The 65899-nt window shown below is 40.9% G+C and overlaps 2 protein-coding genes across 3 annotated transcripts; one reads left to right on the plus strand and one right to left on the minus strand.

Annotated features, from left to right (window-relative positions):
- The first annotated feature begins 4187 nt into the window (after positions 1 to 4187).
- On the plus strand, positions 4188 to 13672 carry LOC109481563 (motor neuron and pancreas homeobox protein 1-like). The gene is made up of 3 exons (XM_019784156.1): positions 4188 to 4629; positions 12106 to 12272; positions 13216 to 13672. The coding sequence occupies exons 1-3, from the start codon at positions 4440 to 4442 to the stop codon at positions 13510 to 13512; spliced, it is 654 nt and encodes a 217-aa protein (XP_019639715.1). The 5' UTR covers positions 4188 to 4439; the 3' UTR covers positions 13513 to 13672.
- Positions 13673 to 31132: 17460 nt separating this feature from the next.
- LOC109481560 lies at positions 31133 to 57309 on the minus strand. 2 transcript variants are annotated; one of them, XM_019784152.1, is made up of 11 exons: positions 57252 to 57309; positions 50440 to 50549; positions 48754 to 48842; positions 47410 to 47437; positions 44430 to 44452; positions 43563 to 43590; positions 42007 to 42086; positions 41334 to 41415; positions 33853 to 33978; positions 33393 to 33412; positions 31133 to 31433 (listed from the first exon to the last, which is right to left on the minus strand). In XM_019784152.1, the coding sequence occupies exons 2-11, from the start codon at positions 50510 to 50512 to the stop codon at positions 31239 to 31241; spliced, it is 744 nt and encodes a 247-aa protein (XP_019639711.1). In that variant the 5' UTR covers positions 50513 to 50549; positions 57252 to 57309; the 3' UTR covers positions 31133 to 31238. The 2 variants fall into 2 exon arrangements, with proteins under 2 accessions (XP_019639711.1, XP_019639712.1); XM_019784153.1 differs by having other exon boundaries at positions 31202 to 31757.
- Between the last annotated feature and the right edge of the window lie 8590 nt (positions 57310 to 65899).

Genomic DNA, 65899 nt, shown 5'->3' on the forward strand with positions numbered 1-65899 from the left:
TAAATTTCGAAATAGATTTAACTACACATTTTGCCAATGGAGATTTAATGGGGGTAAAATGTGACATTTTTTTTGTTTAATGTTATGTCTGTGTTTTCAAATGACCCTTCTTTCATTTTTATTTGATTGTTCGGTAGTTCGTTCGTTTGCTTGTTTGTTTGTTTGTTTGTTTGTTTGTTTTGACAGGATTTGCCGTGACTTGTTCTGTCCAATGGCCGACTGGCTAGGCTAGCGGACACGAGATCAAGAGGGCTCTATTCACGCCACTCACGGCTAGACGTCGACGTTGTGTCCTCGCGGAATGCACTTTATACGACTTTCCTCACTCCACCCAGGTGTAAGAGTGGGTACATGACTTCGGTTGGGGAGGTTTTGTTTATTTGTTTATTTAACCAGAGAAACATATCGCCCTGGAGGGCGGTTTTCAGTGCACCCTGGGGGGCAAAACCCCAAACACAATAGAATGATAACAATATAATACAACATAAAGTAATCGTTGAAGAAAACTTATATACAATCAAGGGGCAAATCAAAATAAGGTAACTTAAGCACGAACTTAAAAAAGAAGAATAAGCGGTCCAAAATAGGCATATATAAAAAAATATCAAATCAATCATACAGAAATCAGATAAATAATAAGTAAAAGGATGAAATTTGCATAGTATCAATGTACAATTTGCAGGCAGTCATGTTTGTATATTTGTTTGAAGCGTACAAGGCGGTACAATTAGGAGAGGGTTTGACTCCGACTTCTAATACCGTGTCCTAGACACAGTGGATCAACAACCCATTGTCCCTACGGTCTCGACAAGGCTATGGAACTACATTTACCTTTTTTATTAGTTTTAGGCCACACTGTCTTAATCTTATGGATGACATCATCTGGAGTCTCCAAAACGTTAGTGAGAAAAATGCGCCAAAGAATGCTCCTATACTACAGGAATATTCAATGTGTATATTCTGAATAAGGCCATCTTTGTGATATTGACACATACTGCTTCACATTAGCACACTTCAATCAGCATTTCATACTTTGGGTATCTAAAACTGCAGAAACAAGCCCCAAGATGAGTCCTTTATTTTAGGGGTGGTACCCTAAAAATCAGCCCAGGGCCCTTCCGGTAACCATTTTCCTTCAGAATTTTGGGAATTTTTGCACCATGACTTGAGGGTCAATATACCTCGGGATAGTGTGGTTTTAACTCAGTATGTAGATAAGTGACTAGAATATTGACCGAAAAATCGTGTTTCTAAGCCCTAAAAACTGCATTGGATGCCTTTAACCTCCTATGCTGAGTTTACTGTACGTCACTTCAATATCCAAAATTCATAGGGCGGGTAAGAGTCTTCAAACAGATCCTCCAAACAGTTCCGAGATCCTGTGCTGAGGATTTGTGTTGTTGTGTCCTTCATTCAAACATCCAGCAAAATGTTAGACCTAATTTTACCAGCCACATGTGGCATGAGTCTTCTAACTTGTAGTTGCTAAATTTGTTTGGAGGGAGGGGGGCAGAAATATTGTGGCAGACAAGTCAGAATTACCCGCTTTCGCCTAGGAAAAAAATGACATGCTTTCGCCACGGAAAAAAAAAGGGCCTATATTGTCCCCAGTAGTAGTGGTGCAGAATAACCGAGTAGGTAGGCTACCAGATACGAGACCGAGAGATCGCGGGTTCGAATCCCAGCATCCAGACAAGACGTTGTGTCCTTGGGGAAGCGGGAAGGCACTTAATACGACTTTCCTCTTTCCACCCAGGTGTTAAAATGGGTAAAAGGTGTAAAATTGGGTAGTTTGCGCCACTATTGCCAGAACTAGTCAGCCAACTCTACGATATTTTAAGCCATCTGAGAAAAAGGTAGAGCTAAAGGTACTCCCATAGTCTTCTTCAGGCCGTAGGGGCAGTGGGTTGTTAGTCCACTGTGTCTAGGGCACGGTGTTAGAAGGCGGAGTCCATCCCTCTCCTTTTATTTATTTATTTTATTCACATGGGTTTTTGAGCATTGGATAGGAAGCACTTGTTGTGCTTATGTAGATCCGCTGCTCATAAAACATAATACAAAAGTAAACATAGAGATGACATAAAGTATAACATATACATAAAATGAAAATGGCTGGCGGACCAATACCTATAACATAACATTAATGAGATTGGTCAAATCTTCCAGAGTGGTGGATATAGTTGGCCATGGACACAATATCAAAGATACCTCTCCTTTTACCGCCTTTTACCTCCCCAACCAAAAGCAGGTACCAGTTTGCACCTTGGTGGAGTGAGGAAAGCCGTGTATAGTGCCTTTCACAAGAACATAAGATCTAGCCTCCACCAGGCCTTTCTACGGGAATACGGATCGTAGAATTCGGCAAAAAAGAGAATCAAATTGGCATAGTCAAACCCCAAGGCGGCCAAACTCCCCCGGCAAATATTCTCCTATATATAGCCAGCGTAGTTAGTCTGGTAGAGACTACATCGGTGACATGACAGGATTCGAACCGAGGACCTCTGGGTTCTGGGCCGAACACCTACTATCCAAGCAGAGGTTTGGGTTTGGGGGTATTTTAGCGTGTTTTTGGGCTTTTTTATCGGGGTTTCTTTTTTGCACTGGAATTTTTATTTCGCCCAACCCAGGGGTGAAAGAAAAAAAGCCTAAAAACACTAAAATACCCCCAAACCCAAACCTCTGCTTGGAGAGTACCGAACACCCTGCCGTTACGCCACACGACCCCACAAACGATCTTTACAGAAGTCATTACCTCCGACACAATAGAAACCTGAGGCCCTAACAGTAACAGGACAGGGTGTGTACATGATGTACCGGACCCCGCCCCTTCCGCACGTCTGTATTGTCCAGGCGTGAAACCATTAACAGACCTCACCTCCTCACAGTGGGGACCTAATGACCCGTATAATTAGGTGATTAATTAGTTGTCTTAGTTGTCTAGCCTCCACCAGGCCTTTCTACGGGAATACGGATCGTAGAATTCGGTAAAAAAAGAGAGTAAAATTGGCCAAGGGAGTCCGGCCGCGGGGAGGTAGTTTCTTTCCTAACTGCAAACCTACAAGGCGGCCAAACTCCCCTGGCAATTATTCTCCTATATATAGCCAGCGTAGTTAGTCTGGTAGAGACTATCCTTTTTCTCGCTTCGAAAAAACTGAACAGTTTATGTTGCCATCCTTTTTTCAGATCAGAAATCAGATACATGTAGCCTGGTACAGATGTAGGGGTGGGGGGGTGGGCATCGAAATTGTTGCAAATTCAGGTGAGCAGAACAAAATATTGTGGATGAGAAAATCTGTCTTATATTGACAGTTTTTTAGCACATTTTTTTAAATATCCCCAAAACAAGCTACGTGAGACGTCTCTTTATTTTTTCGTACCGCTCAAAAATAGCAAGAACCGGCCTACGATATAAAACAAGCAATGACATCACATTTTTGCCTCACAGATATCAGTATGCTATGGGATAGGGTTGATTCAACTTACTATACGTTAAACGAATTGGCTTTAAAAATCAAGTTGTGTTGCCATTTTAACTCCAGTCGTATAAAACTCCTACGGAGTGCTGAGGCTAGGCGGGCGGCGGAGGGCTATTTCAGACCCGAGGATAGTGCGCCCAATCCCCGATACACCAGGCTAGCGCGCACGGGATGTGGTCTGTTTTAACGCCCCCTTCCTCGTACGTTTACACCCGCCAGTGACATTCTAAACAATTAATTTCGTTTTGTATATAAATGGCTTCTATCATATATGGTTTCTTTCTTTTTTACGAGCTCTCGAAACTTTAGTCTCTGTCGATCAGGGAAGTATATCTGCTTTAAATGTCTATCAAACGAATTCATTGATAAGTTGTACTCTATATCGTAGAAGTGACCATTGGTCCATACTGGGGTTATTTCGGCTTCTGCTGAAGTGTCTGTTGGTCACTCCTGATGATATCATTTCTGGTCGTATCGTATCATAACTGTCACTCAAACAAACTGTTAGCGACGACAGCTAATCAAACCGTTCTAATTAGCCGCTATTATTCAGAGCTTATTTGAATAGGACAGGCAAATGTATGTGAGTCGGCAGCCAATGGTAAGGCGAGGTTGAGGAATCAAATTAAAGGCGAGGTTTGCGGAGAAGCCCTGCATGTGTTCCCGCCGCCCGAGGTTAGAAGTGCGTTACAAGTTTCCAGTCGCGCCATGGATAGTGCCAAGTCTTTTCGGATTGACGACCTTCTAGCGAAGGGCCCGACCAAGCGGCCACGTTCCCCCAGCCCCAACCCCAGCCCCCGGCCCGCTAGCCCGCTGTCTCCCGAGCCGGTGAGTCCGAAGAGCCCGGGCACCCCGCCGACCTCCCCGGCTCCCCCCAGCACACAGCCCGGTACCGGCCTGACCACCAGCAGCATCACTCCCAAACCCGGGCTCCTCAACATCCAGCCGCCGCCGGGACTCGCCATGTCACAGCCTACTCTACAAGTGTACGGCCATCCCCTGTACTCCTACCCCAACGTCATGAACGGGCACCACCCGCTGTCCTTCTCGGCCCTACAGACAACCCCGCCCGAACACCTCAAGGCCGCCGGCGTGCCTCTAGACTGGATCCGGGCCGGGGGGATGCTCATGCCCAGGATGGACTACCCTGGCGGTAAGATACAGTCAATAGTTTCCCTTACATTCTTCTTTTCATGCAATTATATACCACTCTGCAAGCCTTTCCTAACTTAAACCTGTTAACGAAATATATTTTTTGTAATACAAGACGACACAACGGATCTTTGAAGCTTCTTCGCGATCGTATGAAACATTTGTCCATGCTGTTGTTTATAAACTACAAACTACATGTACATTGTACACACAGGCTGTACTCAGTCACTAACACGGTTTGTGTATTTTTTACGGTGCTACAATGATAGTCAGCTCACAGATAGGAAGGAAACACGCCTTAATAATTAGATATTTCTGGTGATTGTCATAATTCATTTTTTTTGTAGATTCTTGTGTTAGTTTCCGTTTGTTTGTCTAAAGTGAATTCAGAGCGGCGAAACTAGGATATTCTGAGTAAGGCAATCTGAATGATATTGACACATACAGCCCCACATTCGCACATTAGCATTAGTGTTTCATACTCTGGGCGTAGAAACAAGCCCCAAGATGAGTCCTTTATTTTCTGGGTGGTACCCCAAAAAACAGCCCAGGATCCTACCGGTAACCGTTTTCCGTCACAAATTTCGGCATTTTTTTGCTTGTTGTTTCAACTTAGTATGTAGATAAGTGAAGAGAATATTGAGCTTGAAAAATCTGGTTTCCAAGCCCTGAAATCAGACGAGATCTTTTGGTGGGGGTAAGACAGTATCAAATTGGCCAGCCTGTAACCATTTCCCCACCCAAGTGGTGGTAGCGACAAAAAAACGGCCGTATAGAAAATGCAAACGATCTTCCACCATCAACCTCTGCTTGGAGAGTACTTTAAGAAGGAATTTTCTATCGAATCTGCGGACAGCTTCCATTCTGTTACACCTAGGTTATACTCCCCACATCTGGGCAGTCCGTCCTGTCAGTGTGGAGTAGGACTGACTCGCTAGTTCATGTAAACACAGCCATGTAAATACACGGCTTTGTAATGAGTGAACCCGGCACGTATGACCATACACCCGTGTCTACATGTACAGCATTGCACGTCATTATGGTCCACAGAAACTATATAAGTTTTCTGAAGTTGGGTTGATTTAAGCGGTACACAAATGTAGGTGCATAGTAGTTCTAGTGTCGGTGTTTCTGAGTCAGACTACATTTATAACTATCAGTAGGTTTTGGCGAGAAATTCGTTAAGTCTCACTAAATCTAGGAGTCGTCGTGAACAAGCGCTACTCTAACTGTAACACACGTGTTAGAACATCCAGATTTCGTTAATTATCGACTGGTGCAGCTAAATTTTAGATATGTAGAGGTAAAGTGTGATACTGATTGTATGTGTGGGTTCTAATATTCTTGCCTTGAAAATGTACTGAAACATCGTGTTATATTTAGTCCTAAAACATGGATTTGAACCGTGGTTAGGACTCATGTCAATGTCTGTATCTACTACAAGTTCTTCCATGTTTTATGCCATAAACACACTGACAAAGCATAGCCGTACAGACGGTACCCAACTGACACATACATGTGTGATACAGAAGAACTTTATTGCACGACAATTGCACATGGTACAATGTATGGCAAACTACATAAAGAGAGTAACAAACAATAAAATAAGTGTGTTGAATAAGACGAAATGTCGAATAAAACCTAACAAATCTATATCATAATTATTCAAATAATAAGGGATAGCACAAGTCTTTGATAAATATATGGCATGCGAGATTTGGTATTGGAAAGACGACATGTACATGTATGTATGTAAATAATAATTATATCATTTTCTACTCTCCAAACAAAGGTTTAGGCTTCGGATTATATTGAAGTGTTTTTAGGCGTTTATATCCGGCCTTGTATTGGATACTGCCTGGCCAATGTGATACTGTCTTGCCGTATTATTTTTGCAGCCACCAAAAGATCTGCTTGGAGATTGATTATTTTCTACGTTATAATAGTTGACTTACCTAATTGTAGCCTGCCATATTGACCAGGTGACATGGCTGCGAATCCTTTATATATACAATTTGTAATCGAATTCTTAAAATTATTATAGCTATAGATATAGCACCTGATTATTCTTAGTAAAGTAATACAAATGTAGATGTAGCTGTGTCTCTTCTATTTTCTTTTCGAGAATTCAAACGAGCGATTTCAATGTTGTAAGAACAATATTCTCATTTTTGTAATAGCAACAGGAGTGGCTTTTTTTGTACCAGCAAGTAACGAAATACACATTTCACATTTTTACACAAATGTATCAGTGTTAGAAATACACACCTGCATGCAGTTTACATTTTGCAGATACTTTTCAATATTGCAGAAGTAAAATTGAACAGCCTGCAATTTTGCCGACTGAAACATCAGGCTAGGGGTAGTCAGCAGAATATTGTTTAAGAGCTTTTGTGTTGATGACTGACTCTATAATATGCATCATAGGTCTTAAGCGTCCACTTCAAGAGGTGGAGCAAGTGAAGTTCCTGTTCCAGTGCTGTTTATCAGACGTTACCAACAATAGTTCAGATCCTTGTAAATTAATTTCCGTTTCAAAGAGGTTCTTGAGGGTTGTAGTTGGGCAACCGACTCTCCTTTTGGAAATATATTAGTTGTATATTAGTAGTATAGTATACGTAGTATTAGTAATTTTGCATGTATTTTTTCGAACTGCGCATGAAATGTTTGCCAACATGCAATTTTGTGTATGTCATGGATTTAGGTCCGGACTTACATGTGTGTGTATTTGAAGAAAGTGTTTCCGAATTACAGAAAAGAATGTGACATTCTACAGCATTGCGGAACACTGAAAAAAGTATTTCTACCACTGTATATGTAAGATTTTTGTTCCATTGAAATGTTGTACGTTTAATCCAGTACTGAACACCGGTAACATTCGTACTAAAAAACGGGGCCCGGCCGGACAGCTTTTGGGGACGAAAAGTACGATATAAAAGACAACAAAACACAGAAACGTTTTAATAATAATCATGGGCACTATTTCTGTATTTTTTTATATGAATAGTTAATTTTCCGTACATACAAACAGCCCGGCCGGGCCCCGGTTTGGAAATGTGACCTAAGCATTAAGATGTGCGGCAAAACCCAGTTGCCAGTCTGCGTTCTTTCATCACAAAGTCATTGGCAAAATGTTGCTGGTATGGAAATTGGTTTGCGTGTTGCTATACGGAGGGCCTGGACTCTATTTTCTCTATTTGTGACCGTTACCAGTTTGCTGAGAAATAACTACCCCGGCTGGCGTGTTTGTTCGTGTAGCACACAGGCCGGCTTGTGCCCCACATGTGGCATGTCATGTCCGCTCTCTCCCACACACACACTCACAGAGAAAGCACGACACAGCTTAGCCTCCATAGTATGGCAAAAACTGGGGGTTTTGGGGGTCTTCAGGGTCTTTGGAAGCTTTTATGTCCTGTTTTTTATTGCATGTAGACAACATAGCCGGCCTGGTTGAATTACCGCAGTTTTTTGAACTGGGCTAATCAGAAAACAGCCGAAGACCACCAAACCCCCCGTTCTATAAGACTGCTACGGAGGCTAGGCATAGCGCAGGCTTCAGCCGCGTACACCGCGGCAGTACAACAACAGTCAATCAGAAAACAAAAAAAAATTAATCAACTGTAATTTCAGGGCGGCCAAACTGAAACTATTCTGGATGACATTGACATGTATTGCCAATTCTAAGCACACTTCATCATCACCTCATACTTCAAGCGTTTGAAATATCACAAAAGCAAGTTACCGGAGGCGTCAATTTATTCATATTTTTTTGTGTGTGGATAGGCAAAAATAGCTAGAACCATGCAGGCTACGATACAAAATCAGCAACCGTTTTCCGTCAGCGACATCGCATTTTTACCTCACAGATCAGATTTGAGTATGCTCTGGAGTAAGGTTGATTCCACTGTAAATATACTACATTAAAAGAATGACCAACCTGCCTTTGAAAATCCTGTAATTACCGAGGTATACAAAATCACGTGCTCAAAACACACTATAGAATGTCCTGACGACGCCATTTTTGTTTTTACTGCATAGTATATATACTAGTAATATGTAGCGTTCAGATGTTTAAACTGTTAGCCAGTGGACGTCAGATCATTCCTAACGTTTTAATTTGAGTTAGATTTGAGTTAATGTGGATTTCACGACGCGTACTTTTTAATGAACTTGGAATCTGAATATTTCTGCATATGAACGTGATTTGAACATTCCATTTTACAAATTGATGTCATTGACTTAACCATTTGGCTTTCGAAACCAGCAGTAATCATCAATTTGTGGTAGTCCCGCAATGACTATAACACTGTGTTGTTATGGGAAATTCGGCACTTTTATTTTGTGACACACTCACATAGCCTCTACCAGGTGTCGGGAAGCGTTTGGGAAGCGTGTAAATTGGCAGAATTGACAGATTACAAATAAAATAACTTTATTGCTCAACAACTGTAGCTGGTACAATGTATGGAAAAGAAACAACAAGGGTACATACACAAACTAATACTAAAATATAATTCTAACGAGCTAGCCCATAATGATACTAAAGCTAATCTATTGTGTTTTCTTAGGAAGAGTATTATTACATTCTGTAATTCAAGGAATATATCAGCTATTTACAATCTGGTGTCGCTTTTGTAGTGATTCAGATAGGAATTTTCCAACGTACACTGATATCTGAGTAGGATTACATGCCAGGGGAGCGGCAAACTGCACTCTCTAGCGGACCAACTCCCCCAGACTATTTGGCAAATTTCTGTACTCTCCAAGCAGAGGTTGATGGTGGAAGATCGTTTGTTTTTTTATCTATGAGTAAATAAGAGAGTAAATTTCTGATCTTTCTGGAATTCCAGTCGCTACCGAAGCCTGGTAGAGGCTAGTTAGCCTCCGCTGCGGGCATTGGGACATCCACCAGCCGCGCCCCTCCCCACGACTGGGAATCAAAACCTAATGATGGCACATTGTGGTGCTTTGTCTAAACTAATTGGCCACGCGGCTTGCAATTACGTAGTGGAGTGCCTATTGATTAATTATCCCTTTTGAGTCACTGAGAACGCGATTAATTCTACCGAGGAGATGGTCTCAAGCGGGCATCCAAATATCGTTTCTTGTTAAATTATGAATAAATAACTTTGCTATTATAACATGCACCAACTTGATAACATTATTCACGGTAGCTTTTGCATACTTAGGTTTATATTCTTCTTTTAACTTCCCAAAAACCCACAAATTTTGGAAAAGGTGGGACATTACGTCTTCCATGGTTTACAGAAGAGAAGTCAAACCCTTCAGACATAGTTTTAGACATATAGTTCTAGACAGCTACCTTTATCATGTAGACTTTAGTTATTTTATACTCTATTTCATTGTTCTTTTATGTTTTGTAATTTGCAATTAGCCTCCGGGCAAGAATTTACAATAAACCTTTCATTAATACAGTAAAGCCTTTATGCCAGTACGACTGGAACTGTGCACATCTGCACACTCCCGCGACGCCAATCTTTCAAATAGCAACAGTTTAATTAAAGCCTGGTCAAGGAAACACTCTTAATTGGGCTGCACATTGCCAATAAACCACTCTGTAAGGCAGAATAGATTGCCGGAGCGGCTGATTTAAATGGCAATCGCGTGTGTCAGATGCCCTGGTCTCCCTCCAGCCAATCTACTGATGAAACTTTGAGGTCGCTTTGATGGCCATAAGGATGCCTTAATTGAGAAATCCCATTTATTCTATGGAACCAACAAAAGGGCGATGGAGCAACCTTAGTGACTGATTGCTTTCGATTAAGCCAATGAAAGTCCATTGCTTTATCTTACCCGTGTGTTATTTCTGCACTCGTCAGGTTTTAGCCGGCCTTTCTTTTATTGCTGAATGCATGCAACACACAAAACTGTTCAACCTTCTCTCCGCTTGCTCAACAGAATCTGTTACATTTCATGCTATAGATAAATTTAATTTCATCCTAGAAGGTAATTACCCTTACTGTGTACAAATAGGTAAATATATCAAAGAATGTTTTGACCTTAGAACAAGTAGTATTAGTTGACTCATCTATTGTTTTGTACGTAGGTTAATTTCGTTGTACCCATGTATTTGTCTGTATGTCTACATGTCTTAGACCTTACGAAAGTCGCTGTGCTTTTGTTGTGTCAATAAAGTTCTATGTATTTTTGTGATATCTGGCCCTACGACAGGTTACTAAATGCATGTATTGTTTTGGTGGTGTCGGCAGATTGCTACATATATTGTCTTTTGGTGACTACGGCAGATTGCTAAATGCATGTATTTTTGTGATATCTGCCCCTAAGGCAGATTACTAAATGCATGTATTGTTCTTGGTGGTATCGGCAGATTGCTACATACATTGTCTTTTGGTGATAGCTGCCACTACGGCAGATTGCTAAATGCATGTGTTGCCTTTTTTCGTGGTATCTGCCCCTACAGCAGATTGCTAAATGTACATGTAATATATGTATTGTCTTTTTTGTGAAATTGATCTGAAAGTGAGTTATGTTTACGTCTCAGCATGTGTCGTGACTGAAATAAACTCCAGAGACTATAGTGTAACACAGGTGAATAGGGGGAAGTCACAGTCAGAATCAGATATAGCATACGCCAGTAATCAAGTACTGTGGTTCACAGTGGCAGTGGTGCTACTGTGTATCTCAAGGCATTAGGACAGCAATGCCGGATTTTCAATGTTAATTTTTTTGTCATTCTTTTAAATGTAGTTGAAATGTCAAGTTTTTTTGTCATTCTATTCTTTTAAATGTAGTAAGTTAAATCAATCCTATCCCATAGCATACTGATATCTGTGAGGCAAAATTGCAATGTCGCTAACGGAAAACGGTTACTTGGTTGGTATCGTAGGTTGGTCCTAGGTTACAGCTATGGGCGGTGAAGGAAGATAAAGCGACTTCACCTTGCTTGTTTTGGGGATATTTCAAACGCTTCAAGTATGAAATGATGACCACAATGTACTAAAATGGTAGTAAATGTCAATATCAGATTTTCTGACCCAGAATACTTTCTGTTTGTTCTGCCACCCTGAAATTGCATTGAATGCATTTAGGCTACAGCAAGTAATCTTTATGGATTACATCAACGCGCGCATTAATTTTCGCCTAATTTAAAAAAAAAAAATTTTAATTGTTGCCTTCTGACAGTGGTCAACATGCCGGAAGGTGGATGGCAGATAAGTATGAAGAGAGGAGACAAGAAAAGGCTCTGAATTAATGTTTTGTTTCTTACTTTGATGCAGTGATATGTGATGTTGGCTGTGTACATGTATATGTGATGTTCCGACTGAGTAAAAACCATTTGTACAATGATTGAGTCAAAATTTTAAAATTTAGGAACTTTGATTTTTCGGCCCGCCTTGTTTTTTTTCGCCCGCTCGCATTAGATTTGGAGTCTGTGGGGGATGTCATTCATAAAATCTACTTGCTGTGGCCTTTACCATAACTTCGTGTTTTGCAGGCATGCACAGCGCCCAGGCGAACCCTCTGTGTAAGACCCGCCGGCCCCGCACAGCCTTCACCAGTCAGCAGCTACTGGAGCTGGAGAAACACTTCAAGGAGAACAAGTACCTGTCACGGCCCAAGCGATTCGAGGTCGCCACGTCACTCATGCTGACAGAAACACAGGTCTGGAGTTTAGATTAACCCTGATCCAGCTGAGGGGGGGTTGTCTGCTTTTGAGGGTTTAAATATTAATTGGTATGAACCACATCTGGTTATCGTTACAATACATATGCCTGGTCTCATTTTATTACCTCTCTTCTCTCCCTTCTCTCTATTTCTCTCTCTCTTTTCTCTGTGCCTCTCTTCTCTCTCTCTTCTCTGTCTTTTTTCTTTTTTCTCTATCCCTCTCTTCTCTCTTTTCTCTCTCTCTCTTCTCTCTTTTTTCTCTCTTTTATCTCTGTCCCTCCCTTCTCTTGTGTATTTGCATGCTTGTGGGTTGGTACTTTAGGTATTTGAATGCAGTAGATTGACAGAAAGGATGGGAGATTTGGTTGCCTCAGATTGACCCTAGGGTCAAGTTGGCAGTCTCCCCACTAGCCACTCAATTGTTACCATGTAACCTGACTTTTTTAAATTACCCGTCAAACATCGGCTCATAAGGCCATAGCAAGTAAATTTTATGGATGACATCCTCCGCAGACTCCAAATCTAATGCGAGCGGGCGAAAAAAACAAGACGGGCCGAAAAAAACAAGGCTCCTGCATTTTAAAATTTTGACTCAATCATTGTACAAATGGTTTTGATTCAATGAGAACATCACATATGCACAGCCAGCATCACGCGTCACTGCATCAAAGTAAGAAACAAAACATTAAATCAGAGTCTTTTCTTGTCTCCTCTCTTCATAGTTATCTGCCATCCACCTTCCGGCATGGCAACAGACATCTTTGCCCATTTTCGGCATGTTGACCACTGTCAGAAGGCAACAAAATTTGTTTTGTTTTCTTTCCAAAATCAGGCAAAAATAAATGCGCGCGCGCTGATGTCATCCATAAAAATTACTTGCTGTGGCCTAATAAAACACAACCCTCCGACTTACGCCAACGTTTGCCCTTCATTTCCACAGGTGAAGATCTGGTTCCAGAACAGACGGATGAAGTGGAAGAGAAGCAAGAAAGCCAAGGAGGAGATGCTGAAGGACAAGGCGCCGAAGTCTGACGTCACACAAGTCAAGTATGACGACGAAGGAAAGTCGAACAACTGGTCCTCCGGTCAGCAGGACCGTAAGGAGCATGCGCGTGCCGATCCCGGGTCCCCGGATGTGGTTACTAACGGAGAGAGCGAGGCGCCTGGTTCTACAGACGACAGACTAAGTTTTGTGGAGAAAAAAGCTTCAGACATCAGGGCTGGGGCGGAATTGTAAACTTGGCGCTGCTGTAACGGGGCATGTGTGACCTAGCCTCTATCAGGCTTCGGGAAGTGGCCGGAGTGAGTAGCCAAATAGATGGACAACATGCCAGGGGAGTAGGTCCGCTAATGCTGAGGTCACATTTCCAAACCGATGCCCGGCCGGACAGTCTTATGGAACGGAAGGTATGATATAAAAGGCAACAAAGCACAAAAAAAGTTGAAAAAAATAATAATAGGAACTATTTGCGTATATTCGTGGTATAAATTGTTGATTTTTCGTTAATAGAAACAGCCCGGCCGGGCCCCGGTTTGGAAATGTGACCTCAGCATAAAGAGTACAGTGTTTCCCCAACTCCCCCGGTATGTTATCTGTCTATTAGGCCAATTGCTACTCTTTCCTTCGCTTCCCAAAGCCTGATAGAAGCTACGTGTTACTGTGACCATGAATTACTAGAAGGCCCTGCTTGTAAGATATGGATAATGTATATAGTAAGGATGGGCAGCGCTCATCTTCATCGATCAGTCTATTTATTTCTGTCAAACCGTCGTTGTTGTGTAGTCCGTAGCCCTGACCTGCATGGATAGGATCATTGTTCTAGTATGACAAATTCATTGTATGAAAATGTAATGTATATATATAATGTGAGAAGATATCTATGTGACACCAAAGAAGTCTACTCGTGATTTTGCCAAAGATTTCGCTTTTCCATTTCTGAGCAACTAAAAAAGAACAACAGCCACAGTCGTTCTAGTTGGATCTTGTGTATAATCAGTGACGTTGTGAGAACTGTGAACATTTAGATTTAGAGACATGATTAGTTTCATCCGGAAAAATGTGTGGCACATATGACGTGACTGTTGAGATGGCCGGATGTACAACAATATCATTTAATTAAGGCCACAGCAGGTAAATTTTATGGATGGCATCGGCGTGCGCATTAATTTTCGCCTGATTTTGGGGGGAAAAAAGAAATTTTGTTGCCTTCTGACAGTGGTCACCATGCCGAAAATGGGCAAAGATGTCTGTTGCCATGCCGGAAGGTGGATAGCAGATAACTATGAAGAGAGGAGACAAGAAAAGGCTCTGATTTAATGTTTTGTTTCTTACTTTGATGCAGTGATGCTGGCTGTGCATATGTGATGTTCCCACTGAATAAAAAACATTTGTACAATGATTGAGTCAAAATTTTAAAATGTAGGAACCTTGTTTTTTTCGGCCCGCCTTGTTTTTTTTTTGCCCGCTCGCATTAGATTTGAAGGATGTCATCCATAAAATTTGTTTGCTGTGGCCTAATACAAGATGGCGACCCTACGCACAGTCAGAGAAACACAGTCACACTCATACATATATGAACATGGGAATGGTTCTACTACTGTGTCACTGTGACGTCCTTTTGTAGCAAACTCTGCCTCCTAAGAGCCAGTATGTCATCAGTGCTCTAATTACTGTAGTTCTGTAATTAGAACAAGTATGTGTAACATGCTGAAAACGGTTAAGTGATTCTAACACTCCGCTGAGAAGCTCAAATATTGACAAAATAGTTGTCGTGACTCTGAGGCCGCTCTGGAACACCCTGATAGAGTTACATGAGGATAGCAGAATGCAGTTTTTCCCTGGTACTTTTATTGCACTCATCAAGACACACAAAGCGAATTTAATTAGGGTAGTAAAACAGGATTTTCAAAGTCAAATTTCTGGTCATTTTTTATGTAGTAAGGCCATGTTGATTTGATTATATGGATGACATCCGCGCGCGCATGAATTTTCGGCCGTTTCCAAAAAAAAAGTTTTCAACCATACTGTAAATCGTACAAAACAGTTGCAAAATGAGCAAAAATATACCGTAAGTTACAAAAAAAAAAAACATACCAATGTCGTAGAATGCCAAAATCAAACGAAAAAACACGAAATTGTAAAGAGATGAATTCGAAGAGTAGATTATTCGCCAAACCATATTCTGTGCCATTTGTTCAACCTTCATGACCACGTACATTTCATAATGAAAACAACTTTTTTTTTTGCAAAACTTTTTTTTTATTCGCACGCGCGCATCAGTTTTGGGGTTCCCGGAGGATGTCATCCATATAATCAAATCAACATGGCCTAAAGTTCAATCAACCATATCCCGTAACATACTGATGTCTGTGAGGTAAAAATACGATGTCCCCAACGGAAAAAAACGGCCGCAGCTTGTTTCGTATCCTAGTTGTACTAGGATGGTACTCCAAAATTAAAGCGAATCTGTTTGGGGGCCATTCTAAATGGCTTCAAGTATGAAATGATAATGAAAATGTGTTAAGAAATGACAGCAAACGTCAATATCAGACAAATTTCCTCATCAAAATTCATTTTGTTTTGTCGCCCTGAACTTGGATACCTTTAAAGCTAGGAGATGGACCCTTGAAAAGGTTCTGTTGCATGATACACCTTATGTGGTATGTCCTCACGGAGCGTAATATCATTGAAAACAGTACTGTCAAACTGCTGTGACTTAACTCCATAAACTGTAAGCAAAATATATTCATTGAGACTATTCTAATGATGGTACGTTACAAGGTAACGGCAACGTGATGATATAATGGATAAAATGATCCACGCAATAGAATTTCATAGATCATATTTATACTCAAAATGGCAGAACCAGCCAACACGAAATACTAAGATATTGGTAGTTCAGTTGTTTTTCATCTAATACTTTTCATAGTCAGTATTTGGGGCGCAGAACCAAATCAGTTAATTGACTGCACGGAAATGACTTCTGACCTCCGACCCGAGGTCGCATTCGGTTTCCGTTCTAGTATCGTGCTGTTAGTGCAGCCACTCTAGCAAATCCTCGAAGCACCTGTATTGTCATCTTGAGTGAGAGTGCAGATAATTAAAGGCACCCAAAGCGAGTTCAGGGCAGTAAGAGTTTCAAACTCAATCTTCTCCCCATCTTTTAATGTAGTAAGTTGAATCAATCCTAGTCCATAGCATACTGATATCTGTGAGGCAAGTTAGCTGAAGGAAAAGAGTTGTTTGTTTCACATCGTAGTTCCAGCTATCTATTGGTGGTACCCAAAAATAAAGAGACGTAGTTCACTTTGGGGTTGTTTCAAACGCTTTATAAGCATGAAATAATCACGAAAATGTGGTGCGAAATGACAGTAAATGTCCATATTAGACAGATCACCTTAAATTGTTTTTCTTTTGCCCCCTGAAATTGCATTAGGTGCCTTTAATGAATGAATGAACGAATGAAGACCTTTATTGTACACACATACCCACTGGGTTAAGTACAGGTCACAAAAAGGATGGAATATACTAGATAACGTTACATATATACACCGTCAAGTAACTACAATCAAGTAAATTCGGTTTCTTCTCGTTTCTTAGTAATGGCAAAAAGGTAAGAACAGATATGTTTCAATACAGAAGGTTTGTCTAAGCTCATTAGAAATATAAATTTATCTGTACAGCTCAGATGTATAAAGAAGGGGAAGCATGACAATGCCCCCTCTGAACGTGTGTTTCCCTCACCAGATGTCAGACGAGCGCACACAAGCCGCAGCCATGACTCAGTCACATTTCCTGTGTCCGGCGGGAGAACCTCACGTCCCGGCATGTTCACACCGCCGCGCTGTTTGACCGCCCAACACATCAGCGGCTCCTAATATTCTCCTAATGGGTGTGGCTGGTGCCTGTGAAATGTAGGAAACAAATACAATGGCGGCCTTCCGGCCTCCGATCTCAAAACCGACTTCTTCAGGAGACTCCAGGAGACGTTTTAGAAGAACTCGACTACTCATTATTGAATGAAAGACCTTTATTGTACGTCTGTGCTCTAACAAGCTAAGTACAGGTCATGGATAGACAGGGAAAAGAGTACAGCAATGACACTTACAATAACATACTACATGTATACATACTAATGTGATCTACTATTTACAGGTTCAACTTCTCGGTTCTTGACGCAGTTAAAGATGTACGAACATATTGAGTCAAGTTTCATGAGGAATTCGAATTTTTCTATTCTGTCGAAATGCCTAAAGCTTGGGAACTTATAAGTATAGAGGGAATCCTTCTCATTTCTATATAATGTGCAGTCAACTACAAAATGGCATTCATCCTCAATATCATCTAGATTACAAAATGGGCAGATCCTTTTGATACCCGTGTTACTAAAGCAAAATAGCGACTATAGATATAACGTTACGTGGGCCATGTTGATTCATCAAACATCGTTCCCCTGTGGTCATTGATGTACTCGGTGAACTTTCCAAAGACGAAGGAGAGATTTTGAGTTACCAGATGGGCTGCCTGGATATAAGGAACACCATGTCTATTAATCTCCAAGCAGACTTCTTCGGGGCGGGCAGGGGACGATCACCCGAGTGGGAGATACCATTTGTCCCCGTAGATGGCAGCTCGGTCCCCGGCCCCTGAACAATTCTGTTTGGAGACTCAATATTACTACAGTCACACAGATTGGACTACTATGAAAAGGTAGAGTTCAACTGTAGCTTTCCATGCGCGAATGTTTGGGTTTATTTGGTTTTTGTTATATTACTCCTACCTACTCTGGCCTAGGGGATGACTTTTTCCGTGACGTCGTCTGTTGTTTTCGCTGCGTCTTGTTGTTTGTGTTTCCGTTACACATGCTAGTCACGTCGTGGAGGCTGACAGAAAGTTAGGTAAAAGGTCCCAGAAAAAGTTATCTCCTTTCCTATCTATCTTCAATTTAGTGCTATATTATATGCTATATCTGTTGTTTTATGTCATCCCTTGTGAAAAAGTCATAGACAGAATCAGCAAGATAGTCCCAATATAGGAAATTCATAAACATTTTTTCTAAATACTCTACGTAGGTCATAATGAGATTTTCGACTTCTTCTTTTATTTTTGAGCAGAATAACTCAAGACGTTGAAGATGAATAGATTTTTCATGGTAGATAAGTTGCAATTAGCCCCTAGCGTACGAAACTAATGATAGAATTTGCCTCCCAAATTGCTTTCTTTCAAGCAATAGACATTTGTTTGATGTTTGTAAACTCATGAAAGTATTTTCTTGCTTGAGGGGGAATTTATTACTAGTTTAAACAGTCCATATTTGCTGCTTGTCTTCTGGGATATTATATTGATATAAAATTTGACGGGTCTCACCTGGTCACTTTCTTTCTTGTGTTCAATCACGTAAAGCGACTTACAGTGTCTTTAATTAAACCTTGTAAAACAGGTCGGGAGCAATGTCTGGTTGGTTGGTTGGTTGGTGATCGACGAAATTGGCTACTGTGACTGCGCCAGCCAAATGTTTGAAACTGTCGTTTCTACTGTAGAATGTTTCAAAATATTTGAAACATTTGAGAATGGACGGGAGGTGAAGCCATGATTGGGGACTAGTTGGCTGTTGATTGGGAGTTGGTCGGTGCGTGGTTGGGAGTCAAACCTGACTTCCAACTACGTCTCAATCACTACTAACTTACTCTCAACTAATCCCCAACCTACCCATGACTCACTCCAGGCCCTTAGACGGATCCTTTCTAATACCTTCCGAAACTAATAACAGAACGTGTGCCGACCACCCCCAACCTTCACACAACCGACACGCAACACTAAACACAGAAGAACCGTAAAAGCTGTGCCGAAGCTAACTTTGACCTCATTTCGAAATGTCGGGATGTTTACTACATAGAAGTTTGGATCATTTTGATTCAAAACAAGAAGATGGCGCCATCTTACCTGGCCCCTCTTTTTAAGTTGCTGATTGTGTCCTTATCAGGGGAACACAACATAAGTAAGACAATATTACATGTTGGTTATGTTACCTGTTGGTTTGAACGAGGTTTGAAATCTACAATGAGTTAAAGATGAGAAGGGGAACTGCACGAAAATCACACGATTTCCGGTCATATTATTGATCATTATTGAAAGGGAAACGATAGATCATAGGTTCCCATTCCATGGGAAGTTAGTAAGAAGATACATGGTTGTAAACTCCAGCGACAAGCTTTCTAGTTTACATATGGTGGTGACAAATGAAAAACTAACTTTTGTCTCTCGTGGAAGGAAAATGAACCTGCCTGTATCTCTCGACGTCACTTGGCGAATGGATGTGCTGAGCATGCTGCAGATCGAATAGCTCCTTACAGAGGGCGCTTTTGCACATTCAGTACATGTAACAAAGGGATTCATATATGCCCACGCAACCTGATGAAGACGATGTCGTCCAAGTCGTTCATTATAACCTCATTGCTTTGATACCGTGTTGTAAGTTTCATTCCTTTTATATGTGATGTTGTCATTGCTCAGAAGGAGAGAGGGAGAGAGGGGATGGAGAGAGAGAAGAGAGATGATATAGCTATAGCCAGAAGGTGTCGACCAATCAGAAATCCCTATTTACAGGTCGTTAGAGCGCCATAGTTAACAAAGTAAGTAAGAAGAGCGCCATAACACGGATGGAATCTAAAAAAAAGTTTGGAAATTGGATAGGCTATATGATAATGACATCAATGCCCCGCCCAATCTTCGGTGTATATGGTGTGATAAGGTCTTGTCACTTGCTATATTACCACGATAGCAACTAACAAGGACTTATCAATGTAGATGAGGTCCCATGCATAAAGCCGGTTTTATTCGGTGATTATAGCTTATAAACCTGCCCTTCCATTCTGTTCTGACAAGTCTCTCACTCACGAAAGGTATACTGCATGCTACCTGAAACGTCAGGCCATTTCCCAAATCATATCCAGTTGCTCTTTTTTTGCGAATGCATCCATAGCTTCTCGAGTTATCGTGCTTAAAAAAACTACATAGTTACACACATACGTACATATCCAAAACATAACCGGCCATGTTGAATTTTGATCATATGGATGACATCCACTAGCGTTGCGTAGCGAAAATACGGATGGTACCCAGGCTACCTCCCACGAGGCCCATCTCCGAACTTGACCTTGGCATTCTCAACGGTAACTTGCCCACTAAAAATCATGAACATCCATTTAAGGACACTCGAGATATCTTGTACACAAGGGAAAAACACCAAAACCCAAGGTCAACTACAGTAACGTAGGAACCCCCCACGAAGCCCATTTTTGGCCTTGACAATGGCCACCGCCAAGACAACCTGCCTGCCAAAAATCGTGAACCTCGGACCTTGCCTTCAAGAGTTATCGTGCATAATCTGCCAAACGGTGCAAAAACGATGCATAGCCTTCTATCGAAGGCAAAACAACTTGACAAGAGTGGAGTTGCTCTTAAATGCTTTTGTCCACTCCCTTCCTGGCCGATCATGCGTTTGCATGGAACACAGGTCGGAATTAGGACCCCTCCCGTAATAGTATTACATGTAACAGGACTTAATGCAATTCTAAGGGCTCCTTTGCAGTCAACAACTTGAGTCGAACTAAATATTCACCAATAAGACATCAGTGTGCAATCATATAAACGTCAAATAAGGAACCGCCACGCAAATTTGTTGTATTAATCAGTAAGATCGGAATTACTGCCCACCCAGAAGTTCAAAATGGGCCTTATAAAAACCTTATCAATTCAGACTGTGGAAGCAAACAGGCTTTCACATGCGCCATGTTAGGTTACAGTGTACTTAAAGGCTTTTCATTTATGTCAAAATAATTATCATATGAATCTCGACGACCAGGTGTTGGCGGGAAAACTGTAGGCTCTTCCAGGCTTGAGGTCGCGGCTGGAAATAGTAGAAATTGGCCAAATAGAGAGATATAACACGCCGAGGGAGTTTAGCCATCCAGTTTACAGTTTGCCGGCCCACAAAACTGTAAACTGGATGGCGTGTTATATCTCACTATTTGGCCAATTTGGTCTTTTGTATATTATGGTATATTAGATTATTGTTTTCCAACATTGGTTATAACTTTTGTAAATAATTTTATATGTGTTTTTTGCATATAAATTATGTTGTATTAGACTAAACTCTCCGCTCTTAGTTGCGTGATCCATCTTTCTTCTTTCTATTCTTCGTATGAAGTAACATAATGTCTTTTAGTACCCTACGCATATAGTGAACGAGAACAAGTTTCTATTGTAGGAGTACATGCTGACGTTATCGTCGTCCTAAGTTAGTCTACCATCTCATGAAAAGGGCTATAATATGAGATACAACGTTCTGTATTATACTAGAATATGTTTGAGTCAGTCAACAATTCTCGTCCTATGTTAGTTCATCATCTCATGAAGAGGGTTATAATATGAGATACAACGTATCGGTATTGGTCTAATTTTGCAGTTATCATTGTCCTGGACATAAGAAAATAACGGCGTACGGTACAAAGTGTGTGGAATAACAGTCCGTTAAATCATAAAACGAAAGAGTCATTTATGTCATCATGTATGATCCCGACAGTTCACCTCGTGTCGTGGTTTTATTGTACAGTTCTGGGCAGGCCAAGCGTGATCTGTCCGACGCCGAACGAAGGTACGCGCTTCACCGGGAGCCGTCCTCTTCGGACTGTGGGCACAGCAACACGAGTGTGTGCGTTGGTGGAACTGTGGTTCAAAGTTCTTGATGGTTTCAGATTTCGAGAGCGCCCACTGCATGGGGGGGGGGCGGTTCTGAGCGGCGGCCATGTGGAGATAGAGAACAAAGGAAAGATGACGAAATGTTCTGTTACCTCGGCCTTGGTGACTCGGAAATGTCGGCACAAGCAACACGGGTGCGTGCGTGGAACTGCAGACAAAGGAAAGGCGGCCGCTAGCAGTAGCAGCACATGTGGTCGGACAAAACCTGGGACTCGTTTTCCTGGGTGTCAGATAGAGTCACGCTGAACTGCTCCTTTCGTCTTCCGGAGACCCTGTCGTCGGGTTTGAAGCGAAGAGCCTTATATACATAATTTATTCAAAATCGCAAGAAAATGATATTTTCTTAGACAGATACAACATTTTCATGTGATGGCAGTGACTTAATGCACTGCGCTACTCGTATGTATATGACAATATGAATGTGAATTTATTGTGAAGTCATCTTATTTAAGTGCTGTATTTATCGAAAACCAGACACCAGACACCAGACTAAACTATGGCATGGCACTCAGTATAAATGGCTTCTGCATTGCTTTAACCATCGAACCAACCAAACACTGATCACGGGGTACAACCTACGTCACGGGATGGCCAGACACATTCGGTGGAGGGAAGGATCTATCAGCCGCGACGCGCAGACCCTTTCGACGCGGGGCGGAGAAATCAGCCGCCCGCGCGGACCAATCAGCCGCATCGCGCAGACCAATTCGACGTCACGCAGACCTATCAGCCGCGCGCGCGGATATTTCAGCCGTGGGGCGGCGCCACCAGGTGTCTCCCAGCTGCTTCCAGTGACCGTTGAAGCACCCGCAGCAAGGTAGGTCCTCCACAATTTCCTCTTCTGGCGTTATATAGAGACAGCGACTGCTTTTCTAACTAGGCCTATCAGGTGGCGGACTATCCAAGGGTCATCCGAAGCCAGAAATAATCGGCAGGTCTTAAAATTAAATCGAGATATAGGGAGCACAGTCCAACATCGGCGACACATCACGTCCATATTATCAAGGTAAAACAAACGCCAAACACAGCATTTTGGGGCCATTAGAAGTAAATAAATCCGCAGATACGACTTGTTGGCTGTAATTGGGTGTCCAGAACAGCATAACTGTACTCTGGAACCGATGTAATGGGCCTGCAGTGTGAAAACGCGAGGTGGAAGTGATACCGCTATAACGCCCCCCTCCCCCATTGTAGTCATTAGGCCTTTTACATATATGTTAGTACCATACTAAGCTCCAACAGGCAATAGTGTCTTTGTCGTATCGGTTGATCTTGGCAATATGCAGTGAATACCTTCTGTCATTGTATTTGTAGGCATTACCTGTATAGCTAAGGTCCCAATTGGGAAAAGGGGCCCTGGCGGGTAGTTCCCGGGCTGTTTTTTACCACTTTCGGGCGGGACCCCGACGTGGCCCCGCGGGATACCGTGCGGCTACCGGGCTATTTTTGGCCCGTCGGGGCCCCGATAAGAATTTAATTCTGAGTTAAATTCTACCCGGGCCCCGCTGACAACAAGACGCCGTGACCTCATCGTGAGAACACCGAGAGGTACCCCTCCGGTTGCCGGCATTCCACCGGGACACATTTCTTACGTCACAGACCAGATAAAGGTGTATACTTCGTAAACCCGGGTAAAATGTGTGACGTCACAGATCAAATGATCACAACAAATACGTGAATTCTGCATTACGTATAGGTCAATACAAGACATCGTCAGAGAATCTGCTGGGTACCTGCCGGGTGCCTGCCGGATACCGACCAAAGAGGGTGACAAATTTCTAACAAAATGCTACTGAAGGAAACTTTTAATTGTGACCACGACAGCCGATGCCCGCTCGACTCCTGAACCCGGCCGGGGCCAGCCGGGGCTACATCCCCGACGGGCACCGGCGTAATTGGGACCTTAGCTTATGATTCAACGAACATGTCATATATTTCTTGTTTTTTAACTGGATCTTTGCAAGGTTGTTCATTATACACATAGGAAATACACAACTATGCGGCCAGTTTAATGTGTCACTGCAAATGATACACGCTGACGGGTCTGTCATATTAATTACAGAGATGCCTCGTCGACTAAGGCTAACACTCTACCCACGTAAGAGGTGTCGGCGCAAAGGCACCTTGAAGGCAGACAAAGAATCAGATATTGGAGATGGATGGGAGACAGAGGAAGAAGATGTCAGCACTGCAGTCCCTGCAAGTCCCTTTTCCCCAGACAGTAAGAGATCACGTCTTTCCCCATGGTCGACTCCACGCAGGAAAGGACAACGAGGGACCAAGCACACTTTTAGCCCTGTGTCGCCTTACCTACAGAGCAGGCTAAGGAAAAAGATCCGGTTTGGTACTCCAGTGACGTCTCGTGTCATGGGCAGAACACTGTCACCATGGAAACTCAAGGAACCTTCAGGAACAAAAGAGGAGCAAACTCAAACATCTGCTGCAGATGTTCTGGACCTTGATGAAGACTGCATCCTTGGTTCACAAAGCTATACAGGAGATGATAGAGTTACTTAAAAAGGTCATGGTAGAGCTAAAATGCACAGATCCCAATAAACAAGACGTCCTGCTCCTGCCTTTTGGACCATGCTTTATTTCTGTTTTTCAACTATGTTGGTTGGTTTGCACCTTACCTAGACTCTGTATTCAACTTTGTAAAGATTTTCAAGAGCAAAACTAAGTGCCTTTTACACCATGTTTTATTTCTGTTTCTGTTGGTTGGTTTGTACCTTATGGATTTGTAGAATCCGAATTCAACTTTGTTCCTTTTTGAAGAGTAAACTTAAGTGCCTTTTGATTGCAGTATCATTGTTTCTCAGGTGATGTACAAGATCAAAAACATGATGTTACAATTCAGGAAAAATAGATGTGTACAGATGTGTAGAATACATCTGGTTATCTATAGTTATGAATGAAACTGCAGTACATAGTGATTACAATAATTTTTGTCAAGTGATGTATAACAATAGAAAGAACATGGTATTCAATTGGTAGACAATTCAGCAAAAATATGTGGTACATGTATTTTTGTTAACATTCAGAATAAATTTAGTAATATATGCTTATGATCTGTGTGCCATTTTTTTTGCTTTCAAAACTTTACAACATACAATATCTGTACAATGAAAAGTATAACTATAAAGTCAATATAGTACAATGATGTAAGGCTGAGATGGTCCATTCATTAAATCTGTAAATATGACAACCTGAAAAAGTATAGTATTCATTTGATATGTGCGATTTCAGGTGCACTGCATAGTACTGAAATTGACAAATACTAGTACTAGTACTCCTCAATAAGCACCTCCATGAATGTAGATTTTTGCTGCAAATATAGTTACTTGAATATTCCAATTGCACATTGTATGATCTCCAACACTGGGCCTGCCAGGTGGCTCTCCATCTCTAACACTGGGCCTGCCTAGTGGCTCTCCATCTCCAACACTGGGTCTGCCAGGTGGCTCTCCATCTCCAACACTGGGCCTGCCAGGTGGCTCTCCATCTCCAACACTGGGCCTGCCAGGTGGCTCTCCATCTCCAACACTGGGCCTGCCAGGTGGTTCTCCAACACTGGGCCTGCCAGGTGGCTCTCCATCTCTAACACTGGACCTGCCAGGTGGTTCTCCAACACTGGGCCTGCCAGGTGGCTCTCCGTCTCCAACACTGGGCCTGCCAGGTGGCTCTCCATCTCCAACACTGGGCCTGCCAGGTGGCTCTCCAACACTGGGGTTGTTGAGTAGAACAGGTGTGGACACAGGTAACGTTACTAACCTATTCTATTCATCAAACTTGTACTCCATGGCTGAAATAGAGATTTAAAAGGAAAATTAATAAACTTGTCTACATAAACATACATGTAATTGATAACTTTAAATGAATACAACATATCTATGATGAATAAAAAAGAACCAGTGTTACCAAGATAAAGTTACTGCGTCTTAGAACTAACATCGTACTACACGTGGTCCGTACTAAAAATGGGGGAGGGGGGCGTTATAGCGGTATCACTTCCACCTCGCGTTTTCACACTGCAGGCCCATTACATCGGTTCCAGAGTACAGTTATGCTGTTCTGGACACCCAATTACAGCCAACAAGTCGTATCTGCGGATTTATTTACTTCTAATGGCCCCAAAATGCTGTGTTTGGCGTTTGTTTTACCTTGATAATATGGACGTGATGTGTCGCCGATGTTGGACTGTGCTCCCTATATCTCGATTTAATTTTAAGACCTGCCGATTATTTCTGGCTTCGGATGACCCTTGGATAGTCCGCCACCTGATAGGCCTAGTTAGAAAAGCAGTCGCTGTCTCTATATAACGCCAGAAGAGGAAATTGTGGAGGACCTACCTTGCTGCGGGTGCTTCAACGGTCACTGGAAGCAGCTGGGAGACACCTGATGGCGCCGCCCCACGGCTGAAATATCCGCGCGCGCAGCTGATAGGTCTGCGTGACGTCGAATTGGTCTGCGCGATGCGGCTGATTGGTCCGCGCGTACCGTGGCCGACAAGTACAAAATTTTACACCGCAACTTTTGGTGTTTTACACCGCAACTTTTGGTGTTTTACACCGCAACTTTTGGTGTTTTACACTGCAACTTTGGGTGTTTTACACTGCAACTTTTTCTGTGTTTTACACTGCAACTTTTGCTGTGTTTTACACTGCAACTTTTGCTGTGTTTTACACTGCAACTTTTGGTGTTTTAAACTGCAACTTTTGGTGTTTTACACTGCAACGTTTGCTGTGTTTTATACTGCAACTTTTGCTGTGTGGAAAACTTACACCCCTCCCCTTTTATAATGGACGGTCCCCCCTGTCAGGTCAAAGGTGACAAAGATGGCTCAAACGCGGGGAAACGTGGAAGTCGAATATCGCCGCATGCAAGCGTTTATGACACCATGCCACGATAGTTTAAGCTAATTAAATATTTACGCCTTCAGACAGACATCATTTCTATCATACCATGCGTCGACATCAACACGTAGCGGTGCAAACGTTACCAACATTCACTAGATATCAAACTAAGTAAAAGTCTGGTATCAAGTTGGAACATGTCTGGAGCTGGATATCTGACGTCCTTGATAAATTTGTTGTGACGCATGGCAGCAAAAAGCAACATAATTTGTAATCACTGGACCTGGTCGAAACATTTTTAAATTTATCCCGATCTATAGGCCAAAGCTAGAAAAACCTTTAGAAAAAAACTAACGTCACAACGTAGCCAAGCTTTTCCTCTAAAAAACTTATGCACGAAAAGGATAACTCAGTCGACGTAGTTTGCATGCCATCGTTGTCACCTTTGACCTGACAGGGGGACCGTCCATTATAAAAGGGGAGGGGTGTAAGTTTTCCACACAGCAAAAGTTGCAGTGTAAAACACAGCAAAAGTTGCAGTGTAAAACACCAAAAGTTGCAGTGTAAAACACAGCAAAAGTTGCAGTGTAAAACACAGCAAAAGTTGCAGTGTAAAACACAGCAAAAGTTGCAGTGTAAAACACCCAAAGTTGCAGTGTAAAACACCAAAAGTTGCAGTGTAAAACACCAAAAGTTGCGGTGTAAAACACCAAAAGTTGCGGTGTAAAATTTTGTTCTGGTCGGCCACGGTACGCGCGGGCGGCTGATTTCTCCGCCCCGCGTAGAAAGGGTCTGCGCGTCGCGGCTGATAGATCCTTCCCACCACCGAATGTGTCTGGCCATCCCGTGACGTAGGTTGTACCCCGTGACTGATGGAACATTGCAACACCGTGGAATTAAACAGGGTACTAAGCCCCGGCACGCCCCGGCAAAAAATGGAACGCGCTGCCTTGGTTCCATGGATCGAACGCAGGAGTTCGAAACCGATTGACTTCAAATTTGACGATTTTTGAATGGTCAGAACCTTGTATTAAATTCCTCTTTTTGTATATACTTGAATGTTATCATATCACCTATTATATTGCATGTGGTAGCCACATTTTCGAAAAGTTTGTCATACCAAGAAACGAATTTTATGACATAATGCGAAATGTATCAAAATGTAGCGGAAACTCAGGATGGTGTGTGTCATTAGCTTACAACTGGGCTAAAATTTGACCACCGCGATGTGCGCATCGTCATAGTTTTTTGGGGGGCAAACCCGTTTGCCTAAAAACCTAAAATTTACCGGGGGTCTTTGGTATCAAAGTAAAGGCGAAGAAGTGTGGCACATCCTTTTTCTATTCCCCTTCCTTTGTCTATGTCTCAGTCATGTCGAAAAGTTTTTTAAAAAAAGAAGAAGTGGGCTATCACACTGTGGTATTAGCTAACGGGATCCAGTCGAACAGCAAAAAAGACAAACACAATAAACTGACCAAAAATTGCTAATATTTGGAAGGCCGTAGCGCTCGCTGTCATTTTGCAAAATATCTATATGGTTGTACACGGCAAATCCTGCAGATACGGAGAAAGTATAAACATTACGTATAAACATTATGTGAGGTATTTTTGTTACAATATAGGCAGTGGTTTACACCCTTACAACGGGGTCAAATCGTGACCCGGCAAATGCCGTACCTTAGAGAATAACGCGTTCCGCGGTGCCTGGTAGAGGCTAACCTGCGGTTCGACTCATTCGGCGCGTTCGGAAAGGTCGCGGTAAACCACGTGACTCGTCCTCGGCTCTGGTCGGAAGAAGTCGGAAGTGTTCGCGAGCGCTCGGAAATTTCAAAAATGGCCGACACCACTGCCGGCGGCGGGAGGCACGTAGTTTTTCACGGCGTTCGTACGCAAAGCGGCATCGAATTTTTGCTCCATGACTATCGTTATGGGATAGGATAGGGTTGATACTACGTGAAAATGTGACAAAAAGACAGACTTTTGAAATTGAATGCTCCCAGCCTACTATCTGCCAGATATCGCTTAGGGCACCTTTAATGTAGATGTCATTTGCATAATTAATGAGGACATGTTGAAATGAAGTATGACAAAGCAAGCCCATATTTTTTTTCTGTTGGATTGTCTCAAATTCTGTTTATTGTTAGATTCACATAAGGTGGAATGAAGATACTGTACAAATGTATATTAAGTTGATGGTCAGTCAATCTGTAGTACTAGACATGTACCTTTAAACCTTTTTGTCAAAGGCATTTGCTTAAAATACCATTGATATTGTACAAACCACAACTTATCTGTTCTACTTGTCTGAAAGTTAGAAGAATTGGTACCTGGCCTGAGCACCTTTCACACGACATAAACCTTTTTATGTTTGATACAACTGCAAGAAATGTACATTTGTAACTGTTTGAACTATCCAGTAAATGTATTGTAGACACACTGCACTCAAGGAGAACAAAATGCACAATCATATGATAAATGCTTCACAACTTTTACAACTTCTTCCATTTCTTAAGTTTCTACCGTTACTGAGGAGCTCCAAACATTTAGGTTTTACATGACAATTTCATGCTGATGTCTTAGCCATTCTGTAGATCTTTTTCCTTCTATATGTTCTTTTTAATCATACCAAGAAAGAACAAAAACCTAGTTTACTGCTAAACAGAGCATACATCTCAGAAGTTACTACTACATTAATCAGTTTAATATTTCAATAAGAATCAGTTGTCACAAATTACGAATCGAATCAGGAAGACATAACCGCACTCCTCTAGAACAAAGAACCTGTCAATTCTGTAGTTTAGGCCAAATAGAAGATGAAATACATGTCACCATAGATTGCCCCTTGTATAGTAGAGACAGACTCATATTTTTTAGCCATGTATTAAGTATATTTCTCCACTTTAGTTATTTGACTAGTATTGTGACTAGAGAAATTTGTATTCCTTTTAACTTTTGATAAACCTACTCTAAGTAATCTCACAGCCGCATATATCCATACAATCACTACCAAGCGAGATGAAGCCGAAAAGAATAGAAATTAGACATTTATTTACACTCTTATATGTTCATATATTTATAATGTATATGTTTATGTTCATGTTCTGTACCCATGCGACCTGTACTTAGTTCTGTAGAACACAAATGTACAATAAAGGTCTTCATTCTATTATTTCAATAATCCCAAAAAATGTACACTTTGTAAATATGTAAATATTATTTTTTTGGTCTTTTCCATTTTTGTTCAACCTCTACAACATAACCAGCAATATCTGCAGTAGAAAGCCAGGCCATGGCAAGATGGCTGTCCACTGTCTCCTCACCAGTGTTGTTACAGGGGAAATTAAGTGTCAGGTTCCACAGCAGGTTGAGGTTCTAAGGAGGACTGTACTGCTGTCAAACCCAATTAACATGGCTGTGTCTCATGAACACAGGGGACATCATAGGCACTGAACCTCTGACATCTTTATTAGCAATGAGACACAGCCGTACAGTCCTCCAATTAAGGCCGTGTTTAAGTGGAATCACCCAAGGCGGTTTACATGTGGTTTACCCCGAAGCCGGTTTCAAGTGGCTCCATGTGAACGCTCCGAAATCACATTGAAAGCGCCTCGATCCCAAGACACTTCTAGAGGTGGTTTCGAATCGGTTTTCCCGCATCGCGATTTGCGTCTGAACGCAATGTGATTTCAATGTAGCTTCGCCTGGTCATGGATTACGGGTAGCCGTGGACGACTCTGGAAATCCTTTTTGCATGATAATGTCGGATACAGAGTCGTGGTGCACTCCATAGGCCCAAACCAACCTTTGCCGTGCCGGGCCTCATGCAACGGGCCGGCCCCGGATTTTTGGTGTCCCTGGCTTCCCGACGCACTCACCTGCCGAGCCGGGGGTATAAGACCCTAAACAAACGCAGCATTTAACCACAACACGGCCTCGGAGCACGTAACTCCATACAAATACTCGGCAATCGGCGGCCATGTTGGATTAAAAAAACTGCCCGCAAAAGAGGTCGGACCCTGAGTTTACGACAGATAACGTCGTTATTTTCAACTCTCCAACGTTCAAGCTGCAGGTATCATGACGTAATCTGTCGTAAACTCAGGGCCCGACCTCAGGGCCCGACGTCGGCATTCGGCCGAGATACGCTGGGAGGGGGGCCTCAGCAAGCAGGTCGTTGACCTCTAACATTAATAACACGCCACCTTGCGTCTTAGCATCAAACAGCAGTAAATGTAGCTCAAGCGAATTGTGATCGGACACGGTTTGTGGCACGTGGACCAGATGTGAGGAATGTGAGTTACCCGAATCGCGGTTTGGGTGATTCCACTTAAACACGACCTTACAGGCTTACTAGTATATAGTAAACCCGTTGATCTGTTTACCGTAGGTTAAGAGGTCCACAGTCAGGATGTTTGGGCTATGGTATCTGACACTCTGTAGAGTACAAGGACCAGCATCAGCATCAGTCGTAGGTTCTGAATCAAGAAGTACTTCAGAATCTGTCCAAGCCAGATCATCGCCAAGATCTTGTGGGGAAAACTGCAACTGGAGATAGTGAGAGAGAAATATTCATTATTACCTCTGATGTGCAGATTTCTAAATTGGTAAACAGGTGCACCATAATGTCGCAGAATCATAGAAAATGAAATGACTGAGTGCATTACAACTGTTACGTCCCACCAAATTTCAGGGAGTACACATCTGGGCTAACTTACACAGTTCTGGTGACAATGATTATAAAGTACCCCTGACCCCTGCTCCAACTCAGCTTACAAACCTTCGGATGTGTCTCCTTTATTCAAATGTGTTGTGGCTATGACAACTTGCTGTTGTGCTTCAAGCAGATACTGGGTGGCATCGAAAGGTAATCTTTAAGCAGATACAAAGCATCACATTGGGGTTACTGAAAATCACCTCTTTGTGGGTTTCTAGAACACTTAAGTTTTCATAAGGCACTGTATCGGGGGTTTTGAGAATATTTCTAACTCCATGAATAATAGAGGTATTGTTTTGGTGTGCGTGTGTGTACGTGTGTGTGTGTGTGTGTGTGTGTGAGTGTGTGTGTGTGTGTGTGAGTGTGTGTGTGTTTCTGCACATTTGTAGTCAGCATAACTTCATAACGCCTTTATGGATTGTGATGATATTTGGTATGTTGGTACACAGGTTATAAGAAGACAAAAGTCAAGGTCAAATGCGGGCCTCCTGGTGACTGACCTTGGTACTGCAGCAGAACTTTCGGTTTTTGTATCTTTTGTCCTGAACATGCTATGGTCTTGGATTTTTGGTTGACAGAGCTTTTCCTGTCAGGAATATGTGGTGTGGGTTTTGTCCCCCTAGCAGCTTGTTCTGGGACTGCAGGGGAGTTCCTGGCAAAATCTTTTTAGCAGAAAAGTCCAGAAAGGAGCAACATATTTTCATCATTTTTGGTATGTAGGTAGCTAATAGAGAGATGTACATTACTAAATGCAAATTATGCAAAAGAAGACTTAATATGCATAATTTATGAGAAAATTCTGTATTATGTAATGATACTTTCATACATGTAATGCATGTCATCTATGGCAGATACAAACTATGCAAATAATGACCTAATTTGCATAATTAATGTGAAAATTTTATAATTACTTATGGTGAATGATGGAAATTTTTTACCTTTTGACATGCGTAAGGTACTTAAACATCACTATGCATATATTATGTTAACGTAGAGGTCATTTGCATAATTAATATGGACATGTTAGAATTAAACATTGACAAAAGATAGGAATTTCACATGCAAAATATTGTAATTTGAGTGTAGAAAACCATAAATCAAAATAAACTCTGGTGATTATGACCTTTTTTCAATGATCAATAATCCTGAAATAACAAACATTTACAAAAATTCTACATATTTCATGGAGGTATGAGGTCCCAAATTTTTGTTATGGAAAAGCACTGCGAAGAATACTTTTGCTAAAAAGCACTGTATGGGGGTTTGAGCAACACATGGGGTTTTCAAAATATTTGTTGCTTACAAGAACCGAGGGTTTCAGAACACTGAAAATCACTGTATAGGCCATGAGGCTTTCGAGAAAAATTGTTACAAACAATGGAATGGGCTATGGAAAAGGTTGATGAAACAGTCTATTTTGTAATGGGGAAGAAGAATGGGTGAAATATATATGCTGTACTAGTATTTGCTCCCAAACAAACATTGGCCTTTCTAGTTACATGCAGTCATCACTCAAGTCATTATTGAAAAAATCCATCCCAGGAATGTATTACAATTGTTAATGTGAACATAGTCACTGTGGTATTTCATAAATACTGTAGATGCTGACCTATCGGTAAATATCTGCTGAAAAACTCTTTGGTTCAGTCTGTTGATTTATGTATTTTTAGCTGTTCTTCAAACTACCGGTATGTACATGTATAATGTTTAAAATGACAAAAAGTGGGTGACACAAATGGCCATACAGCAGTTCAAAGATGAAATCATTAAGACAATCATGTATGTCCTACCTGGAGATTTTCCAATTGTTCTGTAACATAAAAAGGAGAGGTAAGGAATACTTTATTTTGTATCCACTACATATCCGTTACGTAAACAAGTATCAGATAGTTGGAGAAGTGGAGTTTTCAATATCAGTTTACCGGATTTCAATATTTCGATTAAAATTATATCATTTCCACTAGATTTGTTATTCTTGACATTTGAAATGGCACCGGTTAGGTCTTCCGCAGTTATCAGGGAATCAAGGGCAGAAGAGATTGCAGGGGCTGGGGATAAATTCGGTGAATTGTTATCTGAATTAAGTGGATTGTTTTCTGCAATAGGATGGTCTTTTGTATTGTTAAAAAGGTTGTAAGGGATTTTGTAAAATGAAACTCAATTAAAGTAGTGTACATACTGTATAGCTGATAGCCGACACAGTGACAGCATTATATTTTACAGATGTACACTTAACTCGCTTGTTCTTACCAGGATTACATGTACAGCCACCCCAACCAGCGTCACAAGAACAGGTAAAACTGCCGTCTGTGATAGTGCAGGTTGCATCATTGTGGCAGTTGTCTGTGACTGTGGCAGTTGCACATTCGTCGATATCTGTGAAACAAACCACAAGAACATATTAGTAGTCTCCACCTTACTCTTTTACTCTTTTGCTACAAACTTTACAGCCCAAATGGGTCATCACTGATGAGCTATATCTCCCAGCCCTGAACTTCTGCAAAATATCATTCTTGTCAAGGAAAATATAATTCTTGTTTTGTGACCTACATTATTGATAAAAGAACGGTACACAGTAAATAGTGAAATGTAAAGCTAGACAGGTTGTATCAATGTTGCAGTTGTCCGTGCCAGCTGTACATTCGTTGATACGAGTATTTGTAGAGAGATAAACCGCAACAACATACTGGTAAACTCTGTCATACTCTACGCTATCGTCCTTACAGGCCATGGTGGTAATTTCTGTTTGTAAAAACATACAGCAACTAGAGTTCCACGATCTCATACCTTCGCCAAATGATGTTAGCCTTTATGACAATAAAATTATAAATTAATCCCCCTGATTGTGCAAATAGGATCCTCAATTGCATTGATTATATCTGTTGATCATATTCTACACCAAAAGAAATCTTATCTTAACAAAGAATGCCATTATAATATTTCCTTTTAAATTATGCAAATGGAGTCCTTATTTGAATAAGTAAGGCCACACCGCCTTAATTTTATGGATGACATCCGCTCGCGCATTGATTTTCGCCTGTTCTGCCTCCGAGGCTCTGGCCTGGCTCTAGGCCTGGGTAGTCCATGACAGCTAGCTACAATACGGAGCCCAGGTTACCGAAGCTCCACGACTCAACTTGAACTCAGTATATACGTACAGTGCCGATTCATAAATTCCGCAAAAAGCCAGCATGTGCCGGCTTGTAGTATACGTCGCTATGTACTGCCGTGAATTCACAATACCAGCTTTGTATTCCTGTGATTTAGTAGCATTTTAATTTTTGGTCGGAACTTTTTTTTATTCGCCCGTGCGCACTAGTTTGTAGGTCTTCAGAGGATGTCATCCAGAAAATTAAGTCAGTGTGGCCTAATGTTTAATGATGTTCACCTTCACCTAACTTTCAAATGCCCCAAGTTATGAAATTCCAGGTAGTTACCACTATGGAATTATAACATTTTTCCATTAATTATGCAAATCAAGTCTCATTTGCATAATTGATATCTGCATGCAAACTCCAAACAGCAATTTTTGTCCACAAAGTTTTACACAAAAGTTCACAATTACCAGTTCAATTCCAGGACATATTTCAATACAACTCAGCTATCCACAGTTACAGTACTAGAAAGCAAAATGATTTAAGACCGATCCTGACAAAATCAAATATGAAACAGTTCACGATAATGTTTAGAGGCCCCTTAATTTGGAACAGTTTAAGTCACTCACAGCAAAATTGTCAATCCCTTCCAACTTTCAAAAGACATTTAAAAACTGACCTGATAGAGAAGCCATCTACCACTTCCTGATTTGCTTTTGTATTCCTTGTTTTCTTATGCTATGATATTTTCTTTGTGTTAATATTGGTTTCTTATGTTGTTCTTACTCATAATAACTTATGATTTGACTAATGGAAATTTGTTTTTTTGTTCAATATGATATGTTCTTGATTGTCTTACTTTATTGTTTAGATATTTAATTCGCCGTGTTAACTTTATATTATCTTGTACCTATTTTGAGTTCATTTGTTTGCTTGTCCCTTAATACATTGCAGTTAAATTAAATGTAATAAATGTATGTAAATAAGAGATCGTAAAATTAATAGGATTTGGGAGAGTCCACTAGACAAACCTACAGGTTTCTTGGGCTCTCCAGCATATATTTGTTTGTATATAATTTCATTTTATACTGTTACTTTTTTTATGTGCAAAATGACAATAAACAATAAATGATAAACAATGCATTTCTGTCGTTCTTAATTACGTGTCACAAGCTTGAATTGTCCTATCATGGAATGCAGCTGATTTATAGAATTTCCTCATTAAGTATGCACATTACATCCATATTGCATAATTGTTATATTATTATGTCAAGCATCGCTTCAGCTACCTACATACCAAAAATCACAACAATCCATCAATCGGTTCTTGAGTTATCAGCCTTTAAACAGTTTTCAACTAACGCCACTGCAGTTCCAGAGCAAGCAGCGCTAGGGAGCTCAAACTCATGTCACTTCATTCCCAGCACAAGAGCTGTCCACCATCTACATTTCATGAACCTAGCATGTCCAGATCACAAGATATCAAAACCGGAGGTTCAGCTGCAGTACCATAACAAGCCACTAGGGGGCCCAAAATCTTATCATTTTGACGTCTTATCAAGTCCTACACAGTTACCAAATATCAAGACAATCCAAAAGTTAGCCTTCTTGAGTTATCGTGTTCACACACACACACACACACACACACACACACACACACACACACATACACACACATACACACACACGAACGCCTATGAAAACATATTTAATGTAATTACACACTAGTAGACTTCGTTTGAATCTTTACAACGAAAATAAAATACAATATAATTTCCACTATCATAGTGGAAATTACACAGAACAGTACCAAAGTGCAGTTATGTCAAGAAATTTTAGAAATCTATCAAGCTTTGCCCAGAATGGTGATACCCATATATGTATGACTTATAACAATGATGGAGTAACTATATTATCTGCACTCTCACATGCATGAGATTCGGCCCAACCAGCGTCACAGGATCATTCTTGTTTTGTGACCTACATTATTGATACATGTACGAAAGACCAAAGGTACAACTTCAACAAGGCTTCATCGGGTCAGTTTTCACCGTTCAAAACCCATTTTCACCCTTCAAAACCCAATTTTCACCCTTCAAAACTCAATTTTTCATCGTTCAAAACTTCATTTTTCACCCTTCAAAACTCAAATTTTCACCCTTCAAAGCGCAATTTTCACCCTTCAAAACTCAATTTTTCACCCTTCAAAACCCAATTTTCACCCTTCAAAACCCAATTTTCATCGTTCAAAACTCAAATTTTCATCGTTCAAAACTCAATTTTTCACCCTTCAAAACCCAATTTTCACCTTCAAAACCCAATTCTCATCGTTCAAAACTCAAATTTTCACCCTTTAAAGGAGTACTAACCTCCAGAAGGGGGTGCTATATTTCGACAGGCATTTAGTTTTGGAAGTGAAAAATGCATATTATTTTACAGGATACAATTAAATGCCCATTTTGCGCGCAAGACTTAAAACGCATCGAATCCAGGACAAACTCTTCAAATAACCTCAAAACTATCCCAGAATACACCACGCTACCCCATTGGTGTCTATGTTTTAAACAAAAATTTACGTTACATTCCTCATTTCGGGGGCGATAAGAAAAATTCGTACCCTTTTGTGTTCTTTGATATCCTACCAACCATTGTCTTTGTTGGTGTCCTTATCGCCCCTCATTTATGCCGCAAATATTGAAGATGAAAAAAACGGCGTAATCTAGTTATCCTTTCCACAAGAGGCGTAATCTAATTATCTGTTCAAGTAATACTTACATGCAAATAAGTTGAGAAAATCAAAACACGCAGGATGAAACTGGCTACCACTGTATTCGACATCCTGATATTATAATATCCAAGCCACAGGTCAAGCAAAGTAAAGCAAGTAATTTCTCAATAATCAGCTTGTTAGTGTGTTTGTCTCCTACCATTTTCGCCGAAAAATGTGTATGTTGACCTGAAGTGTATGAGAATTGCGTAAGCCAGAGTTCCCGGATGTATCAATTGTGGTTCAGCATGGGGGAAAATGATATTAATATCACTTTAAAAACATGCGCTGCGCAAGTCGTACAAGCGAAATTATGTAAAAAGTCGGCTAGTTATGTATTCATTGCAGCATGATGTATAGGAAAATAGCACGTCTTTCTGGAGGTTAGTACTCCTTTAAAACTCAATTTTTCACCCTTCAAAACCCAATTTTCACCCTTCAAAACTCAAATTTTCACCCTTCAAAACTCAAATTTTCATCGTTCAAAAGACTCGTCCCCAGGATACTATGGTTGGCTCTTCCCAGTATGCTTTGCGCGGAGAAAAATAATGTGGTCTCTTTCCCAGGGCAGTCAACTACAAACCCTTTTGGTCTCTTTCCCAGGGCAGTCAACTACAAACGCGAATACACTAGTGTTATTCGCTGCAGTCTCGACGTGCCCAGAACGTAATTATATATTAAATTTGACGCTGTGGAAGGAAAACATTTCCAACACCCAAGCACGATTTTCAACCGGTTAGTTAGTTAGAATGGGGAGGGGGGCCGGGGGCGTTTCTAAGTACTTTGACTAAGTTTAAATAGAGCAGTTTTTTCGTGTTTATAAAATTATGTTGTGGACAGAGTCCGACAGACTGTTGTTGGTTTCTTGTAACCCCAAAACTTACTGCTCCATTGGTTTTGGAACTACTTGTATTTGTTTTGAGTGGCGGACAGACGTATATTTTCCGACATAAATTCCCAACTATTTTCCACTGACACAGTTTCTCCAAATTGTTATATAACTGTTTGGCTCTGGGGAACTTTCGGTGGAGAGGCAGCCCCATTCACAGTTTGACCACAACAATTCAGACGAAAAAACCGAACCGTTACTAAACTTAGAGTAAAAGTAGAAACACTCCCCTCCACATTCTAATTATCCGCAAGTCAAAACATGTCATATCATATTCATAACAATGCAACAGACAGCATATAGGATGATACATTTGGGGAAGGTAGGATACCGGTAGTTCACAACAATTTGAGAAGTGAGAAAGAGCAGGGTGGAAATGAATAAGAAAAGCCAAGGAACGGTGAGACAATCTGTGCACATTAATGAATGAATTACAATGAGCTCTATGCATAAGCAACAAAATGTGGGCTACGAAAAGTGTAAAAAGTTTGGGTCAGCAGAAGCTGCAACTTTAGAATGCAATGGGTAAGATTAGCTTGTGATCGCGCCAAACAGTTATGTAACAATTTGGAGACTCTTGAACTGTGTCAGTGGAAAATAGTTGGGAATTTATGTCGGAAAATATACGTCTGTCCGCCACTCAAAACAAATACAAGTAGTTCCAAAACCAATGGAGCAGTAAGTTTTGGGGTTACAAGAAACCAACAACAGTCTGTCGGACCAAGGACATTATACACAAATGTAACACCTGTGTGTATAATGTCCTGTGTGTATAATGTCCTTGGTCGGACCATGGAGGTAGCTCCATGGTCGGACTCTGTCCACAACATAATTTATAAACACGAAAAAACTGCTCTAACTTAGTCAAAGTACTTAGAAACGCCCCCGGCCCCCCTCCCCATTCTAACTAACTAACCGGTTGAAAATCGTGCTTGGGTGTTGGAAATGTTTTCCTTCCTCAGCGTCCGATATAATATATAATTACGTTCTGGGCACGGCGAGACTGCAGCGAATAACACTAGTGTATTCGCGTTTGTAGTTGACTGCCATGGGAAAGAGACCACATTATTTTTCTCCACGCAAAGCATACTGGGAAGAGCCAACCATAGTATTCTGGGGACGAGTCTTTTGAACGATGAAAATTTGAGTTTTGAAGGGTGAAAGTTGGGTTTTGAAGGGTGAAAAATTGAGTTTTGAACGATGAAAATTTGGTTTTGAAGGGTGAAAATTTGGTTTTGAAGGGTGAAAAATTGAGTTTTGAACGTGAAAATTGGGTTTTGAAGGGTGAAAAACTGAGTTTTGAAGGGTGAAAATTGGGTTTTGAAGGGTGAAAATTTGAGTTTTCAACGATGAAAATTGGGTTTTGAACGATGAAAATCGGGTTTTGAAGGGTGAAAATTTGGTTTTGAAGGGTGAAAAATTGAGTTTTGAAGGGTGAAAATTGGGTTTTGAAGGGTGAAAATTTGAGTTTTGGACGATGAAAATTTGGTTTTGAACGATGGAAATTTGGTTTTGAAGGGTGAAAATTGAGTTTTGAAGCGTGAAAATTGGGTTTTGAAGGGTGAAAATTTGAGTTTTAAAGGGTGACAAATTAAGTTTTGAACGATGAAAATTGGGTTTTGAAGGGTGAAAATTTGAGTTTTGAAGGTTGAAAATTAAGTTTTAAAGGGTGAAAACTGGGTTTTGAAGGGTGAAAATTTGGTTTTGAAGGGTGAAAAATTAAGTTTTGAAGGGTGAAAATTGGGTTTTGAAGGGTGAAAATGGGTTTTGAACGGTGAAAACTGACCCGATGAAGCCTTGTTGAAGTTGTTACTTTGGTCTTTCGTAATATAGAATACAACACGGTGTATTCCGTATTATGTATACCGCGTGCACCGCTTTCGAAAATTCGAACACAAAATTCGGACGTTAGAATTGATGTTATTGCATTTTTTGGGTTTAGGGACACCAAATTTTCGCTCATTTCGCATTGAAAGACGTGTTGTCTTGGGTGGGTATGACATAAATAAAATACAACACGGTGTATTCCGCATCACCCTCGGTCCCAGCCCTCCCGCGGATCGGAAATCCCTCCGGCCTTCGGCCGTCGGGCGATCCGACCCGCGGTCGGGCTGGTACCTCGGGCGATACGGAATACCCCGTGTTGTATTCTATATTTATGTCCTACCTGGGCCGCGATTACATTCAATACGGGTGTTCCGGCCCTTGTGATAACAAGCGGTACGGCCCGGGGGTTCTTAACACGTACGGCCCGGGGCTTCCAAATGTTCCATAGAACGCGTTTCGCCCTAAACCGCAACCGAAACTTACGGCAGGTTTTTGGTCATCTTGCCGGTGGAACGTTTTATATAATTATCACAATAGGGGTGCACTAATGGACCTATACCATTATTACGTCACAGTTTGTTTACCTGTTCTAAAGAACATTCTAGAACGGTCAAAGAATCAAGATCATTTCAAAGTTTTCAAAGTCAGGTATGTCTGATTTTTGCTGCGTCTAGTTGTGTTGACACAGCATTACATGCCGCATGGGTGATTTAGTTGTGACATTAGACGAAAGTAGTACAGTATTAAAAGCCTTATATTAGGCTAACGCTACACAAACACACACCGCGCTACGCACCCCTGTACAATATAAACGTCGATTAACCGGCATTCATTGCGGCAACAAACTGTGACGAAATAATGGTATAGGTCCATTCCGACCTAGTGTTTAACACAGGTGGTACCGGTACAAAAATGTACACTTTTCGTCGGAAATAGCAAAAAAGTCCTATTTTACACTATTTCAAAGAGGTTTATGTCAAAAGTGTGAATAACATCCTGTGGACATGTGTCCAAAGTATCCCCATACCGAATTTCAGGTCATTCGAATTTAATACAAGGGCTCCAGATTCAAAAATATTTTTCACCCAGTATATCCAGTATATGACCTATAATAATTATGAAGTTACTATAACAGTTGTATATCATAACTTACATATGTTATATCTCGAAAAAGAAATAGCTCGATGATGATGTCCATCCCATTCAGGTTCTAGGTCCCAGTTCGACTCTATCCTCTGGAAAGAAGATCATGGTGGTTTTAATATGTAAAAGTTTTACCTTGGATTGTCTTGGCAGAATTTCATTTTAAGAAGGGGTTTTCCTGATACATATGGTCATCTTAACCAAGTTATACATTCCTTTTTCATCTTTCAGCTGTACAAGTTAAGATCTTGAAAGTTTGTTCAGGTCTATGTTAAATTACAAAATGTATTACTAATATTGATCATTTTTCAATAAACAAAGCTTGCATTGAAAACTATGGACAATTACAAACATCTAGTAGCAATATTATGAGAGTTGATGTTAACGAAATGTCGAAATGTCATTTTGCAGTTCACAGTTGTAAGTTATATTATTCATAATAATAACAATTGCTTACATTAAAAGTTGTAAACACAGGAATATATCATAATTTGTTCATATCTATGCTGGTCAATTACATGTGTGTTCTAGGAGATCCAGTACATCTGCTGAAAAGTCCTTGGTTGTCCAAAATTCAGTCTGTTGGTTTATGAACTATTAGTGGTGTTGTGACATGTGTGGTTATACACTCAGTAATTTAAAGATGAAGTCATTAAGAGAAGGATTTATCATATATGACCTACCTCATGGTCCAGGTATTTTACTACCAGGCATGTTAGCAGTAGCATTACACATACTACACATACTACACTGAGTGCATCACCTGCAACAAAAGAGAAGAGGTAAAAAAAAATTTAAAATTTCTGATTTTCCAAACAAAAGAAAAAGGTTCAGTTTCTGAATCAAGTCCCAAATCATCATCTGATTCATTATCATCTTCATCTTCATCTTCGTTACTGCTTATCCCGCCGTTGGTGGATTATTAGCAGTCTGCGCAGTGTGATCATCATCATCATCTTAAGTACTGCTGAGCCCAATTTACATTGGATTACTAGCAGCTGCACATGTACATGTGTTAATTACAAAACAAGTGACCGGTATAAATAAAAAAAAGGGTAACTAAAGGAGGGGACACTACGGAACGTAAATAACTGAGTCTGTTGGTGTAAAGGACAAGACAGTGATGGCTCATATTTTGGCCCAAACAATTGAAGAAAGCTCTTGTCTTCCCAGTCGTTACAGTTTTTCCATCTATCAATGCACTGGTTTTTGCTAAAAAGTTTAAAATTCATTGTTTGAATTTTCATGTACCAGCTAGTTATGTTGACTATCAGAGGATGCCTAGGTCTGTTTTTATTTCTTTTTCCCAGTTGAATCATATTTTTTGTTCCAAAGTCTTAGAACCAACAAATCAAATTCATTTGGCCTTATTTGGCATCTACTAACTACATGTAGTAGATAGATCTATTATGTCTGCGTCAAATTGTCGACGAGCTAGCTTTGGCCATTTTTGTTGACCGCTAAAAGGTTGCAGGTTTTAGCAGTCGTAACATTTTTAGCAAAGTAAATGGAAACTGGCAGAATATAATAGAAATGCAAACCGGAATTCTGTGATAGGCCCAACTCAAATACTACAACAAGAGCCACAAATTTACTGTACCTTCTTGTAACCAAAATGACCACCTTTTTAACTAAATGGGATTTGGCTGAAACTCCCTTGACACACAGGCGAACACCATTCTAGTTTCGGTCAATGACATATATCAGTGGAGACTATACCCTGAGAACCAAATATGAAGTACCCAGTATGTACCCAGAACATTCCTATTGGTGGACCCAGAAATTTGTGAATGCCCCCCCCCACCTGAAGAGGGAGGGGGGCTCTCGCAGAGGGGTCTTGGGGGCCTCGCCCAGGAAATTTTTAAAATAGGCTCTCTGGTGTATAATCTTATCGTCAAAAATCGTGTCAACCCTTTTCAAGAGTTAACATAATGTTAGAAATTATAGGCCCTGGAGAATACTAAATACCAGAACACCGCGTGTCAGCGGATGACACACATCTAATGGGGCCTGCTGGAACCTTACGTAACTCCCTATTCTTTGTGTTATGTTTTTACTGTGCCGGGTGCACCCCCACTAGATCCACGCTTGATTCACAGGGAGGAAGTTTTCATAATCTGAAGATCTTTCTGCTGGCATGGTGCCATAGTGTAGTGAAAGGCCATTATTTTGTTTTTATAACCGTTTTTATTCAAGAGGCAACATTGAAATCTCCTAGTAAAAGTGGTATTACATGTACCTATAATAATCTCCAGCCTTCTCATTGCCTGTAGAAACACATCATGATAAGAAAGAACTGTTTACAATCTTAAACACGCACTTCTTATTTCATCATCATCACTATCTTAACCAATTCATACATTCATATCTAATTGAATTTAATGTCTAAATTGAAAAATGCGTAATATAATAAACAAAGCGTACACTGAAAACTATGGACACTTGAATGTTACTTGACAATTTGCAGTAAACATCTATTAGCAACATTATGAAAGTTGATGTTAAAACTTCCAAATGTCATTTTGGTGCCATTTTGCAGTTCATAAGCTGTAAGACTTAATATTTGATACAATAAACATCCATTACATTAAAATTTGTAAACACAAGAAGATATCATAATTTCCTCATATCTATGCTGGTCAATTATGTTGTTGTAAATTCATTACATCTTCTGAAAAGTCCTTGGTTGTCCAAAATTCAGTCTGTTGGTTTATAAACTTTTAGCTGTTTCTCAAACTAGACTGTGTTTGGAATGACCAAAGTGGGTGACGTGTATGGTAATAGTTCAAAGATTAAAACTATAAAGACAATGATCATATATGTCCTACCTCCAGCAATGGTTTGTTCAGGTCTGTATCATAAAATTCTTCACCTGCTACAATGTACATGTAGTTTTGTCAAAATTTCTGTCACATGTACATTAATTTGTATGTTCTTCCAACAATTGCGATGGAATTTAGTCTTTGGTTGTCCATTGATTTGTGTAACTTTTCCAACAATTGCGATGGAATTTAGTCTTTGGTTGTCCATTGATTTGTGTAACTTTTAACTGTTTTTTAAAAGTTAAAAGATAGAATCATTTACACAATGATTGTTTTTGCCCTACCTGTTCGAGTTCTTCCAGTCGTTCTGTAACATAAAAAGGAGAGGTAAGAAATGCTATATTTTGTATCTACCAGTAGATGCTGGTTCAGAACACTTCAGTTAGCTGAGATTTGCTATGTAAACTTGTTGTAATTGTAAAAAATATGCAATGTGTCTCTTTCTCTATATATTATTTTGTGATATTCTCTTAAGATTGATAGAATGAAGTACGATTTCTATCAGTTTGATAACAATTTCAATTGAAAGACTGGCAGCGAGTTTAAGTTGAATTGTCTGACAATGAGAACTACAGCTAGAATCAAATGATATTAAGTAAACTACATTGTATGTCCCAAAAAGTTTTGAAAATGAATTATGATACTCTCTGTAAAAGCTCAAGTAAGAAGATTGATAATTTCTGTAACTTATTTCATGCCCAATAGCTTATAGACCAGCCTACACGTATTGCTGAAAACTCTTCCACATGCATTGATGTAATCATAACAACTAGCCCGGAGCATTGTTTTGGTTTACGTCATACCTTTCACACAGATGTCAGGTAACAGTAACTGTTGTAGACGGCATCACTAGTGACTGCCTTGGTATAGCTAAAGGTGTCCCACAAGGCTCTGTTCTTGGGCCACTTTCATTCATATTATATATAAATGACATGCCAAACTACATAACCAATGGCCAGATAGTAATCTATGCTGATGACACGGGCTTAAGGCTGACCTCCGCGATAAACAGCTTTATTGGGAGGTCAGCCTTAAATGCTGACCTCCGCAATATTGACAGGTGGCTGAATGCTAACAGACTGACACTTAACGTCGGCAAATGTAAGTCTATGCTTTTCGGCACTCTGAGAAGGCTGCGTCTAGATAATGAAGAACTAAGTCTTACTCTTTCTGGAACGTACTTAGAAGTGGTTTCATGTTTCAATTAGAGTTCCCCGATCTCATACCTTCGCCAAATGATGTTAATCTTTATGGCTGACAAATGATAGATTATTCCCCCTGCTTGTGCAAATAGGATCCTCATTTTCATGAATTATATCAGTTTATCATATTCTCAACCAAAAGACAGTCTTATATTAACAAACAATGCCATTCTAGCATTTCCTCATAAATTGTGCAAATGAGGTCCTGATTTGAATACATTATGTTTAATGATGTTCACTTTCACTGTACTTTCAAAGACCATAAGTATGAAATTCCAGGCAGTTATCATTACAGAATTATAACATTTTCTCATTGATTATGCAAATTAAGTCTTCATTTACATAATCAATATCTGCCTGTGTTTATCTCGTTCTCAATTACCAATGCGACAAGCTTCAATAGTCCTATGATGGAATGCAGCTGATTTCTAGAATTTCTCCATAAATTATGCAAATTACATCCATATTTGCATAATTGTCACATAATTATATTAAGCATCACGTAAGCTACCTGCATACAAAAAATCACGACGATCCGTCAACCGGTTCTTGAGTTATTCTCTTTTAAATATATTCAAACAGATAACCCTGCAGTTCCAGAGCAAGCCGCTAGGGGGCCCAAACTCACGTCACTTCTTTCCTAGCACAAGAGCTACGTGCCATCCGAATTTCGTCACCCTGGCATGTCTAGATCATGAGATATCAAAACCGGAAGTTCAGCTGCAGTACCGTAACAAGCTGCTAGGGGGCCCAAAATCTAATCGTTTTGAGGTCTCATTAAGACCTACCCACCTACCAAGTATCAAGACAATCCATCAAGGCCTTCTCAAGTTATCGTGTTTACAGACAGACAGACACACACACACACACACACATACACGAACGCCTCTGAAAACATAACCTTCTTGGCGAAGGTAAATATCTAGGTGTTTGGTTTGACCCCTGTATTACATGGAGCATATATATTAACAAGCTTTGCAATGCAGTGTCCTCAAGGCTAGGGGTGTTAAGACGTCTAGTGCCAATTCTACCACCACAGATCATTTCTATGCTGTTTAATTGTATGATTCTTCCAAAGATTGTATATTGTGACATTGTATGGGCCAACTGTGGCCAATCTCTCTCAGACAAGCTCCAAAAACTTCAGAATCGTGCTGCAAGGCTATAACGTTCTTGGTATACCACGTATGTCACATAGATATTGTGTAGAACATGTCATATCTACCAAACTAGGCATAACTCAAACTTATCTTTAAAACTTCGAATTCCTAAAGTCCGACTGGAATCCGGCCGAAGAAATTTTGCGTATAGGGGAGCATTTGCCTGGAACGGCCTACCTGCCACAGTTAGAGTGGCCACGTCTTATCTGTCGTTCAAGAAGGTTCTAAAACAACACTGCTGACCTCTGATCTCCTAACTATGGCCTGGCTTAACGACATTGATTAACGGTTAACGATTTTGTTTTGACGCTTCGTTGTTTTGTAACTTCATGTGTTGTTTAATGTGTTGGCTTAAATGTTTTCATGTGTAACTGTTTGTCACGTACAGGGCATTCCTGAAAAGCAGTGTTTTAAAATAGAATTGAGGTCTCTACCCTGTTTAAATAAAACAGAAATAAATAGATAAATAAATGAAAGTAAAAGACTATTTTTAGGATGAGGCTGTCTGGAGAGTTTCATACTCAGGATAGAGATAATCTAATAAGTTACTAATAAGCTACACGCTGAGTTACATTGTACTGCCCAAAAAAACAGAAAAAATGCCATTGTGTTGAGATAACAATTTTCATTCAGGAAGCCACATAAAAAGTTCCTGTTAAAAATGAACTTGCCCCTCTCCTCAGTCAATGCCGAGACTATATTACCGAGAATCAAATATGAAGTACCCAGCATGTATCCAGAAGAACACTCCTATAGGGTGGGAGTTTCATACTGGTGAAATCTGATGACCTTTTTGTTGGCATGGTGCCATAGTTCAGTGAAAGGCCATTCTTTTGGGAGAAACTTTTTTATACAAGAAGCCAAACTGAAATCTCCTACTACTAGAGTAAAAGTGGTATTACCTCTAGATCTTCTCCGCCTTTTAATAACCTGTAGAAACACATGATAAGAAATCTTGAACATGCATTATTAATTTCATCATCATCTTAACCAATTTATACTTTCATATTTAATCTTCCAGCTGTACGAGATAAGATGTTGAAATTTTGCTTGCGTCTACATTGAAAAATGATTAATATTAATTTAACTAGAATTCCGAGATCTCATACCTCCATGAAATATGATCTTGATATGTAAATGTAAATTTCTTCTTTAATTGTGCAAATGACCTCTGCATTAACATGATATATGCATCGTGATGTATGTTAACTTTTGATTAACTTACAGATGTCCCAAGTATGACATTCTCATCATTCACCATTACGAAATCATACATTTTTCGCATTAATTATGCAAATTAGGTCATCATTTGCATAATTAGTATCTGTTGAAGTTCCGCCTGCCATAGGTTACATACATTACATGTATGTATGTAGTATAATGTAAAACACTGTAATTATAGAATTTCCTCATTAATTATGCAGATTAAGTCCTCATTTGCATAGTTTGCATTTAATTATGTACATCTCTCTCTCAGCTACCTACACACCAAAAATAATGAAAATATGTTGTTCCTGTCTGGACTTTTCGCATTAATTTTGCAAATTAGGTCATCATTTGCATAATTAGTATCTGTTGAAGTTCCGCCTGCCATAGGTTGCGAAGTAGTATAATGTGAAACACTGTAATTATAGAATTTCCTCATTAATTATGCAAATTAAGTCCTCATTTGCATAATTTGCATTTAATTATGTACATCTCTCTCTCAGCTACCTACACACCAAAAATAATGAAAATATGTTGTTCCTGTCTGGACTTATTGGCTTTTAAACATTTCGCCAGAAAGTGCCCTGCAGTTCCAGAACAAGCCGCTAGGGGGCCCAAACTCACGTGACTTCTTCCCGAGGACAAGAGCTACCTTCCATCCAAATATCATGACCCTAGCATGTCCAGATCGCGAGATATCAAAACCGGAAGTTGCGCTGCAGTACCAAGGGAAGCCACTAGGGGGCCCAAAATCTAATTATTTCCAGTTTTCGTCACACCCTACCAACACACCAAGTATGAAACCAATCCATCCAGGCGTTCTTGAGTTATCTTGTTGACCAACAGACGGACAGACGGACGGACGGACAGATAAACGCAACTGAAAATATAACCTCCATGACACATTTCATGGAGGTAATAAACAAAGCTTACATTGCAAATTATGGACAATTGAGTATCACTTGAAAAATTTCAAGGTTATACAGTCAGTAGTTTAAAGATGAAGTCATCAAGAGAAGGATGTATCATATGTGACATACCTCCTTGTCCCCTGGCAGGCATTCTAATAATACTGATACCAGTACTAGTACAAATTGTAGTACTTGTATAAGTGCTAGTAGGTACACCCCTGCAACATAAAAAGAAAGGGTAAAAAATGCTTTAGGCCACACCAATTTAATCAATTGACTCTTGGATTCCCCCGCTTCATTTTTTTCTGATTTAAAAAAAAAAATATTTAGGTTCTGAATCAAGCCCCAACTGCTTTATTTTGGCCCAAACACTAAAAGAAAGCTCTTGTCTTTCCCAGTTGTTCCGGTTTTTCCATCTATAAAGGCATTGTTTTGCTAAAGTGTTATTACTCCGTGAAGGAGGTCAGGACCTCCGGACGGAGTGTTGTGATCGGCTGATTTTTCATGTTCGCAGTAAAAACACTGGGTTCTCTTTGTGTAATCGGCACGCAATTTTATACGCCTTCTGCGGGCATGCCCGTGTTGATGCACGAATGTGTATTTTTGCCGTTGCTGCTTTCGCGGTCAATGTAATATTGCAGACGCACCCCTACAATTACGAGGCGAATTGGAATGGTCCAGAAAAACGCGTTGTTTGGAATAGCAGTGGGGGGGTGGAACTTCATGCAGATACGGGGTGGTTTTGATAAGTGGTTCCAAGTGTTTTTGCCCATGCTTAAGAGATGGCAAGTTTTTTGGAAGATGTTCGCAGCCAAAACGCATTCTTCCGTACGTCGCATTTCTGTGTAATTTCGCATGTGGTGTGGCATTATGTCCGGGATGATGCACGTCTTTTTATTTTTACCGTAGTTGTTTTGATATTGAAGTAAATGCATATTTTAGAAACATCCCTACTTTTACAATCCTGTGGAATAGGCCGTAGGTTTAGGCAGTTGTCTGGTAGCAGAGGTACTCTAAGCAGATATCCTGGTTATCTGGCCGGCGGTAGTAACACTCGCGGTGCTTATTACCGCAACTGTTGCTGGAATTTGGCCTGTTCCAGGCGCGCTTAATTAGGTACAGGCACGGTAAGACGGTGGGGCTGTCTTTGTTACTAGACACGACCATGATAGCCCGATCTTTATGTGAATGCAATGATTGTGTGTGTGTAATTAAAATGAACTTCGAACTTGAAGCACAGTATCTTTACACGCCCTGGGAGCAGTAATGGATTTAGCTCTTTGTATGTTTTATGCTTGTGACGCGACCTCATTGTATTAACCGTTGCCTAATTATAATGTCTGCACAGTAGGTCTGGCGTTGACGCTTGGGATTTTGTTGAAATATATAAAACTTCACGGAGGATTGTCACCTATGGCTTCTTGTTTAAATTAAAATTCATTGTTTGAATCATCTACCAGCTTGGTATGTTGAATATCCGAGGATGCCTAAGTCCGTTTTTATTTTTTCACCCTGTCGCTTCAATTTGTTTCTGCAAAAATTAGAGAACCAAAAAATCAAATTTGTGTGGCCTTATTTGGCATTTACTAACTAGTAGATAGTTTATTACTGAACACTTAAGCTGAGATTTGTTGTCTAGACTTGCTAGTTCTACTATCAGCAACGAAAATAAAATGTGTATGTTCCACTATGGAACATAACAGAACAGTACCAAAGTGCAGTTATGGCAAGAAATTATAGAAATCTAACAAACTTTGTCCAGAATAGTGACACATAGTATATGACTTATAACAGTGATGGAGTAAGTGTGGTTACCGGTAACCATTGCTGTCAAAAGATTTAGCGCGATGATTGCTATCAAAAGAGATAGCATGGTGTTCATGTCCATCCCTCTCAGGTTCTGGGCCCCAGGCCGACTCTATCCTCTGGAAAGAAAAGCATGGTGGTAATTAGATTGTCTTGCAAGAAGTTCATTACCTCCATGAAAAATGGAGGTATTGTTTTGGGCGTGTCTGTGTGTGTCTCTGTGTGTGTCTGTCTGTGTGTGTGTGTGTGTGTGTGTGTGAGTGAGTGTGTGTGTGTGTCTGTCTGTGTGTGTGTTTGTGTGTGTTTGTGTTTCCGCACATTTGTAGTCAGCATAACTTCATAACGCCTTTATGGATTGTGATGATATTTGGTATGCTGATAAGTCTTAGGAAGACAAATGTGTAAGTTACTTAAAGGTAAGCACCATATATGCATATATTATGTTAATGTAGATGTTATTTGCATAATTGATGAGGACATGTTGAAATGGAGGTATGAGATCTCGGAACTCTTGTTTTAAGAAAAGGTTTTCCAGATATATATTTTCTGCCATTTCCACTCTCCGTAGCTGAGTAGGCATGTTTTAACTCTTCAATCTGAATGTTTGAAAATTTCTTTGTACATTGTACATTGTACATTGTACATGACTGTGTGTGTATTTATTTGTGTCATAATCATATCACTTTTTCATTTTCGTAACAGTGATAACATAATATGTGCAGTCACATTTGTTACATGACTTTGTCGGAGGATAGATACCAGATGGTACATGACGTAGTTAAATAAGGCTATGACAGATCTACAGTACAGTTCGCGGGATAAGCATCAAGTCCCGCGGGGTTTGCGGGATATCACGCGGGAGTTTGCGGGATCTCCTGCGGGAGTTTGCGGGATCTCCTGCGGGAGTTTGCGGGATCTCCTGCGGGAGTTTGCTGGATCTCCTGCGGGAGTTTGCGGGATCTCCTGCGGGATTTATCGGGATATCCCGCGGTACGCAAATTCTCTCCCGTAACCCGATCTTTGGTGTGAGACCTTGGGTTTCCGAAGGGCCGGCGCCGCTGTTACTTGAACCAAGTTGACGACAGATTTTTACTCGTACATAGTTACACGTGCATGTTTAGTATGTTCTCAATCAGTCAATGCATGAAAATAACAGTAGAGCAAATAGATAGTGTTGTTAACCAAACATTTCTTTTTTAATGTCGGAAATCAGGTGGCTTAAAATAAGGTACAGATAACAAAGTAATACAACCTTCTTGAACAATTTTTGTGTCCGACCTTGCGACGTGGACGGCTTTATTTTGATGTCACCCGACCCGCGCTATCTCAGATCTAATTTTAAAAAAATCTAATGCATCGACGTGCCATATCGTCACTCAAATTCTTTATTTTTTCTTCTAGATAGGGGAGGTTGACGTATGGAGTTACGGAAGAGAGATTAAACATTGTGTAAAACAAGGGGGCGAAGCATAATTAAAGGGTTCTTTACGCCTCAAATTTTGATACATTTCGTGCGCCACGCCACGCAGTGTTCAGGGCCTGCATGGGGGTTAGTGATTACGAATTACGCAAAATTTGCGCTGTAAAGTTATAGTTTCAGAGCTGATTACGTCTTAACGCTTTGCGGCTAATGTACTGATTACGAATTACGTTGATTTTTGGGAAGGTTGCCTACGGTTTACGAAGACAACAAGAGTTCCGAAATCTCATACCTCCATGAAATACGGGCTTGATATGTAAATGTAAATTTCTTCTTAATTACGCAAATGACCTCCGCTTTAACATAATATATGCATCGTGATGTTAACTTTTGAACTTGCAGATGTCCCAAGTATGACATTCCCATCATTCGCCATTAAGAAATCATAGAATTTTCGCATTAATTATGCAAATTAGGTTATCATTTGCATAATTAGTATCTGTTGATTTTCCATCTGCCATAGGTTACATACATTGCATGTATGAAAGTACTATAATGTAAAACACTAATTAAAGAATGTCCTTATTAATTATGCAAATAAAGTCCTCATTTGCATAATTTGAATTTAATTATGTACATCTCTCTCTCAGCTACCTACCTACCAAAAATGATGAAAATACGTTGTTCCTATCTGTACTTATTGGCTTTCAAAGATATTGCTCGAAGGTCCCCTGCAGTTCCAGAACAAGCTGCTAGGGGACCAAACCTACACCATTTATTGCTGACAAGAAAAGGTATCTGTCACCAAAAATTCAAGACCATAGCATGTTCAGGACAAAAGATACAAAAACCGGAAGTTCTGCTGCAGTACCAAGGTCATCCACCAGTAGGCCCATATTTGACCTTGACCTTCGATTCGTCTTCCTAAGACTTACCAGCATACCAAATATCATCTCAATCCATACAGGCGTTATGAAGTTATGCTGACTACAAATGTGCGGAAACACAAACACACACACAGACAGACACACAGACAGACACACAGACATACAGATAGACACGCCAAAAACAATACCTCCATTTTTCATGGAGGTAATTAATAAAAAAAAGGCTTGATTACGCCTTACGAAAAAGGGCATGCAGGCCCCCAGTGTTGGGCCGGGCGTTCCAACGCCGCGTCGCCATAGAAACCGCGTGTAGGCAGCGGCGGTGGCGGCGCTGGTAGACTCCCCGGCGCCGCCTGACCACGTTGCGTTCTGACACAGCGCGTAGACGGGGACCCGCCCACCAGCTGGGCCGCGAATGCAAAGAGTTGAGTCAGATGCGCCGCCCCACAGAAACACCGCCTGACGATTGTTATACGTCGGATTGTAGCTTCTTTTTCCGCGCTGCACGGCCGGCATGCGGCATTGTAATTTTCTTATATCCCGATTTCATCCCAAAACTAAAGTTCCACGATCTCATACCTTCGTCAAATGATGTTAAGGCCCGGTCACACTGGCCGAACTTTGCTGGAGCGTTCCTTTAACGGTAGGGACGGGGGCCGAATTTCGACAACGCTCGTCACCGCGCCCAAAATGTGGAAAAAAATAAAACACGGGCGTTGACTTAGCGGTGTACCGCTGAAGACGTTGCTTTAGCGTTGGTTTAGCGGTAGCGAACGTTGGTATAGCGGTGACGCAAGCGTTGGTATAGCGGCGTTCTGCGCATGCGGTTTAGCGGCATACCGCTTGTGACTACGGAGTTGAACGGATCGTTTTGTAGTAGTACAAGTTCTGTTCTGTGTGTGGGGGGACTTATAGCTTTAATAAACATCATTTTGTTAATCTATTCTTCACTACGTTATTTAATTAATAATGAAAATAAAACTTCGCAGATTGCAAAGTTCCCCTGTGACCCTAATAAAGTGATTGCCCGTGTGACCCTTCTTTGAACATTTTACGTGTGGCCCCAAAATAATTGCACACTAGTGCACCAATCATAGCAAGTCTCTCAGCATCCAGGGTGATACAGTTTTACTGTAACTTCGAGCAAATTTGATATAGATGAGGCCTGAACTCAACGGCAGCTCGATTCCAAATGAGCACCTGGTCCATTCCTCACCGTACTTATAGCCAAATTCTGGTCCCGCTCCGACACCTCTATACCAACGCCAAACCAAAGTTCATTGCCGACATGGATCGCTGCTTCAACGCCTGACACCGTTCCAGCAACCCCGTGTCCGCTCGTAAAACGCTTGCAACCGCTCCAGCGAAGTTTGTGCAACGTTTGTGCAACGTTTAATCGCCGCCCGGGCAACGCTGGCGAAGCAGCGGTGGTCAAGCGTTCAAGATTTCTGCGTTGGCCTAGCGGACCCAAGCGTCCACGAACTTGCGTCTAGCGATGCCAAACTTTGACTGGGCGTTGGTGGAGCGGGGATGAACTTTGCCGGAGCGGAAAATTTCCCCCTCCTCACCGCTCGCAATATTTTGTGCAGCTCAAAACTTTCGGAGCGGTAGGAGGGCCCCTCCAGACACATCAGCGGTGGCCGGGCGTACACGGCGTTGCTTTAACGGGGGCCAACTTCTGTTTAGCGGTGGTGAGCGGTTTCGAGCGGTGATGAATTTTATTCACCGCTCAAGGAACGCTATAGCAAAGTTCACCCAGTGTGACCGGGCCTTTAGCCTTTATGACTAAGAAATTATAGATTAACCCCCCTGATTGTGAAATAGGATCCTATATTGCATCAATTATATCTGTTGATCATATTCTACACCAGAAGACAGTCTTATCTTATCAATGCATACCATTATAGCATGTCCTCATAAATTATGCAAATGAGGTCCTTATTTGAATAAGTTATATTTAACTATGTTCACCTTCACATAGCTTTCAAATATCCCAAGTATGAAATTCCAGACATTACCAATATGTAATTATAACATTTTCTCATTAATTATGCAAATTAAGTCTTCATTTGCATAATCGATATCTGCCTGTATTTTTGCCGTTCTCAATTACATATGTCACAAGCTTGAATAGTCCTATCATAGAATGCAGCTGATTTATAGAATTTCCTCATTAATTATGCATATTATATTAATATTTGCATAATTGTAATATCATTATGTCAAGCATCACTTCAGCTACCTACATGCCAAAAATCACAACGATCCATTAATCGGTTCTTGAATTATCCGCCTTTAAACATTTTTCACCTAATGCCCCTGCAGTTCCAGAGCAAGCAGCTAGGGGACTCAAACTCACGTCACTTGTTCCGCAGCACAAGAGCTACCTACCACCCAAGTTTCGTCAGCCTAGCATGTCTAGATCACGAGATATCAAAACCGGTAGTTCAGCTGCAGTACCGTAACAAGCCGCTAGGGGGCCCAAAATCTAATCAGTTCCACGTCTCATCAAGCCTGATCAAGACCTACCCACCTACCAAATATCAGGACAATCCATCCAGGCGTTCTTGAGTTATCGTGCTCACACACACACACACACACACACACACACACACACACACACACAAAGACACTCGAACGACTCTGAAAACATAACCTTCTTGGCGAAGGTAACAACGTTTTTCACATGTGAGGAGGCTAGTTCCACGGAGTGTACCGAGTGAATTTCAAGTTTTATGGTCTGAGAACGAATTAATCTGCGTCAAATTTTGCACGTTTAGTTCGGGTTCTTCCGTGTTTATTTATTTGTCGGGTTCTCCCGTGTCTTGGACGTGCGCTACGTTATAGCGTTGTTCTGTTAAAAAAAACGACTCCGTTTTCATCTAGTTGGCTGACCCCGCAGGTGACAGAAGTAGAATGTTTTCCTACCGAAAGAAACTTTGTCAGCCATGTGGGAGTACTTCGCTTTCAGGGTGATTATGAAATTATGGACATGGTCGTTGTTGATGCAAGATTTTTTGGGGGAGGGGGGAGACGCACGCCCCGGAATTTTGATGGGCAAACTTTTAATTGTCGCAATTCTTAATACTAATACGGAGACTTCTTGACGCAAGCTACCCATGAGAAGACCTCAACAGCTACAAGATTATGAAACACAACAACCACGAACTACGCTTCATTATTTTTATTTCTTGGTAACAAATCTTGCACCGGAGACGAAGGGATTATTACTACACGTTACATTGTATTCATTCACGGTAGTTTCTTAAAGTTTGCGCTGAACAATAGCTTTGAAAAAAGTAGCAGTTTAACTATGACCGCGTGAGAAACACCTTATACACATTATTTTCGTACAGTCCTGTGCTTCACCACCATTAAAATTGTAGAAAAGTTGACTGGTGTCAGACTCCATCGACCCGGCACAGATCGCCCGGCAGGACGTAAAAATAAACATTTGGCACGCCGCCATCGGCTTTCGGAGCCGCGGTAGACTTCGGGGTCTCGCACCAACCTTTTCACTACGCGGTACGCGGGACACGACAGGCCTCCCGAAAGAATACCGCGGGAGATCGATCCCGCAATCTCTCGCGTGATATCCCGCAAATTCTTATATCATACAAAATACCGAATCCCGATGATGCTTATCCCGCGATCTGTACTGTACATGACACGTACATTTATACGTGTAAGACTCAACCTCTTCTGTCACAAGGCTAGTCTCCACAGTAAAATTTATGCACAATGATATACAAGGGGAGTTTGACCACAAAGTTAATGGAAATGTTACCAGTTAAGGGAAATGTAGCGACTTGGCATTCCCCTTTGTGACTGTTAACAAGAAGATAAGGGCTGCATGACGTATTATATTACATTTCAATCATTAATGTTAGATTTGCATTGAACAAATTTGTACAAGCCATGTGACCTAGTGTGAATGGCATGAGAAAAAAACAGTTTCAGTGTCTGACGCAACATACATGTACAGTGTAGCTCTGCTGTACTTACAGATTGTATGTTTGGTTTGAACAGTTATTGAAAGTGTCCAAAGGGAGGTCCACATCTAACTTGTAAATGTATCTAAGATTACAATTGCTTAGTACACAATTATTGAAAGTTTGTTGAAAGTTGTATTGCCCCTACGGCTGACATATGGCAGCTATGTGACTGGTGATGTGAGGTTAACATATTCGGTATTCTCTGTCAACTAAACAAAATAACAACATTTCATACAAGATACAACCCCGTTGCTTTGCCATGGATTAAATCCCGTGGATTCAGAAAGTCATCAAACTGTTGCATGTTGAAGAGCCCAACACACTTATTAAGAAAATTAAATCATGGAGTCCATGATTAAATTAAGAGTGACCTATAATACTTTGCTAAAAATGCAAGCCCTGGCTAAATGATATTTAACTATCAGCTATGAAGTACATGTAGCTCCAATACAAAGTTGGTTTTCCTGTATAGGCGGTAACAGCTATACTTAACTTACTTTAAGAAGGATCAGTGCTTACCTCCAACTCCTTGCGTGCTTTCAGCTGTAAAGCTGTGCGGCAAAGAGGCCGTAGGTTGTTTTTCTCTCGCTTTATAGAAAGATAAGGCAAGAAAGGGGAATCCCCAGTGACGCAAGGCTCAATGAACATTGGACGCAAGGCTAGCCAATCAGCATTGGACAACAATGCTGACCATCACACCAGTCCTGTATCTTGTGATTACTAGTATTTAATTTGCTCAGGGACTTTCCAATAATCATGACCACTGGTGGAAAACCCCTGTGCAATAAAATATTATAATTGTCTAGAGATACAGCTATGGGACTCAGCATTTTTGTCCATTCCTGATTGGCTAGCATTGTTGCATGTGATTTACCAAAAACCATATGACCATGGGTGGAAAGTCCCACCTGTACATTTTAGATCCTGATAGTGGAAACAATACAAAACCTGTTATTGAGAGAGTAAAGTACAGCTGAAACGACAGATCAATTTTATAAGCCTGTTCACTCAAAGACAAAACATCTAGATCTTAGCAAGATTTTTGTATGGAACGGTCCCTCTTTGGACCAGTATATTTGTTGTCCTAGTTATTTTGAATGTCTGGTTTTGATGACTAAGATTTTGATTGTTTCTGTCTATTACAAAAACAGTGTAGATAGAAATGTATGTAGAAAATGGTGCAAGAAACTGTATACCATTATACTCATTGTCTCACAAGACACAAGACCTATGGTTTCTATCTTGTTATTGAGTTCAGCATCCCAGGTATATGGATTAAATGTGAATGTACATGTACCTTGCCCTACTGCCATGGTGCAAAGTACAATAAATTTGCAAGACCATGCAGAATGGAGACCCTTGCCCTTGTTTTTAACAAGTCACCCTGGCGGTATGTTATTACCAAACCCATAACCAGCAAGTCACTGTGATGTTTTGCTTTAATTGCTATGCTATACAGTAGAGTTCTTTTTCATGATAGAAATTCATCACAGAAATGGAGTCTTTCTTACAAATATGTAGTCAACAAAAAGCCTACTCCACTTGTTACCTCCATGAAAAATGGAGGTATTGTTTTTGGCGCGTCTGTCTGTGTGTTTGTGTTTCCGCACATTTGTAGTCAGCATAACTTCATAACGCCTTTATGGATTGTGATGATATTTGGTATGCTGGTAAGTCTTAGGAAGACGAAGGTCGAGGTCAAATATGGGCCTCCTGGTGGATGACCTTGGTACTGCAGCAGAACTTCCGGTTTTTGTATCTTTTGTCCTGAACATGCTATGGTCTTGAATTTTTGGTGACAGATAGATTTTCCTGTCAGGAATGAGTGTTGTAGGTTTGGTCCCCCTAGCAGCTTGTTCTGGAACTGCAGGGGCCCTTCGGGCAAAATCTTTGAAAGCCAATAAGTCCAGATAGGAACATTGTATTTTCATCATTTTTTATAGGTAGGTAGCTGAGAGAGATGTACATAATTTTTAAGTTATGCAAATGAGGACTTTATTTGCATAAATAATAAGGACGTTCTATAATTACAGTGTTTTATATCATAGTACTTTCATACATGTAATGTATGTAACCTATGGCAGATGGAACATCAACAGATTCTAATTATGCAAATGATGACCTAATTTGCATAATTAATGCGAAAATTCTATGATTTCTTAATGGCGAATGATGGGAATGTCATACTTGGGACATCTGTAAGTTAACATCACGATGCATATATTATGTTAATGCAGAGGTCATTTGCGTAATTAAAGAAGAAATTTACATTTACATATCAAGCCCATATTTCATGGAGGTATGAGATCTCGGAACTCTTGTTTTTTCTGCACATTGTCTATTTATTTGTGGGCATGGTGGCATTGAAAAGGTGCACTTAGGTGTACCTGTTCCACCATGCCCTCCATGTATATTATGTATGTGGTCAATCGTAATAAATAAATGAATAAATGAACGTAATCCTCATCTTAGCTATAGCATGGATATGTTTTAAAAGTGGAATCGACTGGGTGATCATAAACAGGCCAACGACTACTATGAACAGTCAATGCAGATGAGGCAGCCTTTCTACGGCGAGAGCACTGCACCTTAACACTGCCATGTCCCAGGGTTCCTGAACGGAAGGCAGATGTGACCATAGCGATCATGGAAAGCAACAAAATTAAAATAGTATTGTACAAGAGCGATCAAAATAAAATTTTACACAATGTGAGGGGCTGTAGAAATGAGGGAGCCGTAAGAATATACCTCCGAAACGCACGCTTTTGACGATGAAGATAGATAGATAGATGGATAGAGAGAGAGAGAGAGAGAGACGCACAAAGAGAAAGTGAGAGAGACAGACAGGCAGATAGCCAGAGAGCCATAGACAGAGACAGGCAGAGCCAGAGAGCCAGAGAGAGAGAGAGAGAGAGAGATGATATAGCCAGGTGTCGACCAATCAGAAATCCCTATTTACAGGTAGCGTTACTAGTAGTTAAAGCGCCATAACTTTGAAACTTTGAAACGTTATTCACACACCTTCTTGCAGACAGTAAGTCTGAATTGACAGGTATTTACAATGAAATAGATTAAAAACGCTAAGGAGTTAAAATAGACAATCAATCAAATTCGGTTTAAAATCAATAAATATAAGTGATAAAAATTGTATAGTCTTCTATATACAATACAATTCATGAGGTCAAGTCGGTATTTACAGATTGTCTGTTAAAGTGTTTGTTCAGCAAGTTTGTCATGTAGGGTATCGCAGAGTTTTTGTGGCGAGTTGTTCTACAGATGGGAGTGTCCAGTTTGTTAGCACTACGTGTGTTTCTGCCGGATATCTGTTTACGGGATGGGGGTAACCAGTCACTGAATTCACAGTTGAGGAGTTTCTTGGCGAAGGTGAGGCATAGGTGAGTACGTCGTTCTGCCAAGGTGTCAAGGTTCAGTGTAGACAGTGCTGAAGTGTAGTCTGTGAACTGTGTGCCCAGGATGATTCTGCATGCTCGTTTCGTTCTAGCCTTGCGGACTGTGTACAGGTTAAGGCCGGGTGCCACATCAGTGCCGCGTATTCCATAGTGGGTCTGACGTACACGATGTAGACGGTTGTGAGGTCTTGTGTAGTAAGTCCAAACCTCTTCAGTCGGCGTGACAGGAACAGTTTTCTGTTTGAGGCGCTGATCATGTTGTCTACTTGTATGTCCCATTTGAGGTCACTCTGTATTGTCACTCTCAAGACTGTGATGTGAACAACTGTCTCAAGTGTCTGTCCGTCAATCAGGAGTGGTTCAGGAGTGGGTGGGGTCCTAGCAAAACAGATGTGGAGTGCTTTGCACTTTCGGGAGTTCATCTTCCTTTTGTGTTCTCTGACCCAGGTACTAAGGTTGTCAAGGGAGGTTTGTAGTGAACACTGTTGGTGGAGGAATCTGACTTGGGTGAGGTTCATGTCATCTACATACGAGTATAATGGAGATCCTTCGAATAAACAATAAACAATGTGATAATATGTCCCTATCCTCACTCGAGTAGCCTAAAATCTAACAATAAAGAATTGTCTTGGCTTGAAGGTATCTTTTAAGATGTCTTCAATTGTTCTCGTTATCTGGATGTCTATATCTATTACCTTAGATGCGAGACCTACAGGAAGTGAGGCGATACTAAAGGGTTAATGCACCGCCCCGAGGTGTATATGGTGTCATAAATGCATGATCAGCTGCTATAACCACCGAATAAACCACCGAGTGAGCGAAGCGAACGAGGTGGTTTATGAGGTGGTTATAGCAGCTGACCATGCATTTATGACACCATATACACCGAGGAAAAGGCGGTGCATTAACGTTATTATCATATAGCCTATCCAAACTGACACAATGAATCAACACAATTCCTGTTCAAAACATTAAACCTTTAATATTTACATAACAATACATTCCAAAATATTATAATCATGGTTTGTACTTTAAAATAAATATGGAGATCATTTTACAATAATTATAACAATACATTTTTCTGGAGGAAGCTCCTCAAAGTCTGTATCCAAGTCTCTTGCTGTCAGCCATTCTAAAATCATAATATTAAAAACAAAAGTCTTGTTTATTCATTTTCCACTACACCCACAGGATGTTGATAATAATACTGACTTCTCCGAGACTCCAGCTACCAATAACATATTGGCACACTTATCAACATTATATTCTAAATCAGAGAATTTGCTGTAAAATTCCAGTTCAGTACAGGGCTGTTATAAATTTGGCAGCCTGTCGATATTACAGTAACAATAACATTAGCAAAACAAATGTAATTCTATTCCTGCTAATCACTTGAAAAAAGAACACACCCACCTTTCAAAAGCTTCACTCCCCACTTGGTTGCCCTTTCAGTAGTTTTTTCTAACTCGCCCCTCCTCTATCTCGCCAAGTTGTTGTTCGTTCAGACACGCGAAACGCACCCTGCTGACCTCTGTCTCCGGTGTAGCTTCCAGCGTCTGTTCCTCGACCTCCATGGGTCCAAATATCTCATCTAAATCCGCGTCTGTTATCTCTTCCATGTAGAAATTAGGCAAACTCTCCATGACACAAGAAGGCAAGATGGCGGACCAAAAAAAATAAATCGTCTGATCCCTGGTCTGATTCAGTCAGGTGATGTGGGCGATACCACTTTTTGTAGGGGTGTCAAAATAAGTATGGTTTTTGCTCTCCCGTTCAAATTCTATCTATTTACATATACATTTCATACTCACACACATTTTAGTTTATATGAAGCTTAAAAAAAACATAATTTTGTCTGACCAGGAAACTGCTATGAATATTAACAGAAAGAGCTGTGTACCCCTATATCATTATGGTTTCACCCATGGTTTATGGAGAATAACGCACGGCTGAGCCATGGTTTATCGGAGAATAAAGCACGGGTAACGGAGGCCTCTGATTGGTCTACGCCACCCGGCTATATGATAATAATGAATAATCTCTTCTAAGCTTTGGGGAAAGAAACATATATGAACACACTCTCCACGTTCCACAAACTCCTGACTACTGGCAAACCTGTAGTGAGGGTCGTTTACAATAAGCTACGCAAAATCAACAACACACATCAACACAGCACACGACTTTCACAGGCGGGAGGCTTTAGACTACCAAAACCCAGAACTTCCTCTGCTACTAGGACATTCCTGTACACATCAAATTATCCGCACCATTAGCTTTCAAAAAACACGTCAAGGACAGGTTAAAAAAACACAGACATACGCAAACAGACCCCTGCAGCATTGGTGGTAGCATAATGGTTTTTAAATGTAAATATATAACCTGTATGTATTATTTATTGCATTGACCTCTGACCCCTCAAACAATCCCTTACCTCATTACTTTGTTGTATATAGAATAGTTATAAAGTAATAGTTACAGGTTGTTTTATTTTATGTGTGGCACCAAGCAAGTGTATATACGTTTGTGTATAAGTTTGTAATATGTTTTTAAGACTCCAGGAAGAATAGTGAGTATAATGGAGATCCTTCGAATAAACAATAAACAATGTGATAATATGTCCCTATCCTCACTTGAGTAGCCTGGATACCAGGACCGCAACACGCTAGGCCCAGAGTTAGCACAACGTCCCTGTTAGTCAGGGCTTGACTCAGGAGGGCTGTGGTATAATTTACTTGGGGACATGTTGGTACTGGAGCCAAGAAAATGGCCTGAATAGCCCCTAGAAACAGTCTGGCACCCAGGCTAGGCTCAGGGTTCTGTGCTATAATTTCCTAGAGGTCATGTTGGCCCTGGACCCGAGGAGCTGGCTTGTGCAGACGCTGGAAACAGTCTGGCACCCAGGCTACTATCTATGGACTAGGTCCAAAACGTATTCCGTTGTTTAATTAAAGTAGGCTAGGTGCTATCCTAGCTGTCTACATATACTACCGGGGTAAAAACTTACTAGGATGGCTCCCAGGCTACTTAAACAGAGCGGAGGCTTCAAATAGATAATGCTAGATAGGTCCTGTGTGTTGACCTGTTCACTACAATCAAGAAGAACTTGCAACAATAGATTTTAGCGTTTTCTTTTACATCGATGCAGACGTCTACTGCACACGTCAGTCAGATAGGGCTATACATATAGCCTGGTATCAGTCATGCACTCGTCAGGAGTTAATCGTTGTTGGAGCGAAGGGCGCCGCGCGTCGATTTTCCTGTGGCGTCACTGGATGTGCCACACACTAGCCTCCACCAGGCCTTTCTACGGGAATACAGATCGTAGGATTCGTCAAAAAAAGAGAATAAAATTGGCCGGGGGAGTCCAGCCGCGGGGAGGTAGTTTCTGTCCCTCCGAACTGCGAACAGTCAAACCTACAAGGCGGCCAAAAACTCCCTTGCAAATATTCTCCTATATATATATATATAGCCAGCGTAGTTAGGCCCGGTTTACACGTGCGTCGTTTATATGTGTTGGGCGTAAAACGACGCACGTGTAAACCGGGCCTAATGAAAATCAACGCGCGGCGCTGCGCGTCGGTGGCGAAGGTTATACACGCGCAAAATATCGGCACATGTTCCATACAAGATAGCCAAATGATATGTTAATCGGGCCTAATTAACTCCAAATTCCTACTCAGGACCCAGTTGAGGCAGGCGGCAGGGAACTCCTACAGCCCCAAGGAGAGCCTGCCCAAATCACGATAGACTATATACCAGGCTTGACCTGAAGGTGTGTGTGTGTGCGTATCTAGAGACCACTCAGTCTCCTATTAATTGTACGCCACTGATGCGAACACACGAAACGATTACTGAATTTTGTAAATCTAATCGAGTGGACTGAACTCAAATTCAAAGTGACGTGCCCAACCCTTGCCCATCCTGCCCCTTGCACAACATACGCCGTAAACGACATACCAGTCGGTGACAATGCCACTCATCTAGTTTTGGGAGGGGTCGTATAGGAGATTTGACACCCAGGTCAGATGTCAGTTCGATATCGTGGAAAATCTCTGCTCGTACTTCCAAATTATAGTCATCCTGCTTTTTTTTCTGGAAAGTTTTATACCTTGTACAGCACCTGAAATCTCATTGCATCAAAACCCTTCGTAAACAACAACGAAAAAAATTTCTGCAAGGAATGCAGGTTCTGTCATTCACAACGTTTGGACGTCATACATGCCTTACTTAAAGGCACCCAGTGCTATTTCAGAGCAGCAAAACTGGAAATATTCTGAAATAGGCAACCAGATATTGACACATACTGCTTCACATTGGCATATATGAGTCAGCATTTCATACTTTGGGCTTTTAAAACTGCAGAAACAAGCCGCAAGATGAGTCTTTTATTCTCCGGGTGGTACCCTAAAAATTATCCCAGGGCCCTTTCAGTAACCCTTTTCCGTCAGAATTTTGCTTCACGAGGGCCAATATACATTGGGATGGCGTGGTTTTAACTCTGTATATAGATAAGTGACTAGAATATTGACTGAAAAATCGGGTTTCCAAGCCCAAAATCTGTGCTGGATGCCTTTAAAACATGAAAAACGGTAAGCTTTGAACACCGCACCCCACCCCCTTTTCGCCTTACTAACACACCGATGCGATGCCCTAAAGGCTCTGGATTCTCAATAGCTTTGAAAGTCACCTCTAGACAATGAAAGGTATGGGTAAGATAAGGTGGGATATAGATAATTAGGGCTCAGACGTTTTATCAAGTCATTATCAATTATGCAAATCAGATCGTTCATGCAGGTTCCGTACTCCTTTCATATCTAAAGTCAGTCATTATTATTGAAACTTACGACTTCTTGAAATAATCTCGCTTTTATTACTCCGTGAAGGAGGTCAGGACCTCCGGACGGAGTGTTGTAATCGGCTGATTTTTCATGTTCGCAGTCAAAACACTGGGTTCTCTTTGTGTAATCGGCACGCAATTTTATACGCCGTCTGCGGGCATGCCCGTGTTGATGCACGAATGTGTATTTTTGCCGTTGCTGCTTTCGCGGTCAATGTAATATCGCAGACGCACCCCTACAATTACGAGGCGAATTGGAATGGTCCAGAAAAACGCGTTGTTTGGAATAGCAGTGGGGGGGGTAAAAGTTCATGCAGATACGGGGTGGTTTTTATAAGTGGTTCCAGATGTTAGCCCATGGTTAGCCCATGGTTAAGAGATGCCAAGTTTTTTGGAAGATGTTCGCAGCCAAAACGCATTCTTCCGTACGTCGCATTTCTGTGTAATTTCGCATGTGGTGTTGCATTATGTCCGGGATGATGCACATCTTTTTATTTTTACCGTAGCTGTTTTGATATTGGAGTAAATGCTTATTTTCGAAACATCCCCATTTCTTTGAAATGGTTTCGTCCGTTTATGCAACTGTTACTGCGCTAATGCCGACCAGTCGCGCTGTCCTGATACACCGCGAATGTGCGAGTGTTCCCTGTAGACAGTCCCGGGAGTCATTTTTTTGCACATTCCAGGAGCCAAACCAAAATACGTTCATGAACCGAGTCCAAAAAACCGAAACGTGAAAATCGGACCTGATGTACATTTCTCTTTCTATAGATTGTACACACAATACACACATCTTTAGATAATCTGGCCATGGCAGGTTTAAAAAAAGTAACCCTGAATCATACTAGATTAGCGTAAATGCATGTTAATGCGTTCAAAACAAGAAAAAAATTGTTTCCGGGTATTAATCTCTTGAATCA

The sequence above is a fragment of the Branchiostoma belcheri genome, unplaced genomic scaffold, assembly GCF_001625305.1.
Source record: "Branchiostoma belcheri isolate BF01 breed outbred unplaced genomic scaffold, Haploidv18h27 scaffold56, whole genome shotgun sequence".
Taxonomy (NCBI): Eukaryota; Metazoa; Chordata; class Leptocardii; order Amphioxiformes; family Branchiostomatidae; genus Branchiostoma; species Branchiostoma belcheri.

What these genes read in the sequence shown, in the direction of transcription:
- LOC109481560 (XM_019784152.1), bottom strand. Translation starts at nt 50,512, where the DNA reads ATGGACATGAACACCATGCTATCTCTTTTGATAGCAATCATCGCGCTA. An exon ending in TTTGACAGCAATGGTTACCG is followed by an intron (nt 48,843 to 50,439) that starts GTAACCACACTT and finishes TTTATGTTGCAG; the next exon opens with GGGTGTACCTACTAGCACTT. An exon ending in GACTGGAAGAACTCGAACAG is followed by an intron (nt 43,591 to 44,429) that starts GTAGGGCAAAAA and finishes GTGTTTCTACAG; the next exon opens with GCAATGAGAAGGCTGGAGAT.
- LOC109481563 (XM_019784156.1), top strand. Translation starts at nt 4,440, where the DNA reads ATGTCACAGCCTACTCTACAAGTGTACGGCCATCCCCTGTACTCCTAC. An exon ending in CAGGATGGACTACCCTGGCG is followed by an intron (nt 4,630 to 12,105) that starts GTAAGATACAGT and finishes CGTGTTTTGCAG; the next exon opens with GCATGCACAGCGCCCAGGCG. An exon ending in TCATGCTGACAGAAACACAG is followed by an intron (nt 12,273 to 13,215) that starts GTCTGGAGTTTA and finishes TCATTTCCACAG; the next exon opens with GTGAAGATCTGGTTCCAGAA.